The sequence below is a fragment of the Thamnophis elegans genome, chromosome 5, assembly GCF_009769535.1.
Source record: "Thamnophis elegans isolate rThaEle1 chromosome 5, rThaEle1.pri, whole genome shotgun sequence".
In the NCBI taxonomy this organism is placed as follows: Eukaryota; Metazoa; Chordata; class Lepidosauria; order Squamata; family Colubridae; genus Thamnophis; species Thamnophis elegans.
In genome coordinates this window covers 96,544,187-96,616,275 of record NC_045545.1, presented here as the reverse complement: position 1 = coordinate 96,616,275, position 72,089 = coordinate 96,544,187, and the positions used below count along the sequence as shown (strand labels likewise).

At 45.7% G+C, this 72,089-nt stretch overlaps 1 protein-coding gene across 1 annotated transcript; it reads left to right on the top strand.

Moving 5' to 3' along the window:
* Window positions 1-16,408: 16,408 nt before the first annotated feature.
* LOC116509480 (tyrosine-protein phosphatase non-receptor type substrate 1-like) lies at window positions 16,409-50,363 on the top strand. Its single transcript, XM_032218631.1, is given in 10 exon segments — window positions 16,409-16,439; window positions 18,764-19,102; window positions 19,958-20,284; window positions 22,273-22,464; window positions 22,467-22,619; window positions 24,209-24,310; window positions 27,057-27,078; window positions 34,700-34,739; window positions 49,544-49,649; window positions 49,652-50,363. Coding segments are annotated over 10 exon segments (1,464 nt in total). The 3' UTR covers window positions 49,804-50,363.
* Window positions 50,364-72,089: the final 21,726 nt, after the last annotated feature.

Below are 72,089 nucleotides of genomic sequence, written 5' to 3'. Positions count from 1 at the left end.
TAGAATGTACTGGTAGCTAGCTAGATTAGAGAGAGATATGATAAATAGATGATAGATAAGAGAAGACAGCTAGATAGATCATAGCAAGAGGGATTTGATATAAATAGATGATAAATAAGCTAGAGAGAGAGAGAGAGAGAGAGAGAGAGAGAGAGAGAGAGAGAGAGAGATAGATAGATAGATAGATATAGGACACATAGATAAGATAGCTAGAATGTACTGGTAGCTAGATAGATTAGAGAGAGATATGATATAAATAGATGATAGATAAGATAGAAGATGGATAGACAGACAGATAGATAGATAGATCCCTGCACACATACACACACTCATAAATATTAATCACTGTCTATATTTTCTGTCTTAGAAAGTTTTCCCTGTGTAGCTCTGTTCTGCTGCTCTCAGAGGCAGCCTTCTCCGATGGGGCGGGGGGGGGGGGGGGCTGAAGCACTTATTATTATTGGAATGCAACCTGCGGTGCAGACTTAATTAAAATTCACTTCTAAATGCACTTTAAAAATAGCTGTGGCTTCTTTTCCTTCTATAGCGTCTTGATGAGTCTCAGCTACTGTGCAGGTGTGAGCCAAGGCACAGCAGTGGCTGCGTTTCAGTTCACTGCAGGGCTGAAAAACGCACCTCTCCCTTCCCCCCCCCCAAAAAAAAGGAATCAGCCAAGCTGCTCAGGTAGTCCTCGACTTACGACCACCCTCGTGACAGAAAGGTCTGTTGCTAAGCGACAAGATGTTTGTGAAGCGCGTTCGGTCCCATTTCACAAGCTTTCTTGCCTCCGTGGCTCATTGAATCTCTGCAGTCGATAAGCGAGTCACCTGGTTATTAAGTGAAGCCGGCTTCCGCCTCGACTTTGCTCCTCGGAAGGTCGCAAAAAGGAGTCGCGTGGGACATTGCGACGGTCATAAATACGAACCAGTCGTCAAATTGTCTGAATTTGGATCCCATGAGCATGGAGAGGGGGGATGCTGGAAACATCGAAAGTGTGAAAAACGGCCCTAAGTCCCATTTTTCAACGCCGTGGTAAAGCGAACCATTGCAAGCTGAGGACTACCTGACCTGTGTTAAGTTAGTAACACCGTTGTTTATTTATTTATTAATTAGACTTATATAGCGCTTCATAGGGTTTTCAGCCCTCTCTAAGCGGTTTACAGAGTCAGCATATCGCCCCCACAGTCTGGGTCCTCATTTCACCCACCTCGGAAGGATGGAAGGCTGAGTCAACCTTGAGCCGGTGAGATTTGAACCGCTGAACTGCAGATCACAGTCAGCTAAAGTGGCCTGCAGTACTGCACCCTAACCACTGCACCCCCTCGGCTCCTCCTCCTTGTTAAGTGAATCTGGCTTCCCCATTGAGTCGGCTCCAATGGATCGCCCCAACCCAGGGATACAGCAACCGTCATAAAGATGAGACAAGTGGCCAAGCCTCCACATTTTTTTAAAAAAAAAGTTTTTATTGTTTTTATTAAAGAGAAGCATGAAAGAAAAAATCATCTTTCGTTACATCTTGTAGAAAGCATATCCATTGGTTCCAGGTATATTCCGTGCTTTTCTTCCACAATCATTACATATATTTCATTCAGTTTGAGTTGTACATTATAGAATTTATATATTTTACTATCACTATACTAAAATTTTCATTGCCGAGGTGGCGCAGTGGTTAAATGCAGCACTGCAGGCTACTTCAGCGGACTGCAGTTCTGCAGTTCGGCTGTTCAAATCTCACCGGCTCAGGGTTGACTCAGCCTTCCATCCTTCCGAGGTGGGTAAAATGAGGACCCGGATTGTTGTTGGGGGCAATATGCTGACTCTGTAAACCGCTTAGAGAGGGCTGAAGTGGAGTTTGCAGGAGACAATTAGTTTGCTTCATTGGTTTGTGATTCCCCGAAATTCCTTGCCAAGTTTTGCAGAGATCGGCCTGGCAGCTCTCCAAGCCAGATAAGGTCTGTGACCGTAAATCCTCCCTCGAAAGACTTTGCTGGATGTGAATGAGCAGAATTCACTGCAAATTAATAAAAGGGGTTTTTTGTGAGGACAAGAAGTTTGCTTCCTGCTCTTGGGAAGCCTCGGTCAGAACAACTGGCTCTGAAATTATAATTAAAATCCAGCCCATTTAGAGGGCACCAGGTTGCAGAAGCCAGTTCTTCAATCGTGGTTAAAAACCATGAAATAGCTGGACACGATAACTTACGCAGGGAGTAGAATGAGGTTCAAGCGGTCTTTCCCCCCCCCCCCCAATTATATGTATTAAAACTACATCGAGTTGACATTAATACCAATATTGAATTAAGGGACGCATTAACGGGATGAATATTAATGCCCGCCGATATGATTAAATTAGCATGTTAATATAATTAATAGCAATGCCCACCGATCGTGCATTTAATCGTTTCCCCTTTCTGACAAATAGATAATTACAATGTTAAAACTGCAGCTAAGGTTTGGATGGATTCAGGGTCCTGGAAGTCTGCTTCCGGGGGGTTAAAATATGATTTTTCAAACTATTTTAGGGTCTCTTGTGTGAATCCAGCCAGGTGACAAAAACAAGCAACTTCAAAGCGGTTTAAAATTACTGGTGTAGGGTTTCCTGCCTAAACAGGGGGTTGGACTAGAAGACCTCTGAGGTCCCTTCCAACGCTGTTATTCTGTAATTCTGTAAGGCTCACTGTCTTGAGCAGGGGGTTGGACTAGAAGATCTCTGAGGTCCCTTCCAACTCTGTTATTCTGTAATTCTGTAAGGGATTCCTGCTTGAGCAGGGGTTGGACTAGAAGACCTTCAAGGTCCCTTCCAACGCTGTTATTCTGTAATTCTGTAAGACTCACTGTCTTGAGCAGGGGGTTGGACTAGAAGATCTCTGAGGTCCCTTCCAACTCTGTTATTCTGTAATTCTGTAAATGTCTCCTGCTTGAGCAGGGGGCTGGACTAGAAGACCTCCGAGGTCCCTTCCAACTCTGTTATTCTGTAATTCTGTAAGGGATTCCTGCTTGAGCAGGGGTTGGACTAGAAGACCTTCAAGGTCCCTTCCAACTCTGTTATTCTGTAAATCTGTAAGAGTCTCCTGCTTGAGCAGGGAGTTGGACTAGAAGACCTCCGAGGTCCCTCCAACTCTTGTTATTCTATTCTCTTCCATTCCATATTTTCTATTCTATTCTATTCTATTGCCCTCCCCTTTTAAATAATTACCAGTAGTCCTCGAGTTACGACCACAGTTGAGCCCAGAATTTATGGTGGCTAAGTGAGAAATCTGAGAAGTGAGTTTTGTCCCACTCACGACTTTTCAATGCCGCAGTTGTTAAGGGAATCACTGCAGTTGTTACATTAGTGACGGTTGTTAAGTGAATCGGGCTTTCCCCATTGACTTTGCTGGTCAGAAGGTCGCAAAAGAAGACATTGCAACCGTCCTAAATGTGAATCAGATACCGAGCGTCTGAATTTTGATCGCCTGACCATGGGGATGCCGAAATGGTCGTAAATGTGAAAAATGGTCATAACTCAGCGCTGTGGTAAGTTCGGAACAGTCACTAAACAGACTGTTGTAAGACGAGGACTGCCTGTACAAGTAGTCCTTGATGTACGACCACAAGTGAGGCCAAAATTCCCGCTGCTAAGGGAGACAGTTGTTAAGTTAGTCTTGCCTCATGGTACGACTGTTCTTGGCACAGTTGTCAAGCAAATCACTGCAGTTGTTCAGTTAGTGACATGGTCGTTAAGTGAATTCGGCTTCCCATTGACTTTGCTTGTCAGAAATTCGCTAAATGACATCACATGATCTTGGGACACTGCGACCCGTCGTAAAGGTGAGGCAGTTGCCGAGCATCCAAAATTGATCATGGTCGTAAGTCTGAGAGATGGTCAGAAATGATACGGGGTCTCCTGCTTGAGCAGGGGGTTGGACTAGATGACCTACAAAGTCCCTTCCGACTCTTGTCATTACTACTCTCTTCACGTCTTCTGTAAGTCAGCAGCGTTAGAATTTCGAACCGTCGTAAGCCGAGGACTATCTCGTCGGCGAAGACCCCTTTTCAGACCCGCTGTAAGCTTCCACTGTCCTCACACTATGACAGAGCCGCGTGTGAAGTCTCCCGAAGGCAATTTATGGACCTTGGCAAGCCCGAAGCGTCGGCATCTTAATGAATGGCCATTTCCACACAGTCAGTTCCTGATAGTCGGGGGTAATGGGCGCCGCTCTCTTGCGCTAAAAATAATGGCTTTGACTTGCCTTCCCCTCCCTGAAGCTCGGCAGCCAAGAGCCCGGCTTTCAGCCAGGTGCCGTTTAGTGGCGCCTGGTGGGAGAGGAGATCTAAAATGAAGCACGTCAGGGACTTCTCTGCTTTCGCCCAGCGAAAGGGCAAGGTGGCTTGTTCGTCTCGGAGTGGAAATTAATGGGCTCTCGCTCTGCTTGTTCCTCTTCTGGGAAGAACGGGAAAAGGGCACCAGTTGTTTTCCCTTATGATTTAAATTAGGGTGGGATGGGGAGCTTGAAAGCTGAAGGGAGTGGACTTCAATTCCCAGAGTCCCTCAGCCTGTGGGCTTTAAAAGAGATGCACTTCAACTCCCAGAATTCCCCCAGGTGAATGGGGAATTCTGGGAGTTTAAATCCATCCATTTTAAAGCATGACTGGCTGGGGAATTCTGGGAGTTGAAGTCCATTCATCTTAAAGAACAACGGCTGAGGAATTCTGGGAGTTGAAGTCCACCTATCTTAAAGAACAAAGGCTGGGGAATTCTGGGAGTTGAAGTCCACCCATCTTAAAGAACAACGGCTGAGGAATTCTGGGAGTTGAAGTCCACCCATCTTAAAGAACAACGGCTGAGGAATTCTGGGAGTTGAAGTCCACCCATCTTAAAGAACAAAGGCTGAGGAATTCTGGGAGTTGAAGTCCACCCATCTTAAAGAACAAAGGCTGAGGAATTCTGGGAGTTGAAGTCCACCCATCTTAAAGAACAACGGCTGAGGAATTCTGGGAGTTGAAGTCCACCCATCTTAAAGAACAACGGCTGAGGAATTCTGGGAGTTGAAGTCCACCCATCTTAAAGAACAAAGGCTGAGGAATTCTGGGAGTTGAAGTCCACCCATCTTAAAGAACAAAGGCTGAGGAATTCTGGGAGTTGAAGTCCACCCATCTTAAAGAACAACACACACACACACACACACACACACACACATATATATTTCTCTTGTGCTTTGAACTTGAGCTTCCTGTTCCTGTGGCAAGGGCATGTATTTTAATTGGTTTTCAGACTCCCATGGGGCCATGCAGGGGCAACTTCATAGGTTGTCTTGAGTCCCAGGCTCAGTTGAATCCCTCTGGGGGATGTAAAGGTGCCATGTGGTGAGATGGGTAGAGGGCTAATCCTACCATGTTTCCCTGAAAATAAGATAGGGTCTTATTTTCTTTTGACACCCCCACCCCTAAATAAGCGCATGGCCTTATTTTCGGGGATGTCTTGTTGTTTTTGAGGTGAAGGGGGCTCTTTATCCTCAGCCGTGGATCCGCTGATCCAGACAGGGCCGGACATTCTGTCTCTGTTTCGGGCAGACTCTTGCCAGCCCTGGCGTTGCTGGGCCTTCTGCTCTTTTTGCAACTGCCACTAAGAGAAGGGGCGCGGTAGTAGGATTTTCAGGAGTGGCCTCCGCGAGGCCGTTCCACGTGGATGGCAGGTCCATGTGGGGCACGTGGGGTATGTTCCCTCCAGTGGTGGGTTTCAAAAAAATTTAGAACCTCTTCTGTAGGTGTGGCCTGCTTTGCGGGAGTGACTTGCCAGCCATGTGACTGGATGGGAGTGGCTTGGTAGTCATGTGACCGAGTGGAAGTGGCTTGGCAGTCATGTGACTGGGTGGGCGTGGCCAACTTGTAAAATGTGGTGAAACTCACTTAACAATGCTCTTGCTTAGCAACCAAAATGTTGGCTCAGAAACTCTGGCATTTGAAGCATGCAAGTCTTAAAGCTGTCAAGTCACAAGACCCTCGCACCCCTAACCCTTTAGAAAAACAAACCCCAGGGGTGTTCAAACTTGACAGCTTTAAGACTTGTGGACTTCAACTCCCAGAATTCCTCCTCTCACTCTTCATCTTGATGATGTGAGGACAGGAGGGGGGACAGAGCTGGAACTGGTTCTAAACAGCACAGTAGATTTGTGGAACCTCCTCTATAGAAGAGCTTAGAACTGGCAGGAACCCACCCCTGGTTTCCTCCCAGGAAATGGCGGGGACCGGCTGCACATGGGTTTAAATATTTGGGGGAGGGCTTATTTTCAGGGGAGGACTTATTTTAGTGCATGCTCTCAAAAGGCCAATTGGGCTTATTATCTGGGGAGGTCTTATTTTTGGGGAAACAAGGTGTTATGTCCCGAAAGTCTTTTGTCTTGTAGATAAGCCAGCCCAACCTTTCTGGAGCTTTTAGCGAAGATGGGGGGGGACTGCTTTGCAACGGCATGTTTCCCCATTTCTCATCCAGGGAGCTATAATGTTCTGCCTTTTTAATATTTCCTAGAATATTTCATTCTCCTAGGAGAGTGGTGGGCGCCAAACTTCCTGCAGTGGATTTGGGAACGAGTGTGAAAATGTCGTGGCGGCTCCAGATAATTTCCATTCCATTTTAATCTGGGGCTGCCTGCCCAAGAGGCTTAATTTCCAATTTTCTTGGCAGAAAAGTTGCCGAAGAAAAGAAAAGAAAGAGAAAAAAAAACCAGCTTCTTTGAGGCACGATGAATCTTCTCAGTGGAATTGGCCTGTGATAATATTAGAGAGACAGCTGCAAAACTATTTTTGTGGGTTTTGTGTTGGTTCAGCGACGAGCACTAGCTCGTCGCTGAAGGACTGTTAAACCCATTATGCTTTTCATGGGCCTCAAATGCTCCGTTTCCGTTTTTTGCCGGTGGGGTGTGTGACCCAAAACAGTAGGGATGTTCGCACGACACCGTAAACTGTAATGTGGTGGTTTAGCGAAGGTCTGGAGCTCTGCTCGAATGCGTTCGGTTGGCAGAGTCAAGCGTTGGGGTTTTTTTTCCAACCGCAGGAAGGATTGATGGGAAGGAGGAGTGGTGCGGAGGCCTAGAGGTGCAGCTCATGCCTCTACCATCAGGAGGCTGTGAGTTCAATTCTAGGTAGAGGTTAGTATTTCTTTCTCTGGACCAGGGGTGGGTTCCTGCCAGTTCTAAGCTCTTCTATAGAAGAGGTTCCACAAATTTCCAGTGCCGTTTAGAACCGGTTCCAGCTCCCTCCCCCCACCCGTCCACACATCATCAAGATGAAGAGCGAGAGGAGGAATTCTGGGAGTTGAAGTCCACAAGTCTTAAAACTGTCAAGTTTGAACACCGCTGGGGTTTTTTTTTCTAAAGGGTTAGGGGTGCGAGGGTCTTGTAACTTGACAGCTTTAAGACTTGCACACTTCAATGCCAGAGTTCCTGAGCCAACATGACTGGAGGAGGAATTCTGGGAGTTGAAGTCCACAAGTCTTAAAGCTGTCAAGTTTGAACACCTCTGGGGTTATTTTTTCTAAAGGGTTAGGGGTGCAAGGGTCTTGTAACTTGACAGCTTTAAGACATGCGTGCTTCAAATGCCAGAGTTTCTGAGCCAACATTTTGGTTGCTAAGCAAGAGCATTGCTAAGTGAGTTTCACCACATTTTACAAGTTGGCCACGCCCACCCAGTCACATGGCTGGCAAGCCACTCCCACCCAGTCACATGGCCGGCAAGTCACTCCCACAAAGCAGGCCACACCTACAGAAGAGGTTCTAAAAAATTTGAAACCCATCACGGCTCTGGACACACTGAGAATATATCTGCTGAATAAAACTCCACACTGGCAACAGGAAAGGCATCTGGCCATTAAATACACTGCTGGCTCCATTCAGTGGCCCGGACGCCACTCCTCCAGGGATTATCGGGTCAATAAAAGATGTTGAGGAAGGATCGCTGTGCTTTGTGATGGGTGAAGAAGAGAATTTGCCCACAACGGGGGGGGGGGGGAAGAGTTGTGGTCTGTGGTTTGCTCACCCTGGCTTAAAGAAATCTCTCAGAGCATAGAGACAGCCACTAGAGTGACGTCTACAGAAACCCAGTCTAGGAAGACCTCTGTGGTACCGTGGCAGAATCAATAGTCCTTGAATTACGACTGGTCATTTAGTGAGCGGTGGAAATTACGCACCCAAAAGGTACTTATGATCAGTTTTCTTTTTTTTATTTTATTAACAAACATACACACACAAAATTTAGACGTACATCACATTTACACAATACAATACGAACAGGAGCTTCCTGTTCTTTCTAATAGTAATTATCAATCGATACCGCTCACCTTATATTATTTCCCCGTCTATTGTATTTCATTTGGATTTCACCATTCTTAACTCTCTTATTTTACTCATAGCTATTATTTTTTGTTATATTCCTTCATTGATTTTTATTTCTTTCCTCCATCCAGCTCTACCATTTATCCCATATCTGGTAGAATTCTGATTCTTCTTTTCCCTGGATTTCTTTAGTTAGTTTGTCCATTTCAGCACAATCCAGAACCTTTCTTATTATTTCATCTTCGCTTGGAATTAATTTCTTTTTTTCCATTTCTGGGCAAAGGCAATCCTATGATCAGTTTTCAATGGGATTGAATGCATTTCAACCAGGGTGGATTTGATTTAAATCAAGTCGATTTAAATCCCGATTTAAATCACTAGTAAAAAGGCTTGCTTTAAATCAACTCGATTTAAATCATCATTTTTTAAAGAGCAAAAGTTACAAATCTACAGTGCCATTTAGAACCGGTTCCAGCTCCCTCCCCCCTCCTGTCCTCACATCATCAAGATGAAGAGCGAGAGGAGGAATTCTGGGAGTTGAAGTCCACAAGTCTTAAAGCTGTCAAGTTTGAACACCTCTGGGATTTTTTTTTCTAAAGGGTTAGGGGTGCAAGGGTCTTGTAACTCTGTCCCGCAGCACCTTCTCCTCTGACCAGCTGTTGACTCACCAGCAGTCTCAATATTGCAGAATATACAGCCTCATATGCTACATAACTAAGGTCTATTTCATGCTGAATAAACTAAATTATTCCTGTACCTTAAGTAGAAGATAGATAGATTTAGATAGATTTTTTTTTAACTCCAAAATCATTTTTATTAAAATAAATTTGATAAATAGAACAAAAAAATCCAATTTAAAATTTAAAAATCTGATTTTTTTTAATATACATGTTCTGTCCCCCCCCCCTTCTTCGCTCGTTAACAGACGACAGGCGGACAAACTTAAAAGGAAAGAACTTTATCAGTCCTCGGCTCAGACTGGCTGCGAGCCCAAAAATAAACATAAATAAAGTCTCTGACAAGAAGATAACAGAATGCAAAACAAAAACTCTTACAAAGCAATTCACTTCTCCAAGTGTCTCCTTGAATCAGGGTTACAGAAAGCCAATCACTTCTCCAAGTGTCTCTCACAAACAAACCACAACCGATGAATGATGAACGTTGACTCCTGGAACCAGGGCGTGGCACCATCCATCCTTTTATCACCAGAAGACGCCACTAACGAGCCCCAGCTGCATTGTTAATCTTGCATCCCGACTCAACTCACAGCAAACTTCTGCTGAGTCACAACATATATATATTTGTGCTGATAAATAAATAAAGGGAGACTAGTATAGATCTATTTCAAGCTATTTAGCTCTCATCAGCTAGCCATACCCTTGCTGGGAATCGAACCTGTGCTCTATTGCCTCTTAGGCAGATGTGTTAACCATTGAGCTACAGAGCTCGACTCCTTATCAGCCAGGCCAGGGTGAAAGGTATATATTTAAAGTCACAACCCCTGGTATGCCCAAATATGGGAGGAAGGTCACACTTCCATTCTCTGTCCTTCGGCTCGTCACAAGAGACCATCCAGACAGAAACCCAATATTTTTTACTGTTGCCTTTTTGTTACATTTGTTATATTTGTGCTGATAAATAAATAAAGGGAGACTAGTATAGATCTATTTCAAGCTATTTAGCTCTCATCAGCTAGCCATACCCTTGCTGGGAATCAAACCTGTGCTAGCTGATGAGAGCTAAATAGCTTGAAATAGATCTATACTAGTCTCCCTTTATTTATTTATCAGCACAAATATAACAAATGTAACAAAAAGGCAACAGTAAAAAAAAATTGGGTTTCTGTCTGGATGGTCTCTTGTGACGAGCCGAAGGACAGAGAATGGAAGTGTGACCTTCCTCCCATATTTGGGCATACCGGGGTTGTGACTTTAAATATATATATATATATATATATATATATATATATATATATATATATATATATATATATATATATATATATATATATATATATATATATATATATATTTTAAAAATCGACGATTTTTATCCACCCTCATTTCCACATCCTTTACATCCGTTTACAACATCCTGCAGGCAGGTCACTCCCAACATTCAACGGTTTTGCCAAAATCTGGAATTTGTATCCAGGGTTTCACTCTCTCACTCAGCCCAACCTACCTCGCAGGGTTGTCGTCGTGGGGGGGGGAATAGGAGGAGGGGGAGGAAACTTTTGGCATATTCACCTCACCTTGAGTTATTTGTATAAATAATAAAAGCAGGTGATAAACACATGGAAAAATTGTTAAAAAAAGATGAAATATAGGACATATGGTGATGTTAACTGTTGTGACTCAGCAGATGTTTGTTATGAGTTGAGTCGGGATGCAAGATTAACAATGCAGCTGGGGCTCGTTAGTGTGGTCTTTTGGAGATAAAAGGACTGATGGTGCCACGCCCTGGTTGCAGAAGTCAACGTTCATCGTTCATCGGTCGTGGTTTGTTTGTGAGAGACACTTGGATAAGTGATCTGCTTTCTGTAACCGTGATTCAAAGAGACACTTGGAGAAGTGAATTGTTTTGTAAGAGATCTTTGTTTTTGCATTCGGTTATCTTCTTGCCAGAGACTTTATTTATGTTTATTTTTGGGCTCGCAGGCAGTCTGTGCCAAGGCTGATAAAGTTCTTTCCTTTTAAGCCTGTCTGCCTGTCATCTTTGAATGAGCGAAGAAGGGGGGACAGAACAGTTAACTATGTATAAAAATGAAATGAGAAAAGATAAATATGTAAAGAAAATAATATTTGAAGTTGGCACAGCAAAACAGTGGTCAAAAATGATTAATTTGTAAAGATCAGGTGTTTAGCAATGATACCTAAGCTTAAATGAATTAATGGGGGGGAAAAGAAAAGATTATATAAAAGAGATGAATATGAATGGAAGTGGGGAAATTAGAATATACATATACAATATATATATAATTATAAATGAGATGTATAAAATGTGACCCAGTCAACACTCTGTCCGTAAAGTATGTACGATGGGGAAAAGGAAAATTGCAATAAAACTTTATTTTTTTTAAAATAAGGGCCGTGTGGAGACTCCTGGGAGGGGTGGGGTGGGCGTGGCCAGCCAGTCCTTGGTTCGGTTCAGCGAACTAGATGTAAAATTAGCATACGGTTCGCCCAAACCAGTCCGAAACGGCTCAATCCCACCCCGGCATTTCTTGAATGACGTAAGTTGCGCCATCAACTCTCTTTGGTGTCTACTTTGATCCTGGAAGAGTCTGGGAAATTTCTGAACTGCTGGGATGTGACCCTTTTTCTCAATTCTATCCCCAGCTGTGGAATTCAGCCGCACGGGTTACATTATCCCAGAAAGCACGTGGCTCTTTTCTTTTCTTTCTTTCTTTTTTTTTTTTGTTACCTAAAAATGCATTTGTTAGAAAGCCTAATTATGGAATATCAATGTCTATTACACAGTGTGAAAACAGGAGACTGGAAGCATTAGACAGCAAAATTGCACACTTACCTTGCGGTTCAATTTTAAGAGAGCGTAGAGGTTGTGTTTGGTCTTTGTATTCAATATGAGGCCCAGAGCAATTTCGTATCTGGTAGCCACGGGGCATCCGAGCATCTTTTCCATTTGTGTGACAGTGTGTTTGGAAAACCCGGGAGATAAGGGAAGGTGGAAGATAGAATAATAGACCTCAAAGTGCTTTTTTTCAAGAAGCAACTGGACTTTCCGCTTTTTCTTTGAAGGCGTTTTTCTTCTCATCCAAGATCCGCACCCATTTGCACCACTCAGGTGACCCTGAGGACAGAGATAAACCTCCAAGTGGCCTCGACGGCTCTCTACAAAGGATGCAGATGACCAGCTGTCTGCAAGAGGGTATAAATCCTTCCATTCCTCTTCATCCAGTCAGAGATAGAAGAAGCTCCTTGGATGAGAAGTGAAACGTCTTCAAATAAAAGAAAAACAACAAGAAAGTCCAGTTGCCTCTTGAAAAAAGCACCTTTGGGACAACCATGACACCGAAGACGACGGAGAATTTCCGTAGACATAGAATAGAGTTGAAAGGGACCTTGGAGGTCTTCTAGTCTTGTTCTTGTTCCTTATTCTATTCTATTCCTTATTTCTATTCCATTCCTTTTCTTTTCTATTCTGTTTTATGCTAGTCCTTATTTCTATTCTATTCTATGCTATTCCTTATTTCTATTCTATTCCTATTTTAAGCTATTCCTTAATTCTATTCTGTTCCATTTGTTATTTCTATTCTATTCTCTTATTTCTATTCCATTCCTTATTTCTATTCTATTCCTTATTTCTATTCCATTCCTTTTCTTTTCTATTCTATTCTATTCTGTTTTATCCTATTCCTTATTTCTATTCTATTCTATTTTATGCTATTCCTTATTTTTATTCTATTCTATTCTGTTTTATCCTATTCCTTAATTCTATTCTATTCCTTATTTCTATTCTATTCTCTTATTTCTATTCCATTCCTATTCTATTCTATTCTGTTTTATGCTATTCCTTATTTCTATTCTATTCTATTTTATGCTATTCCTTATTTCTATTCTATTTTATGCTATTCCTTAATTCTATTCTATTCCTTATTTCTATTCTATTCTATTTTATGCTATTCCTTAATTCTATTCTATTCCTTATTTCTATTTCATTCCTTTTCTTTTCTATTCTATTCTATTCTATTCTATTCTGTTTTATGCTATTCCTTATTTCTATTCTGTTTTATGGTATTCCTTATTTCTATTCTATTTTATGCTATTCCTTAATTCTATTCTATTCTATTCTATGCTATTCCTTAATTCTATTCTATTCCTTATTTCTATTTCATTCCTTTTCTTTTCTATTCTATTCTATTCTGTTTTATGCTATTCCTTATTTCTATTCTATTTTATGCTATTCCTTATTTCTATTCTATTCTATTCTATGCTATTCCTTAATTCTATTCTATTCCATTCCTTATTTCTATTCTATTCCTTATTTCTATTCCATTCCTTTTCTTTTCTATTCTATTCTTTTCTGTTTTATGGCATTCCTTATTTCTATTCTATTTTATGCTATTCCTTATTTCTATTCTATTCTCTTATTTCTATTCCATTCCTTATTTCTATTCTATTCTATGCTATTCCTTAATTTTATTCTATTCCATTCCTTATTTCTATTCTATTCTCTTATTTCTATTCCATTCCTTATTTCTATTCTATTCTATTCTATTCTATTTTTTTCTATTCTATTCTATTCTTATATTGTGGTGACCAGAATTGGATGCAGCATTCCAAGTGTGGTCTTCCTAAGGCAGTGTTGGCTAACCATTTTTGGCTCATGTGCCAAAAGCGGGTGGGAGCGCAGAGGGGGTCGTGCACGGGCGTGCCACACCCATAATGCTATGAGCACGACCCCAGTGCGCATGCACGCATGACCAGTGCTCCCCCCGCCCCCATTTTGGCATGCTTTTTTCACCCTCCCCAGGCTCCAGGGGCTTTAGAGGAGCTTGGGGAGGGCGAAAACAGCCTCCCCCACCCCCAGAGGGCCTCCATAGGCTTCAGGACCTTCCCTGAAGCCTCCGGAGTGCGAAAAACCAGTTAAACTGGTTGGTTCGTAGGGCCGTTTTTCGTCCTCCGGAGCCTTCGGGAGGCTTCCCTGAAGGCTCTGGAGGGCAAAAAACGACTCTACGAACAACCCGGAAGTTACTTCCAGTTTGCTCATAGGGTCGGTTTTTTGCCCTCCGGAACCTTCGGGGAAGCCTCCTGAAAACTCCAGAAGGCTAAAACCGGCCCTATGAGCAAACCAGATGTACGTTCCTGAACTTCCGGTTTGCCCGTAGTGCAGTTTTTCGCGCTCCGGAGGCTTCAGGTGGCTTCCCTGAAGGCTCCAAAGCCTCCGGAGAGCGAAAAATGGCCTCAAAAGAAGGCTGAAGTCAGCTGGCCAACACACATGACAGGGTAACACCTCACGTGTCCTGGCTCCATGTGCCACCTGTGGCATGCATGCCATAGTTTTGCCATCATGGTACTAAAGCATTCTAAGTAGTACTAACACTTCACGTGATCTTGATTCTATCCTTCTATCGATGTAGCCAAGGATTGCATTGGTATTGTGGCCCGCCACCAGCCAGCAGAGCTGGCAGAAGATAGCAATAGCAATAGCATTTAGACTTATATACCGCTTCATAGGGCTTTCAGCCCTCTCTAAGCGGTTTACAGAGTCAGCATATCGCCCCCACAGTCTGGGTCCTCATTTCACCCACCTCGGAAGGATGGAAGGCTGAGTCAGCCTTGAGCGGGTGAGATTTGAACCGCCGAACTGCAGATAACAGTCAGCTGAAGTGGCCTGCAGTACTGCACCCTAACCACTGCGCCACCTCGGCTCTATAAGATTCAGATAGTGAGGAGTTTGGGGAGGAACATGGGCCAGTCGTGGAGTCTGCCAAGTTTTGCAGATATCGGCCTGGCAGCTCTCCAAGCCAGATAAAGTCTGTGACTATAAATCCTCCCTTGAAAGACTTTGCTGGATGCGAATGAGCAGAATTCGCAGTCAATTAATAAAAGGGTTTTTTGTCGGGACGAGGGGAGTGGAGTTTGCAGGAGACAATTAGTTCGCTTTATTGGTTTGTGACTCTCCAAGACTCCTTGCAGAGATCGGCCTGGCAGCTCTCCAAGCCAGAGAAGGTCTGTGACTATAAATCCTCCCTTGAAAGACTTTGCTGGATGCGAATGAGCAGAATTCGCAGTCAATGAATAAAAGGCGGTTTTGTTGGGACCAGGAGTTTGCTTCGTGCTCTTGGGAAGCCTCGCTCAGAACAACTGGCTTTTTTGGCTGCTGCCAGAGACGGCTGGCTCATATTTAAGTGATTGTCCATTAAGACTCCAAGATCCTTCTCACAGTTACTGGCATTAAGCCAATAACTGGAAGACAGAATGCGTGTATCAAATGCAACATAAAAGACACACAACTTTTTGCCTTGGAAAGTGTTTCATTGCAAGGAACGGTGGCACATGTGGGGTTTTATGCTGAATTTTTAAAACTAGGCCAATCGTATTCCCAAGGCGCCGAAGGGAGCAAACATTCAGACACATCGGGGGCAGCTTTTAAGAACTAGCACTTTGCCAGAGATTTAGGCACTAACAAGAAATTAATGTTGCAGTGAAACATCCTTAAATTGTATTATATTATTTCAAGGGTAGAAAAACCTCGCCTTGAATTGAGCAGTTGGCGTTTTCTCCGGTCCGTTGCAATTACAGCCATCTGTAAAAATATATATATATATACGGTGTTTTCATTTTTCTTTAAAGTGCCATAAAATCAATTTTACGATCCAGTTTTTCCTACCTTGGCAAGGTGCTCGAGGCAGACGGTTTGATGGCACTCCCTCACTATACCTATCAACAGGGAACAAAAGGGTGGAAATGGTTTTATAGTTCCCGTAACAGGAACTTGGGGGCAGATTTAAAACCAATTCGCAGTCCTCGTCTTTTTGACGGTAATTGAGCTCGGAATGAAGAGTTGTACATTCTGGCAGTCGTAAGTCAAGGCATTCGGTGACCGGATTCAAGGCTGCAATGATTGTTTTTTTTAACAGGGGTTGTTTAAGCAAATTCTGCAGTCGTTAAACAAATGTCACAGCTGTTACGCAAATCCGATTCCCCCAATGGGTGATCTTTGCTCAAAACCAGACGTAAACGCCGGGAAACAGGGGGAGAAAAAATGCAAATTATGATTGTGTGAACTGCAATGGGACAACTTTCCACAGTCGGTGTACAACTCACTGCAAGACAATTGGACAGTTTAATGTAATTGTTGAAAATAAAAAATTAAAAACATTTTAATTGTTTTCGTTCTCATTGCATTCTCTCCCTCTTTTTTGCATCCATTCATTAATGACTCCACCATTTCTTTGAGTGTAACTCTTATCCCGCACCGAGTTGTCTCATGGTGTTGCTAGTTGACCCTGATGAGTTGGATGAGGTGAGTTGGCCATGGAAAGTTGGCCATGGTGATTTGGTCATGGTGAGTTGTCCCACAATGAGTTGGCTGGTGTGAATTGGCCATGGCTAGTTGACCATGCCAAGTTGACCATGGTGAGTTGGCTGTTGCTAGTTGACCGTGGTGAGTTGGCGGTGGTGAGTTAGCTATGACTAGTTGACCATGGCAAGCTGGTCATGGTGAGTTGGCCATGGCTAGTTGACCATGTCAGATTGGTCATGGTGAATTGACTGTTGCTAGTTGACCATGGTGAGTTGGCGGTGGTGAGCTGGTGGTGGTGAGTTAGCCATGGCTAGTTGACCATGTCAGATTGGTCATGGTGAATTGACTGTTGCTAGTTGACCATGGTGAAATTTCCTGATAGAACAATTAATCCATGGAATTAATTTTGCCTCCAAGAGTTGTAAATGCTCCATCACTGGACGTTTTCAAGAAGAGATTGGACAACACTTTGTCTAGAATTGTGTAGGTTTCCCTGCTTGACTACAAGACATCCAAGTTGGACTACAAGACCTTCAAGGTCCATTCCAACTCTGCTATTCTTCTCTGTTCTGAAACATCTCAGAAGGTTTGAGTTTAGAATAGAATTTCCGGAAGGGACCACAGAGGTCTTCTAGTCCAAATCCCTACTCAGGCAGGAAACCCTACACCACTTCAGACAAAGGTTTCTTCAATCTCTTCTTGAAAAACTCCAGTGATGGAGCACCAAGAACTTCTGGAGGCAAGTTGTTCCACTGATTAATTGTTCTCACTAAGGAAGTTTCATCTTAGTTCTAAGTTGCTTCTCTCCTTCATTAGTTTCCACCCATTGCTTCTTGTTCTACCCTCAGGTGCCTTAGAGAATAGCTTGACTCCCAAATCTTCTTTGTGGCAACCCCTGAGATATTGGAAGGCTGTTATCATGTCTCCCCTGGTCCTTCTTGTCATTAAACTAGACACACCCAGTTCCTGCAACCGTTCTTCATATGTTTTAGTCTCCAGTCCCCTAATCCTCTTGGTTGCTCTTCTCTGCACTCTTTCCAGAGTCTCCACATCTTTTTTATAGTGTGGGGACCAAAACCGTATTCCAAGGGTGGCCTTCCCAAGGCATTAAAAAGTGGTGTATAAAGTGGTATATAAATGGACTTGGACTTAATCTTCATAAATGTCAACGACCATAAGGCAGTGACCGTTGCATTGTGAAGGCCAGGGGCAGGACGTCACGGATTACAGCACGCCATTGATTCCGATTTAGGGCGGCTTGTTGGGCATCGGTTATCGAGAAATGTAGTGGTTGAAGATCGTGAGCCACTTGGGATATCCATGTTTTCTTTGGGGCATTTCGTGCGATTTTCCACCCATCCGGTCGCAGCGAGTTAATCGATCGGTAAGGTAATCGGCTATTGTCCGGTATATAAATGCATTTCTGCATTCACAAAATGTGTCTGTATCGCTCGCTTGCTATCGGCTGCCATAGTAACGAGGAGGGAGGGCGTTTATGGTGTTTGGAAGAGGAATTGTGCTGGAGGAGATATCTCGAAAGAGGGAATTTTGTTCTCACCATCTTCTGCACACGTCTTCTGCCATATACCTCCCAGTGTCCGATAAGATCACACAGGATGGGCCTTCTCCGGGTGCCGTCGACTAGACAATGTCGTCTGGCGGCTCCTCGGGGGAGGGCCTTCTCTGTAGCTGCCCCGGCCCTATGGAATGAGGACTCTATGCTGACTCTGTAAACTGCTTAGAGAGGGCTGAAAGCCCTATGAAGCGGTATATAAGTCTAACTGCTATTGCTATCTACCCCCAGAGATCCGGACCCTCCCCACGCTCTCGTCCTTCCGAAAGTCTACTAAGACCTGGCTATTCTGGCAGGCCTGGGGTTGTTGACCTCTTGAATGAGGTCCAGCCCCACTAAGGTTGAGTGCATGTTGTGTCTTTTCAACTTGCTTTCTCTCTATTTTAATTTTTTTAGTATTCTTTTTAGAGTTGTTTTATGTAAGCCGCCCGGAGTCCTTCGGGATTGGGCGGCATATAAATTCATTAAACTTTGAACTTTGAAGGCTCATGTTTGGGTTTGGTCAAGGCCAACCATCTCTGCATACCAGCTGGGTGAGGCCACCTGAAGATGTACCCCACATGACACCCTTGGGGAGGGGTGTTGGAGAGTGGGCATTTAGGCAGGGGGCAGGGATTTGGGTCAACTTTTGATATGTACACATTCGCGCCTTTTAGCCTCAGATCTTGCTTTTCTTTCGCTGTTTTCATTTCGTATCCCGTAAAAGTACCTTTACCCCTAAATCAGTGGAGTTTGGGGGGGTTTCCTTTCTTGGATTTTGAAGGAGGCACGCTTGACAAAATGCAAGTGATTTTGTTCTCCAACACCATCGGTGGTTCTCTGTCTCTAGAAGAGTGGGAACCAACTTTCTAGAGGAAAACCCAGTTACAAAAGTGTCTCTTTTTTGTTTCAGTTGTTACAGGACAGAACGTAGTGGTATCCCAACTTCCGGAGTCCGTATCGGTGAAAGCAGGAGAGACCATCACTCTAGAGTGTACATTGACTGGAGGAAATTTACCTGGAGGCGTGCGGTGGTACAAAGGGATGGACAGAAAACAGGCCATTTACAGTGATAAAGAAGGAACTTCCAACAAGGGGGTCAGAGTCATCCCAGGATCCAACACGGACTTCAGCATCAAGATCCAAAACGTCCGTCCTGAAGATGCTGGGACCTACTATTGTGTGAAGTTCAGGGCAGGGGCCCAAGAGAGCAAGCTAGCTTCCGGGAAAGGCACTCTAGTCTCCGTGATCGGTAGGTGGCCCTCTGCATTTGATTTCTGGGGATGGAGGGAGGTGTTCCCAGTCAACCATGAAACATGTGCAGGGATGGGATTCAGCCGGTTCGGACTGGTTCAGGCAAACCGGATGCTAATTTTAACATCTGGTTCGCCGAACTGGTAGTTGCAAGGACTGGCTGTCCGCCCCCCCCCCCAGCCATCCCCCCCCCACAGGAGTCTCCATGCGCCCCATCTCCAGGTAAGTAGCAATAGCAATAGCAGTTAGACTTATATACCGCTTCATAGGGCTTTCAGCCCTCTCTAAGCGGTTTACAGAGTCCGCATATTGCTCCCAACAACAATCCGGGTCCTCATTTTACCCACCTCGGAAGGATGGAAGGCTGAGTCAACCTTGAGCCGGTGAGATTAGAACCGCTGAACTGCAGATAACAGTCAGCTGATGTGGCCTGCAGTACTGCACCCTAACCACTGCGCCACCTCGGGCCCATGTGGAGGCTCTGGGAGGGCAAAAAACAGGCCTCCCAGAAGTCCGGAAACAAGCCCGTTTCCTCCCTTCAGAAGGCTTCCAGAGTCTGGGGGAGGCCGTTTTCACCCTCTCGGAGGTTCGAAAGAAGCCTCCAGATCCTGGGGAGGGCGAAAATGCCCCCCTGTGGTGCAGGAGGCCGAGTAGGCCACACTCAACATGGTCATGCCCACCCAGCAACTGGGCAGAGAACCTGTTGCTAAAATTTTTGAATCCCACCCCTGGACACGTGGGAGTAAATCCCATGTTCAAAGTTGAGTCTCTCCGACCAAACGCCATCTTTGGGCCTCCTGTATCATCTCTGAGGAACGTCAACTGATGTCTCTCTCTCTACTTTCTCCCTCAGCCATGCCATCCCGGCCTGCGATTATTGGCCCCACGGGAAGAATCACGGCGGGGTCTCGGGCCTCCTTCAGCTGCTCCACAGGGGGATTCTCCCCCCAAGAGATCACGGTCAGCTGGTTGAAGGATGGGAAAAAAATACCGGCTTCACCAGCCGAAATCCTGAATTCGGATGAAAAACAGAGCATCTCGTACCGAGCGGAGAGCACGGTGGACATCCAGCTGGAGCAAGGAGACGTGAAGTCTCAGCTGATCTGCCAGATCGAACACACATCGTTGGATGGACAAGGTCCTCTCCAGGAGACCTTCGCACTTGGGGGTGTCCTAAGAGGTAGGTGAACGTTGGGTAGAAGAGACGGACGAGGCGATGGAGTCTAGAAGTGGTAGAGGGCCCTCCATGGCAGCGGGAATGGCACCAGGAAGACCAAAGTCCACAGGGCGTGGGGGCCCCAAGGGTAGTGGTCTCAGAGTGGATCCAACCACAGGCTTTAAGAGGCTACTATGGAATACTGGGTGTATCTTCCCCAACAATTGAGGTAGTTTCAATTGCACTGTGACTGGGTTGATGTTCTTCACTATGGGGAATGGTCCCACAAACTTTGGTCCCAGCTTCTTGCTAGGGAGTCTTAACCTCAAATATTTTGTGGAGAAGTAAACCTTCTCTCCCACCAACAATGGTCGTTGCGTAGCTCGGTGTTTCTGCTTGCTGGTGTGGGAAGGGGGTTGGGGGGCCCCTTGTCTATCCTATGTCCGTGGGTACCCCCTTGCCACCAGATGGTCGGTCCGCACTTCTCTAGCCAGGAGAGTCCCCAGTATGACTGCATCTGTCATTTGAGGGGGGCTATTATGAATCAAATTACTTCCCAGTGATCCACTAGCTCTAGTCTCACTGGTTCGGTCAGGTGGGTGGCATAGGCTCCCCCCATTAGGGACCCGTCGATCTGCTCGAACCGTGTTGGGTGGGCCAATCTTTTGAATTGAATTGAATTGAATTTATTGCACTTATATGCCGCCCTTTTCCCCGAAGGGGACTCAGGGCGGCTCACAATCCAAGTCAGGGAAGGGGGGTACAGATAAGGGATAAAAAAGACGAACAGAACAATACACAATTTAAAAGCACACAACAACCATACCATTCAAGGGGGGGGGGGGGCGAAAGCTCTTTAGCCCCAGGCCTGTCGGAACAGCCAGGTTTTAAGGGCTTTGCGGAAGGCCTGGAGGGTGGTGAGGGTTCGAATCTCCACGGGGAGCTCGTTCCAGAGGGTCGGAGCAGCCACAGAGAAGGCCCTCCTCCGGGTGGTCGCCAGTCGGCATTGGCCGGCAGATGGAATTCGGAGGAGGCCTAATCTGTGGGATCTAATCGGTCTAGTGGAGGTAATTGGCAGCAGGCGGTCTCTCAAGTACCCAGGTCCAATACCATGAAGGGCTCTGATCCCCAGTTTCAGGGCTGTGGTGAGGTTGATTAAGCATCTAGAGCAGCAATAACGAAGCTTTTTTGGCTCGTGTGCCAAAAGTGGGAGGAGCGCAGGGGGGTCGTGCACGGATGTGCCACATCCATAATGCAATGCGCGACACACACACCCCGGTGCGCATGTGCCCATTTTTTGCATGCTTTTTTCGCCCTCCCCAGGCTCCAGAGGCTTTATAGGAGCATAGAGAGGGCGAAAACAGCCTCCCCTGGAGGACCTCCGGAGGCTTCAGGAGCTTCCTGGAAGGCTCCGGAGTGCAAAAAACCAGCCCTACAAGCAAACCGGAAGTTCTGGGACGGACTTCCAGTTTGCTCGTAGGGCCGGTTTTAGTCCTCCGTAGCCTTCAGGAGGCTTCCTTGAAGGCTCCAGAGGATGAAAAAGGACCCTACGAGCAAACCGGAAGTTCAGAAACAGCCCGTTTCCGGCTTCCGGAGGGCCTCCGGGGAGCAGGGGAGGCCGTTTTCACCCTCCGCAGGGTTCAGGGGGGTTGTGCGTGCATGCGTGCGGGGGCAGGGCAGCAGGGGGGTCACACACGCATGTTTCGGGGCGGCCGCGGGGGGATTGAATTATGGGTGTGGACATGCATGTTTGTAGAATTGCGCGCAGGCGCTTTCGGCACCCGAGCCATCACTGATCTAGAAGATGGTTCTACTGCTTTATCTGCCGTTGGGCCGTTGGGGCGCAAAGCCCTCTTCCGCCTTCAAAACCGTTGCACCACATATGATAATACGAAGCCGGTGTCCGATGACATTTCCAACCTATAGCGGACATGTCCTTAAACATCTTTGCCAGTCTAGGAACCAGGAGTCCGAAGCTCTTTTGACCGACCTCTTTGGCTTTCTTTGCTCAGTTCCTCCCAAGGTGCGTCTTGAGACCAGCCCACCTTCTCCCGTCCAGCTGAACACCACCGTGACGGTCACTTGCAACGCAGAAAGCTTTTACCCAGATGGGGCAACGCTGGAGTTGTTTGCCAAGGATGTCCGAACCGGAAAAGGAACGGTTGGCCCGAAGAGCTCGAATCCAGACGGGACTTTTTCCCTCAAAGCAGCCTAGAGATGATGGCCAGCGAAGAGAGGAACTCCTCCGTGTTCCTTTGCCAGGTCCAGCACGACTCCCAGCCTCTGGTCAACACAACTATCACGCTCTTGATCAGCATGCAACCTGAAGAGGGGAAAGCTTCGGCTGATGGGCAAGGAAGTAAGTATGGGCTTTCAGGTTGCTTCTTCAGAGATTTTAGCAATAGCAATAGCAGTTAGACTTATATACTGCTTCATAGGGCTTTCGGCCCTCTCTAAGCGGTTTACAGAGTCAGCATATCGCCCCCACAGTCTGGGTCCTCATTTCACCCACCTCAGAAGGATGGAAGGCTGAGTCAACCTTAAGCTGGTGAGATTAGAACCGCCGAACTGCAGATAACAGTCAGCTGAAGTGGCCTGCACTACTGCACCCTAACCACTGCGCCATCTCGGCTCTTTTGTTACCCGTCCACCTTGTTTCCTGTTTCATTCCGTCATGTGTCTTTTGGTCGTTCTTCATTTGAGGACAGCATAGCTCTCCAGATTCTTCTGGAATATTTGAGTGAAGGGATTGTTGTTCCAAGATTCAGCCCAGGGACCAGGTCAGGGGTAGGTTCCTACGCAAACCAGTACCGGTTCGCTCACACCCCATCGCCACCCCCACATCCCCGGCCACGTATTGCTTGCACACGCGCAGTTTGCTGAAAATGGTTGTGCGCGTGCGCAAAAACCATAAAAAGCTAATAAACAAGATGCCAGCAACAGCAACAGAGACCGGAGAACCGGTACAGGGGCGTGGCCAGCCTGGGTTGTCAGAGCCATATGCCAGCTATCAGCTGCCTGATCCAAGAGGCACGGAGAGTGGAGAGAAGGCGAGAACAGCGCAGACTGACTCGACTACTCGGGAGGAGAGTGCCCCACCCCTCTTCACAAGTCACACCCGGGGACTGAGGTTTAAGGAGATGCTGTGTGGAGGGCCATTTTTTTGGGGGGGAAACACTGAATTTGTAGAGTTTGGTGTGCCGGTAGAGACCATTGGAATTTGCAAGACTGCTAGCTTCTGCCTTACTTTGTGGATTCAGTACCTTGTTCCTGGCTTTGTGTATTCATTGTTTGTTCCTTGCTTTGTGGACTTATTTCCCTGTTCCTTTTTTTTGTTGGACTGGGTGTGTATGTGCACGCACTTTGCTGGGTGTGTATGTGCACGCACTTTGCCCTGGGATGTGGGAGAGTTGAAGGGAAATTTGGAGCATTAAAAGAGAGTTACAAATCTCACAGGAGGTAGTGGCTCAGTGGCTAAAACGCTGAGCTTGTCGATCAGAAAGGTCGGCAGTTCGGCGGTTCGAATCCCTAGTGCCGCATAACGGAGTGAGCTCCCATTGTTTGTCCCAGCTTCTGCCAACCTAGCAGTTCGAAAGCACGTAAAAAATGCAAGTAGAAAAATAGGAACCACCTTTGGTGGGGAGGGAACAACGTTCCGCGCGCCTTCGGCGTTGAGTCATGCCGGCCACATGAACACGGAGACATCTTCGGACAGCGCTGGCTCTTCGGCTTTGAAACGGAGATGAGCAGCGCCCCCTAGAGTCTGGAACGACCAGCACATAAGTGCGAGGGGCAATCTTTACCTTGTTTTGTTTCGTGAGCTGCCCAGAGTCCGGATAGACAGGGACAATCAATATATATTTCAACGAATGCATTTTGTAAATAGATGCTGACTGACTCAAAGGGCCATTCAAGGACCCCATTGTAACCCATGCAATCTTTCTGCAGACAATAGTACAACCATGGTGATCATTGGCGTGGTGGTGTGTGCCCTTGTGGTTGTGTTGGTGATTGCGGTTATCTACCTCATCCAAACAAGACACAGAAAAGGTAAACATCCGGGTGAGCTGGTCTTTGTGGTTGGAGGGCCTGTTCAGAGAGTTGTCCATCCTGTGGTCATCCCTCTTGAGGCTGATGGATGCACTGAAGGCACCTTCATCCATTGTGGGGACGGGGTCTTCGGGTGGTCTCTCTAAACCTGTTGTCATGATTTCTATGGTTGTTTTCCCGATGTGATGCATGTCAAGGAGGGAGGGTGGAGGGTGGAAGAGGGGAGGGGAGGCTGGATGAATGGATGGAGAATAGAGGGAGAGAGCAGAGAGAGGGAGAGAATGGAGGGATAGATGAGAGAGAAGATGGATGTATATGTGGATGGAGGATGGAGGATGGAGAAAAGGAGGATGGGGGGATGGATGGATGGATGGATGGATGGATGGACGGATGGACGGATGGACGGATGGACAGACACATGGAAGACGAGAGAGAGGCTGGATCAATGGATGGAGAATAGAGGGAGAGAGGAGAGAGGGAGAGAGAGAAGATGGATGTATATGTGGATGAAGGATAGAGAGAAGGAGAATGGATGGATAGATGGATGATGGAAGGATGGATAGATGGATGGAAGGGGAGAGAGGCTGGATCAATGGGTGGAGAATAGAGGGAGAGAATAGAGAGAGGGAGAGAATGGAGGGATAGATGAGAGAGAAGATGGATGTATATGTGGATGGAGGATGGAGAAAAGGAGGATGGGGGGATGGATGGATGGACAGATGGACAGACAGATGGAAGACGAGAGAGAGGCTGGATCAATGGATGGAGAATAGAGGAAGTGGGAGAGAGAGAAGATGGATGTATATGTGGATGAAGGATAGAGAGAAGGAGGATGCGGGGTGGATGGATGGACAGATGGATGGACGGATGGAAGAAGAGAAAGAGGCTGGATCAATGGATGGAGAATAGAGGGAGAGAGGAGAGAGGGAGAGAGAGAAGATGGATGTATAATGTGGATGGAGGAGAGATGGATGGATAATGGGTGGATGGATGGATGGATGGATGGATGGAAGAAGAGAGAGAGGCTGGATCCAATGGATGGAGAATGGAGAGATAGATGAGAGAGAAAATGGATGTATATGTGGATGCTGGATGGAGAGGAGGAGGATGTAGGGTGGATGGATGGATGGACAGATGGACGGACAGATGGAAGAAGAGAGAGAGGCTGGATCAATGGTTGGAGAATAGAGGGAGAGAGCAGAGAGAGGGAGAGAGAGAAGATGGATATATATGTGGATGGATGGGTGGTGGGTGGGTGGGTGGGTGGGTGGGTGGATGGATGGATGGATAGATAGATAGATAGATAGATAGATAGATAGATAGATAGATAGATAGATGATAGATAGAATGTCAGTCAGACAGAGAGACAGACAATGGATGGATGGTGGATGGACAGATGGATGGATGGACAGATGGACGTACGTATGGCTAGAAGAGGGCTCCTCACATTGACCTGAATTCCTGTAGGCATCATGGATACCTTCGTGTACTTGGCAACAGTGTAGAAGTGACTCGCAATTGTCTCCGCAATTGTCTCCGTCCAAGATAAACTCTTCCCTCCGTGGCCTCATCAAATCCAATCCGGTTATATTCCCTGAGATCAGCGAAGGTCATGAGATGCCTCCTGGCCACTTCATGGAGATGCCCTGCTGCTTTCTGAGGCCCAGTAGAAATGGCCCTTCCCCTAACCTTCCTCATGGCTTCTTAACTTTCCATCTACCTTATGGTGCCCCTGTTTCCTGGTGGGCTTCCATGAAGGTCTACCCTCTTTTTAAGCTTTTAAGAGGTCAGCCACTCATTTTACACAAGACAGGAAGGTCAATATAAGCTAGACTGCTTCATTTAGTGACCTCTCAAAGTGACAGTGGGACTGGAAAAAAAAAGGACATGGCCATTTTCACACTTATGACCGTTGCAGCATCTCCGTGATCACGTGATCAAAATCTGCCCACTTCGCAACTGCCTCGTATTTATGACAGTCGCAGTGTCCGGGGGTCATGTGAGCCCCTCTTGCAACCTTCTGACAAGCAAAGTCAATGGGGATTCACTTAATGACCGTGTGCCTAACTCAACAAATGCAGTGATTGGCTTAGGAACGGTGGCAGGCAAGGTCGTAAAATGAGCCCAAATTTCACTTCGCAACTGTCTCGCTTAGCAGCCGAAATTTGGGGCGCAGTTGAGGTCGTAAGTTGAGGACTACCCGTATTCATGGAAAAGCCAGTGATTTGGGACCAAGAGTGCAAGCATCTCCACCAGGTGCTTCGTGGTGGATCCCAGAGTAAGCCAGAGTAAAGCAGCTGCTACTGGTTAATAGATTAACAGAGTTGGAAGGGACCTTGTAGGTCATCTAGTCCAACCTCCCACTCAAGCAGGAGACCCTTCCCCCCATTTCTGACAGAGGGCAGTCCAGTCTCTTCTTGAAAGCGGAAATGGTCAACTGAATCCACACTCAGATCAATAGCGTTGGGAAGGGGCCTTGTAGGCCATCTAGTCCAACCCCCTGTAAAATGGGGCGGAGCTCACTTAACAAACGTCTCGCTTAGCAACAGAAATGTGGACCTCGTTGCGGTTGTAAGTCGAGGACTCGCTGTAGTGTCGAGAAATGCCTTCTGTGAGGTTCAGAAATGCTGTTTTGCTCTCCCGCTGCCCCATTATTGTAAGAACCTTAAGTTTTGCAGGATGTTTTTGGAAACCTTTAAAACTGATCTTCCAGCTAATGTGTTTTTTTTCTCCTGCTTTCTTGTAGGTAAAGATTCCACATCTGTAAGGTAAATCTATTTTATCTTTTCATCCAAACAAATGGGGTAGGGGAATTAATAGAGGCTGTTACAACCTGGTGTATTTCAGGTCCATTGAAGTATAGTTTTCCTCGGTTTGAGTCCTCCCAAGATCCCAGCTGGTTCCCTGGATGGTACTATTGGCTAATATTTGAATATTTAAATATTTAATCTTTTAATATTTAAAACTGGCTTGTTTCACAGTGCTAATTTTGTTTCCACGAAAACCATAGATCTGTTTCCTTTGCATTCTGGATGTCACTCTGGATTTATTGAAAGCAAAGTGGGGCAGAGACAGAGGTGAAATTCAGGAGGTTCTGGAGAACCGGTAGCAGAAATGTTGATAGTTTGGAGAACCAGCAAATACACTTCTGGCTGGCCCCAGAGTGGGAGGGAAATGGGGATTTTGCAAAATATCCTTCCCTGCCACGCCCACATAGCCACGCCCACAGATAGGTAGTAACAAAAAATTGGAATTTCACCACTGGGCAGAGAGGACCCCCAGTAGCTTTTCACACAGCATGCTGACTCAAAAGTCAAGTTAGCAAGGTATTTTGGGTGGCAATGGGACATTCACACCAGTGGTGGGTTTCAAAAAAATTTGGAACCTACTCTGTGGGTGTGGCCTCCTTTGTGGGAGTGGCTTGCCGGCCATGTGACCTGGTGGGAGTGGCTTGCCGACCATGTGTTTTCTCTCTCTCTCTTTTTTCTTTCTTTCTTCCTTTCTTTCTTCCTTTCTTTCTCTTTCTCTGTGTGTGTGTGTGTGTGTGTGTTGTGTGGCAGTGGGTGGGTTTCAAAATTTTTGGGAACCTCTTCTATAGGTGTGGCTGCCTTTTCCGGGTCCACTGGTGGAACCTCTTCTAACCGGTTCGGTAGATTTGACCGGAACCCACCTCTGATTCACACCACATGGTGCAAAAGGAGGAGGAGGATGAAAATGGAAGGACGTGGCAAAGGAAAGGAGAAGGAGAAGAGGGAGGAAGGAGAAAAATAGGAGGAGAAAGAGAGAAGAGGGAAGGAGGAGAAGGAGAAATAGAGGAGGAGAAAGAGGAAGAGAGAAGGTGGGAGGAAGGAGACGGAGGGAAGTAGAAGGATGCGGAGAAGGAGAGGAGAAAGAGAGAAGAAGGAAGAATGGGAAGGAGAAAGGAAGAAGAGAAGGAGAAGAGGGAGCAAGGAGGAGAAGAGGAGGAAGAGAGAAGAGGAAAGAAGGGGAAGGAGAAAGAGAGGAAGAAGAGACGAGGGAGGAAGGAGAAGGAGAAAGAGAGGGAAGAAGGAGAAAGGAAGGGAGAAGGAGAGGGAGGAAGAAGGGGGAAGGAGAAGGAGAGGAGGAGAAGAGGTGAAGGAGAAAAAGAGAAGAGAAGAAAAGGCGGAAAAAAGGAAGAGGAGCAAGGAAAGAGAAAGAGGAAAGAGAAAGGAGGAGGAAGGAAAGGGAAAAAGGAGGAGAAAGTGGGAAGGAGAGGAAAAATGGGGGAAAGAGGAAGAGAGAAGAGAAAGAAAGGAGAAGGAGAAACAGAAAGAGACAAAGAGGAGGCAGAGGAGAAGGAAAAGGGGGAAAAATAGGAAGGAAGGAGGAAGGAAGGACAAAGAGAAGGAGAAGCGTATTACGGATTAGCATAATAACCTAGGTCAGACATCATGCCACGGTAAAGTACAAACCCCGGATTAAGCAAGAGGCTTATCAAGCGTAGAGTGTGAATGTAAAACTATTATGGAGAGATGAAAAACCCGCGATAGCGAAGAAGATTATTTTTTTAAAAAAAACAGCTTTCCAAGCCTCCCGACTTCAGCCTTCAAGATGACGGGATCAGAAAACCATCTCACAGCTTACTAGAGAGCGTTTCAAACCCCCGGAGATATTTATTTATTTTTTAAAAGAAAAAGCCCAAAAGAATTTGAGCAAAGAGACCAAATCAAATCAAATCACAGGAATGCATTGAAGACCACGGAAGCCTTCCTGATTGTAGGCAAGCGAAGCTGTCCAAGTGTTACTTTAATTTTCCTTATGTAAAGAAAGAAAAAACAATGTTTTTTTTCCCGCGCATCTTTTGATTGCTTCTGGATTTAGCCGATAATCACGAAACGCGGCAGACGATCGGAAATTCCATTTAAGCACCCAGACAAACATTAGATTAATTATTCCGCTATCTGATCAGCCCTCTCTAAGAAAGGAGACAAAAGAAATTTATCTTATCTTTTTTTTTGCTGCTTGAGGAATTAGTTTTTAATGCGCTCCGGGTTTTTGGGGGGAGGTAATTGTGTCAATTCGCCATCTATATGGAACAAGATTAAAAAGTGTTAGCCTTTTTTCTCTCTCTTTCATTTACTGAGCCTTCGATATGCAGATTGGCCAGAATGGGGAAGATAGGCAGTGCTTGACTTACGACCGTAATGGAGCCTGTCCATTAAGGTCATAAGTCATGATGGTTGTAAAGCAGGTTGCCCTGCGTGAATGACCTGATTTAATGACCTTGTTATAGCTGGGGAATTCTGGGAGTTGAAGTCCATCCATCCTAAATTATGATGCCTGGGGAATTCTGGGAGTTGAAGTCCATCCATCCTAAATTATGATCATGGGGAATTCTGGGAGTTGAAGTCCATCCATCCTAAATTATGATGCCTGGGGAATTCTGGGAGTTGAAGTCCATCCATCCTAAATTATGATGACTGGGGAATTCTGGGAGTTGAGTCCATCAATTTTAAAGCATGTGGCTGGGGAATTCTGGGAGTTGAAGTCCATCCATTTTAAAGCATGATGACTGGGGAATTCTGGGAGTTGAAGTCCATCCATTTTAAAGCATGATGACTGGGGAATTCTGGGAGTTGAAGTCCATCCATTTTAAAGCATGATGACTGGGGAATTCTGGGAGTTGAAGTCCATCCATCCTAAATTACGATGACAGGGAATTCTGGGAGTTGAAGTCCATCCATCTTAAAGCATGATGCCTGGGGAATTCTGGGAGTTGAAGTCCATCTATCTTAAAGTATGATGCCTGGGGAATTCTGGGAGTTGAAGTCCACCCATCTTAAAGCATGATGACGGGGAATTCTGGGAGTTGAAGTCCATCCATCCTAAATTATGATGACTGGGGAATTCTGGGAGTTGAAGTCCATCCACCTTAAAGCATGATGCCTGGGGAATTCTGGGAGTTGATGTCCACCCATCCTAAATTATGATGACTGGGGAATTCTGGGAATTGAAGTCCACCCATCTTAAAAGATGTCAAGATTGAGCAACAATGGTAGACATTGTTTCTGATGTGAAATTAAATTTGGGGCGATGTATTGTCTCAACTCAGAAAATTTTAGGATATCGATGCTAAAAACTTTGGAATAATATTTAAATTTCCTGAAAGAGGCAAAATCCAGATCCAGTTTTGCCCCAAACCTCTAGGAAACATCTGACAGAGGGAAAATACTCCTTTTCTTTTTTGCTTAAATTTAGATTTAATTCCGAGCCAAAGGGAGAATTGAAACAGCCCGTAACACAAAAATCAGTCAGAAATCCCCCCTCAATCGTGCTCTTAATCCTGCGACGTGTTCATTAAAACTGGCAGAATTGTGATCCAATCACAGCACAACCGTCATAAAAAAGGAAATAAACCCAGCACATAAGGGAAATAAGACGGAACAATTACAGAATCACAACAGCAGTGGCCGAAGTAACTCAGCTAGGAAAAGGATCTAATGTTCAACTCTTTTAGTGTTCCCCAAACTTGCAACTTTAAGAGGAGCGGGCTTCAACTCCCAGAATTCTGAGAGTGGAAGTCCACACACCTCAAAGTTTGGGGAGGCTGAGAAACAAAACTGCTTTAGATTGTTCCCTATATTATTGGAAGTTTTTATTTATTGTTTGTCCAACATGTACAAGATAACAGCTATATGTATAAACATCGACATGAACCAAGGAAATGAGTTCAAATAAATGGGGATAGTAGGACCAGGGACAATGGGCATGCAGACCCCCTTTACGGACCTCTTAGGAATGGGGGTGAGGTCCACGGTAGACAATTTAAGGTTGAACTTTGAGGATGTAACCACGGAGTCAGGGAGAGCATTCCAGGCGTTGACCACTCTGTTGCTGAAGTCGTATTTTCTGCAGATCGAGTTTTGGAGCGGTTAATCTTGAGTTTGCATCGATTTTGTTTGCAGGCAGGACGTTGTAGCAGACAATTTTGTGTTCTACGCTTAGATCTGACTGTAGGTGGCGTAGTTCCAGGTTGTCCAAGGCCAAAATTTTGAGCCTGGTGGCATAAGGGATTCTAGTGTGAGCAGAGGAGCGGAGGACTCTTCTCGTGAAATGCCTCTGGACTTGCTCAATTGTATTAATGTCCGATATGCAGTGTGGATTCCAGGCAGACGGGCTGTATTCGAGAATTGGTCTGGCAGAGGTTTTGTATGCCCTAGTTAGCAATGCAACGTTACCAGAGAGGAAGTTGCTGGCAGGCCTGCAGCCATCTTTTATTTTGGATCTTTGGCCTGCCACACTTTCTATTATTCTGCTAGGCATTTTCTATTGTGGGAAAACGGGAGGGGGGATTGTACGGAGTTAGACGCGATGTAGCCATAACAACATTCTTTCTAGAAAGCCAAGGTCATCCTTTGTCTCTGCACCTGGCTAGAACTGGATGGGTGGAAGCTGCCAGCATGGCAGTGGGAGATTGGACCATGGGATGGACTTGTGGGTGTGGGGGCAAGATCTTGAACTTTCAACTGGGTGGGGAAAACCGGGAAGCTTTCAGATTCGGGTTTCCCCAGATGTGCCAACATGGCTCTCTTCATAAATTGGTACTTTGAGTAATACTTTGCCTTGGACTCTGATTTACTTTTTGGACGCTATTTGGAACCCTGACATTAACCCCGAATCTGACAGTTGAATCAGGCAACCTAGCCATCTTCCAGAAAAGTTGGACTACGATCCCAGAAGCCTCTGCTGCCTTGCCAGAAGCTCTAGCTGTATTTCACAGCCTGGTAAAATTCCCCTTCAGCAGGACTTCTCATTAACTGTGTTTTATTCTTTGGGCTGCCCGTTTTAATGATGTGCTGGGTATATTTATGATTGCGTTAACCTTTTGCGATGCCACATACCTTGAGTGAGAGCAGAGCTGGATACATTCCTTAGAAAGAAATGATTGCTTCCTAATCCGTTGATCCAAACCGTAAAGTTTAATTACTTAATTTATGTCAGGTCTTTTATGAAGGGCCTCCTGAATATCTTTTTCCAGGGACCTGGCTGGGTCTGTGAATTTATGTCGCTTAAAGGCTTCGTAGCAAACACATATTTACTTCTTGATTAATATTAAATCTGTGCCTCGCTTTTTCACATGAATATCAAAAGGCATAATAAAGTCCAGAAGAAAGGCAGCAATAAAAATATATATGCAGATTTTTTAAAAAATATAGCCGCAGTCACTTGAAAACGTAGTTGAGTTAAAATATGGACTTTGATATAATAGCAATAGCAATAGTAGTTAGACTTATATACCGCTTCATAGGGCTTTCAGCCCTCTCTAAGTGGTTTACAGAGTCAGCATATCGCCCCCACAGTCTGGGTCCTCATTTCACCCACCTCGGAAGGATGGAAGGCTGAGTCAACCTTGAGCCGGTGAGATTAGAACCGCTGAACTGCAGATAACAGTCAGCTGAAGTGGCCTGCAGTACTGCACCCTAACCACTGCGCCACCTCGGCTCTTCAATATATAAAACAATATGTAATTTTTTTTTCCATCTCCACATTTTGCATTAACCACATAACAATATCTTGAGGTAGGTGGCTCACACAGACTTCCTATATGACTGGTCCAGAGATTTCTGTTAAAAAATGGCTGGAGGGAAACAAACCCTGATCTCATGTCCTCGTAAATCAAGGTTAAGGAAACCTCTAGCATTTATGCATTGCTGAACTGCGTTCCCAGCAGCTGCAGCCAAAATGCAGATGATTGAAGTGATGCAACGCTTTAATTTAGCAACGCTCTCGGAGGGAGGGAGGGAGGGATCTTGACAGACTTGAACCCTGGGCCCTATCTAACAAAATGAAATTCAGTGTAGAGAAAAGTCAAGTCTTAAACTTAGGCAAGAAAACCGAAAGGACACATATCGATATGGGTGAGACCAGGTTTAATAGCAGGAAATGTGAGAGGGTTCTTGGAGTCTTAGTGGGCAACCAGCTAAATAGGAGCCAGCCGTGTGTGGCAGCAGCCGAAAAAGCCATGAAATCCTCAGTTGCATTAACAGAGGGATACAACCAAGATCAGGAGGTGCTAAGACCACTCTATAAAGCCTTAGTAAGGACACACCTAGAGTACTGCATCCAGTTTTGGTCCCCACACTATAAAAAAGAGGTGGAGACTCTAGAAAGAGCACAGAGAAGAGCAACAAGGAGGATGAGGGGACTGGAGGCAAAAACATAACGATGAATGTTGCAGGAACTGGGCCTGGCTAGTCTAGGGAGGAGAAGGACCAGGGAGACAGGAGAGCATCTTCCAATATTTGAGGGGCTGCCACAGAGAGGAGGAAGGGGGTCAACCTATTCCCAAATCACCTGAAGGCCAGACAAGGAACAATGGATGGAAAACTGACCAAGGAGAGAATTCAACCTAGAAATAAGGAGGAATTTTTTTGACAGTGAGAACAATCAACCCATGGAAGTTTCCTTTGGAAGTTGCGGAGCTTCATCCCTGGAGGCTTTCAAGAAGAGACTGGACTGCCACCTGTCAGAAATGGTGAAGAGCCTCCCCCTTGGGCAGGGGGTTGGACTAGATGACCTACAAGGCCCCTTCCAACTCTGTTTCATCTGAGTGTGGGTTCAGTGGACCATTTCTGCTCTAAATTAATCTAGAAAGAAGGGATGAGGCCTTTCCAATGACGATAGTCATTGGATCGGATCATTGTGATCGGTTCCACCAGAAAGCAGGCCACATCTACAGAAGAGGTTCCAAAAATTTTTGAAACCCACCACTGACACAGAGAGAGGAGAGAGAGAGAGAGAGGAGAGAGAGGGAGGGAGGGGGGAGGGAGGAAGGAAGTAAGGAAGGAAGGAAGGAAGAAGGAGGAGGAAAAGAAAAAGTGAGAGAGATGAAAGAAAAAAAAGTGAAAAAGGGACAGAGAGACAAAAGGAAGGAAAGAGAGAGGGGGGGAGGGAGAGAGAGAGAAAGAAAGAAAGAAGAAGAAAGAAAAGAAGAAAGAAAGACAGAAAGAAAGAAAGAAGAAAGAAAGAAAACATTGGCCGCAAGCCACTCCCACCATGTCACTGGCTGGCAAGCCACTCCCACAAAGGAGGCCACACCCACAGAGTAGGTTCGAAAAATGTTTGAAACCCACCACTGGTTTTAATTCAAGGGATTCTGTATTCTTATTGCTGTCAGCATATCTAGACATGAAAAAATCCATTTTCCCCCGCAAGCTCTATTATCCATTAAACGCAAGACCAATGCTCGTAGTCCCTATCAGTTAAATCTCCTTTGCAGAAGCCACCGATCACGATGGAGACGTATACAAGATCTGTGCCACTTGGATTTATTTTCTAGGTGTTGTTTCTAATTTTGTTTGGAAAAAAGTCACGGTGTGAATTTGCTTTGACTCCCTTGGTGATCCGAGTTTTTGCTTCTATCTTTAGGCTCCACGAAGCTGAGAAATCTCCACCACCGACGAATCAGGTAGGCTGGGCTCTGTTTCTTGAGATGCTGCCTGGAAATAATCATTATAGAGGTCGTCCCTTTGGTGGGAAACAGCTTCAGCCCACGGAACGGAACATCCCATTCACAGCATAACAGAGTTGGAAGAGGGAGCTTGGAGGCCTTCTAGTCCAGCCCCCCCCCCCTCTTATGCCATTTCAGACAAATGGACATCCAGTCCTCTTCTGGAAAGCCTAACAGTGATGGAGCATCCACACCTTCTGGAGGGCAAGCTCTTCCACTGGTCATTGTTCTCACCTGTTAGGAGTTTCTCCGTCGTTTTAGATTGTCCCAAAGGTGCTTTTTCAAGAGGCAACTGGACTTTCTGTGTTGTTTTTTTGAAGACGTTCAAGAAGGATAAATCCTTCCATTCCCCACCATCCAGTCAGAGTTGAAGAAGCTTCATTGGAGGAGAAGCGAAACATCTTCAAAGCCAGAAAATCCAGCTGCCTCTTGAAAAAAAAAGCACCTTTGGGATAACCATCACCTGGATCAGGGCTCCCAACCTTTCGGACCTCAGGGACCATTAATTCATAGTTTTAAATCCGGCAGACCGCTAATATGATCTGCCGAATGACCGGCTGGGTGGGCGTGGCAAGGTGGCCATGTGACTGGATGGTGTGGCCAGCTCAATAGAATATTTAGAATAGAATAAGTAGAGAATAGAGTAGAATAGAATAGAGAATAGAATAGGGAATAGAATAGAATAGAATAAGTATAGAATAGAATAGAATAGAGAATAGAATAGAATAAGTAGAGAATAGAATAGAATAGAATAAGTAGAGAATAGAATAGCAGAGTTGGAAGGGACCTTGGAGGTCTTCTAGTCCAACCCCCTGCCTAGGCAGGAAACTCTACACCTCCACAGACAAATGGCTATCCAACATCTTCTTAAAGACTTCCAGTGTTGGAGCATTTACAACTTCTGGAGCAAGCGGATTAATTGTTCTAACTGTTTTAATTAATTCCACTGATTATTGTTCTAACTGTCAGGAAATTTATCCTCAGTTCTAAGTTGCTTCTCTCCTTGATTAGTTTCCACCCATTGCTTCTTGTTCTGCCCTCAGGTGCTTGGAGAATAGCTTGACTCCCTCTCTTTGGGGCAAATCCTGAGATATTGGAAGATTGTTTATCATGTCTCCCCTAGTCCTTCTTTTCATTAAACTAGATATAACCAGTTCCTGCAACCGTTCTTCATATATTTTAGCCTCCAGTCCCCTAATGCTCTTTGTTGCTCTTCTCTGCACTTTTTCTAGAGCCTCCACATCTTTTCTACATCGTAGTCACCAAAACTGAATGCAAATATTCCAAGTGTGGCCTTCCCAAGGCCTTATAAAGTGGTATTAACACTTCATGTGATCTTGATTCTCTCCCTCTGTTGATGCAGACTAGAACTGTGTTGGCTTTTTTGGCAGCTGCTGCACAGATCTGGCTCGTAGTTAAGTAATTGTCCATTAGGACTCCAAGATCCCTTTCAAAGTCAGTACTGTTGAGCCAGCTAACTTGGAGGAATTATTTTCATCCTAAATTAGTGTAACTTTCTTGCACTTGGAGAGAGAAAGTGTGATCAGCCTAGCCAAATAGGCCATTATCCTGTGATTAATAGTGTTATTTTTTTCCGGAGGATCAGTGTATTAAAATAGAAAAAAAAAAGCCACATTATCCTAAGACTATAAAATCTTTTCAGGACGGCAAATTTTCTAGGAGGTGGTTCAAATTTTCCTAAGCCTTCTGTCTGCACCTTTAAAAGTTGACTTTAAAAAAAAAGGTTTAGATTTTTAAACCAGAAAAAGTAGAAATTAAGGAGAACTAATAATTAAGACAGAAAACAGAAGAAAGAACAAAGGAGAAAGCAAAGCTAAAATTGGAGAAAGGAAAAGAAATATAAAGAAATTACTCCTGACTTTCTTCTACAATTGATAGGGTATAAATTTACAATAAACTCTTAAGTTTAACAACATAACGTTCATTTTCCCCATTTATCTACTTTTCCCTCTCATCAAATCCATATACAATTGTGAACAGAATTCCCACTGCTGAGCAAGGAGTTGTTAAGTCAGTCTCAGCCAGTTTTACAACCTTTGTAGCCAACAGTTGTTAAGCGAATTTCTGCAGTTGTTAAGTGAATCGCATGGCCATTAGCAGATCCAGCTTCTTCCGTGCTTGTGGGAAGCCTCCTGGAAGGGGTCCCAAATGACCCCGGGATGCTGCAACTATTGTAACTGCATGCCAGTTGCCAAGTCGCCCAAATTTTGAATCACATGATTTATACTTGTGACGGTCGTAGGTCCCGAGGACCAGTTTTAAGTCACCTTTTTCAGCGACTCTGTAACTTCAAAACGGTTTGAAGTGAAGGGGTTGTAAGTCGAGGACTACCTGCCTCACAATTTAACAGAATAACAGAGCTGGAAGGAGCCTTGGAGGTCATCTAGTCCAACCCCCTGCTCAAGCAAGAGACCCTATATCATTTTAGACAAACTGGTTGTCCAGCCTCTTCTTAAAAGTTTCAATGATGGAGCAACCCACAACTTCTGAAGGCAACTTCTGTTCCTCCGGTTAATTGTCCTCATTGTCTGGAAATTTCTCCTTATTTTGAGATTGGATTGCTCCTTGATAACAGAATTGGAAGGGGGCTTGAAGGCCATATAGTCCACCCCCCACTCAAGCAGGAGCCCCTACACCATGTCTTACAGATGGCAGTCCAGTCTCTTCTTGAAAGCTTCCAGCGATGAATCTCCCACAACTTCTGGAGGCAAGTTGTTCCACACCGATTAATTGTTCTCACTATTTGGGAAATTTCTCCCTAGTTCTACAGTTGCTTCTCTCCTTAATTAATTTCCATCTGTTGCTTCACATTTTCGAGGAGACAAAAATACCACTTATTTCTGTTTCACGCAGACAGCCCAAAAGAGGTTTTTTTTAAAACCAGCAATACAATTAAATTGATGTCTTCTCTCTAAAAGGGCTAAGTAGTTTCCTAAGAACTGAACTTGTAATATTCTAAAAAGCTGGATTTGGCAAACTGCTCTCTACTATAGAATCATCCTGGCCCTGCTCACACTTAAAACACTTAATTTAAACACAGCCAGGTGGACTTCGTAACCAAGGAAAAACCAACCCTAACATTATGGGGAAGGAATTAAATTGACTTAAAGTGCCCCTAGCTCCCTTTCGCAGGCCCTAATTGAGACCTTTTGAACTGCGTTGGCGGTTTGAACCAACGTAAATGCTAGAAAATGCGACCCTTTTTAAAAAAAAAAAAATGCAGGCCGAAGTAAATTTTGTAACCTGCTGATTTTTCCAGAGTTGTTTGGGAAGGAACTAAATGGACTAAAATGCGAGTAAAGTACTTGCCATGTCAAGCCGTATTAAAAGCTGGGCGGGGAAATGAAATTATGGGGGTTATGCCTTAAGTGGAGACAGAGAAGCATTACCTAAATTGAAGGAAGCTAATCTCTCTATATATAAAAGTGAAATACCACTCAGGCATCATCACAAATTCTCCAGAACCGTAAAGACTACAAACTTGAAATTTGGCACGTATGTTCCTCTTGGCTTCTAGGCGCTCGCTAAGAAAGGATTTTTCGAAATGACCATCGTATCATTAGTATTTCTTATAGTATTATTAACACGTTCTGATGCTAAGGAGTTAGGTGTTCTACTCCCCCTCCCCACCTGAAAAGAACTCTGTTCCAACTGCCACTTGGGCATGGGCGCGGCCAGCCTGTGACTCAGCCGGACTGCGGGCTGGCAGTTTAGACATTCTACTCCCCCTCCCCACCTGAAAACTCTTTGATGCTAGGGAGTATGACTGAGGAAGGGGAGAGATAGGAGAGTCCTCTGTGGGGCAAGCCTGAGGGAGAGATGTGGGGATAGGAGAGGAGAGACTTCTTGTGGGGCAAGCCTGAGGAGAGAAGGGGAGAGAGAAGGCGATCGTGAACACTCATTTATTTTCAAGCTGAAATAAAGCTTGAGCAGGAGGTGAACTAGAAGATCTCCAAGGATCCAACTCTCTTATTCTGTTATTCCTGTTCCTGATCGCCTCCTCCCCCCCCACTCCCTCCTCCCCCCCTGCATTGGTGATGTTACCTAGTTGGGTAATGAAATTTCTGAGACCTCCAAAGTCCTAAGTTCTAAGTCTTCTGTTATTCTGTAATTCTGTGTAGGGTCTCCCGCTTGAGCAGGGGGCTGGACTAGAAGACCTCCAAGGTCCCTTCCAGCTCTGTTAGTCTGTAATTCTGTGTAGGGTCTCCTGCTTGAGCAGGGGGCTGGACTAGAAGACCTCCAAGGTCCCTTCCAACTCTGTTATTCTGTAATTCTGTAAGGGTCTCATTCTTGAGCAGGGGGCTGGACTAGAAGACCTCCATGGTCCCAATTCTGTTATTCTGTAATTCTGTAAGGGTCTCATTCTTGAGCAGGGGGCTGGACTAGAAGACCTCCAAGGTCCCTTCCAACTCTGTTATTCTGTAATTCTGTAAAGGTATCCTTCTTGAGCAGAGGGCTGGACTAGAAGACCTCCAAGATCCCTTCCAACTCTGTTATTCTGTAATTCTGTGTAGGGTCTCCCGCTTGAGCAGGGGGCTGGACTAGAAGACCTCCAAGGTCCCTTCCAGCTCTGTTTTCTGTAATTCTGTGTAGGGTCTCCCGCTTGAGCAGGGGCTGGACTAGAAGACCTCCAAGGTCCCTTCCAGCTCTGTTTTTCTGTAATTCTGTGTAGGGTCTCCTGCTTGAGCAGAGGGCTGGACTAGAAGACCTACAAGGTCCCTTCCAAGTCTTCTGTTATTCTATTAATCTGTAAGGGTCTCCCGCTTGAGCAGGGGGCTAGACTAGAAGACCTCCAAGGTCCCTTCCAACTCTGTAATTCTGTAAGGGTCCCGCGAGCGGGGGCTGGACTAGAAGACCTCCAAGGTCCCTTCCAGCTCTGTTATTCTGTAATTCTGTGTAGGGTCTCCCGCTTGAGCAGGGGGCTGGACTAGAAGACCTCCAAGGTCCCTTCCAAGTCTTCTGTTATTCTGTTAATCAGGAATGATGAGGACAGCAGAAGTAGCTAGATAAAGGAACGAGGCACGCCCCAAAAAGATTCCTTTCAGTGAGGAAAATAATTCTCAAAATATTCGTCATCACCAGCTAGGAATAATCCTAAATCCTCGCTTATTTTTGCTGCTTTCGATGCCCCAAATAGGAGTTTCATTTTACAGCTTAAAATCTTCCTCTTTTTGCAACTCAGCAGAGTTTTCAGGCGAAACGGGAAACAGGCTTAAAAAGTTCCAAATTTGGACAAATCCCATTCCCCCCCCCCCCCCGCATTAGCTTTTTCGGATAAAATTTGCAGCAGGAATTAGAAAAGAGGACACAAATTGGGCTGCAGAGGAAAAAAAACATGGTTGGGTGAGTTAGGATCATGTTTTTTTTCCCCCACATTGTGGCTGGCCGTAAGATATGTTGTCCTCAGCTTACGACGGGTTGCTTAGCAACCGATCAAAATTACAGGTAACCCTCAACAGTTCGTTTAGTGAGCGTCCCAGGTTGCAACGGCACTGAAAAGGGTGACTTACGACCATTTTTCAGACTTACGACCGCTGCAGCATCCCCAGGGTCAGGTGATCAAAATTGAGGCGCTTGTCAACGGACTCGTATTTACGACGGTCGCAATGTCCCGGGGTCACGCCATCCCCTTTTGTAACGAAGCGAAGTCGATGGGGAAGTCAGATTCCCTTAACAACTGCGTTACTAGCTTAACTGCAGTGATTCATTTAACAACAGTGGCAAGAAAGGTCGTAAAATGGGGCAAAACTCAACGCCACAATGGGTCTCCCTTAGCGACCGAAAATTTGAGGGGTCGTAAATTGACCTGTACTTCGGATTTCCAAAACTGACCCAGATTTGAAGCTCCAACATCCATTTCCTTCCCCGCCTCCCAAGGTCACATGACTACATTTGCGTACAGATAGTCCTCGACCTTACGACCGTAATGGAGCTCAACGTTTCTGGCTTCCCCATTGGCCTGGGACCCTGCAACCGTCATAAATAGGAAGCCGTTGCCAAGCATCCAAATTTTTGGTCTTGCGACCACGAGGATACTACAGTGGTCATAAGTGTGGAAAAACTGTCATAAGCCATTTTTTTCAGTGATGTGATAACGTTGAACTGTCACTAAATGAACTCTTGTCAACCGAGGACTATCTGCACTCAATAACCAGTATTTATGATATTTTTGCCACAAGTGGAGTTACTACCGTATTTTTAGCAAAACCGCCCCATAGTAAACCATGGGTTCGCTTAACGACAATGGCACTCACATAACGACTGTGGTTTAGCTTTCTGTGTTTGCTTAATGACCAGCACAATACATGTTGTAAAATCAGGCATGGTCCCATGGTGATCTGCTTTACGGCCATCGTGATTCAGGACCAAAATTGTAGGGCTGAATTATGGTCGTAACTCGAGGACTGCCTGTAAGCAAGACGAGATTGAGTGACAAAATTGTGACCAAGAAGAATCGGGGCACCATGGAAGCCTCCAAAAGTTATGCTGCATTTAGAATTTCAAAATAACTATACATCGCTACTCCGGGCTTCTAAGTTACCCTTGGAGTTATTTTCATAGCGAGGACTAGAAACTTGCCTTTTTTTTAACAGCAGCATTTATTTTTATGTATTGATTCTTTTTTTAAAAAACCATCCATCTCCCACCTCACAGAAGAACTCTAGGCAACATACAAATGAAATATTTAAAAAATTTTTTTTAAAAAAACAGATTTAAAATGTAAAAACAGGCGAAGGAGGTTATGCCGTGTAGGGACGCGATGGCTCAGTGGCTAAGACGCTGAGCTTGTTGATCAGAAATGTCAGCAGTTTGACGGTTCGAATCCCTAGTGCCGTGTAACGGAGTGAGCTCCCATTACTTGTCCCAGCTTCTGCCAACCTAGCAGTTCGAGAAGCATGTAAAAATGCAAGTAGAAAAATAGGAACCACCTTTGGTGGGAAGGGAACAGCGTTCCGTGAGCCTTCGGCATTGAGTCATGCCGGCCACATGACCAGGGAGACGTCTTCAGACAGCGCTGGCTCTTCGGCTTTGAAATGGAGATGTGCACCGCCCCCTGGAGTCGGGAATGACTAGCATATCTGTACAAGGGGAACCTTTAATTTTACTTCAAGGAGGTTAAAAATGAATTAAAAGACGAAGGCTTTCAGGGGCTTAACCAGCCCCGCAGCTTTGAATTTCCATCACGAGGACTAGAAACTTGGTGGTGTTTTTTTTTAAACGACAAGCAGGGGGGGCGGTTCCCCCCCTTCCCCGTAGCGAGCCTTCCTCCCTTCCTCCACCACCCCGTCCCAAAACTCGTTCTTGTACCGTACAAAAGAGAAGACTTCGTCCCTTTTGACAAGATTGCTGGCTGTACGAATTTTATTTTATTTCCTTTTTGTTTTCCCCCTTTCGTTCCCGTCTCCCCGAAAAGGTTTTATGAAAAGGCCCAGCTGCGCAAAAGAGCCGAGCCCGAGTCGTATTTTTAGAGGGAGGCTTTTGAATGGCACCATTGTGCGATTTTTGCTGAGCCAACCGAGCTCCCCGCCTGGGGTTGGGGGGGGGGGGGGAGGTGGTACCGTCACTGCTTTCTCGCCGTCCCGGTTAGACAGTTGCGCGCCTCTGCAGCTGTCTGCAGGAAACGGAGCCGCGACAACTTGGCTCACACAATGGAGGCTTGACTGTCTTTGTCTGCAGACAAACTCAAAACTGCTGGAATCGTTTGCAGAACAGCTGCCCGGCCCACCCCCCAACCCACCCACCCCGATATCCATTCCTGGGGCTGCAGAGAATAGCAATAGCAGTTAGACTTATATACCGCTTCATAGGGCTTTCAGCCCTCTCTAAGCGTCAGCATATTGCCCCCAACAACAATCCGGGTCCTCATTTTACCCACCTCGGAAGGATGGAAGGCTGAGTCAACCCTGAGCCGGTGAGATTTGAACACCGAACTGCAGAACTGCAGCTGAAGTAGCCTGCAGTGCTGCACTCTAACCACTGCGCCACCTCGGCTCGGAGAAGAGCAACAAAGATGACCAAAGGGATCTGGAGGTGAAATCATAGGATGAACCAGAATAACTGAGTCGGAAGGCACCTTAGAGGTCTTCTAGTCCATCCCCCTGCTCAAGCAGGAGAACCCTATATATCAAAGAGAATAGCACAGGGTTAAACTGGGGGGGGGGGGTTTGTTATCTGAGCTCGGTGGTTTTCTTGAAGACATTTTAATACCCAACTAGGTAACATCATCAATGCAGAAGAAGGTGGTGGAGGCGGGGGAGATTCAGGAGCAAGAATAACAGAGTTGGAAGGGGCCTTAGAGGTCTTCTAGTCCACCCCCCTGCTCAAGCAGGAGACCCTATATAAGAGGGCTGAACTGGGGAGGGGGGGGCGTTCCTTGGTGTTCTCTGAGCTCGGTGGTTTTCTTGAAGATGTTTTAATGCCCAACTAGGTAACATCATCAATGCAGAAGCAGGAATAACAGAGTTGGAAGGGGCCTTAGAGGTCTTCTAGTCCATCCCAGTGCTCACGCAGGAGACCCTATATCAGAAGATGGTTGGACTGGGGGGGGGGGGGCGTTCCTTGGTGTTCTCTGAGCTCGGTGGTTTTCTTGAAGATGTTTTAATGCCCAACTAGGTAACATCATCAGTGCAGAAGGGGTGGAGGAGGAGGAGGAAGTTCAGGAGCAGGAATAACAGAGTTGGAAGGGACCTTAGGGGTCTTCTAGTCCATCTCCCTGCTCAAGCAGGAGACCCTATATCAGAAGAGGGTTGAACTGGGAGGGGGAGCGTTCCTTGTGTTCTCTGAGCTTGGTGGTTTTCTTGAAGACGTTTTAATACCCAACTAGGTAACATCATCAATGCAGAAGGGGTGGTGGAGGAGGAGGAGATTCAGGAACAGGAATAACAGAGTTAGAAGGGACCTTAGAGGTCATCTAGTCTGACAACCCTCCTGCTCAAGAGGGAGACCCTCCACCATTTCAGACAAATGACTATCTCTTCTTAAAAACCTCCAGTGACAGGCCACCCACAACTTCTGGCGGCAACATCTGTTCCACTGATTCATTGTCCTCACTATTAGAAAGTTTTTCCTTAGTTCCAGGTTCCTTCTCTCCTTCATTAGTTCCCATCCATTGCTTCTCGTCCTGCCTTCAGGGGCGTTGGAGAACCAAACCACAGGATAACAAGAGTTGGAAGGGACTGGAGGTCTTCTAGTCTGACCCCCTGCTCAAGCAGGAGAACCTTGTACCATTTCAGACAAGTGGTGGCCCTGCCTTCTTTTCTCAATTCAGTTGAACGATTGAGGGAGTTTGGCATGTCTAGCCTAGAGAAAAGAAAGACCAGGGGTCAGATGATAGCCGCATTCCAGCATTTGAGGGGCTGCCCCAAAGAAGAGGGAGTCAAGCTATTCTCCAAGGCACCCGAGGGGTAGAACAAGAAGCAATGGGTGGAAACTAATCAAGGAGAGAAGCAACTTAGAACTGAGGAGACATTTCCTGACAGTGAGAATATTCCTAACACAAGGCATGGTGGGAAGTGTGCCTAGGTGAGCAAACACAAACACACACACACACACACCACACACACACACGGTCCCCATTCGAAAGCAAGCTCACTTAGCGGGAAGGTGGCAGAATTAGAATTGCAGTCCCTCCAGATTTACGCCTCTTTTTTAGCCATATGTTGTTTATCCATTTGCCCACTAAGAAAACGTGGATTCTACCAAGGGTAGACAGATTGAAGCTGGTTGGTTAAGATCTTAATTTAAAAGGAGCGAGGAGAGAACTTGCATTATATTTGAGGACCAGCTGAGTACTCGGGCTTTGCAACAAAACTATGTGATCGGGAATGCAGGAGACATCCGGTTCACTCCGGTTTGATCCGTTCGCTCAGTGGTTGCTCGGTGATTGAAACACAGAGGTGTAGACATTGTGATGAGGTACCGACATTTAGTACTGTAAGGAGCCTAGACAACTCCTGAGTGAAGGAGTGTTCACAATCCGTTGGCTCAGTGGTGGTCGGTGATTGAAACACATAAGGGAATATCGCTCCCGCGCCTTGAGTCCGGAAGCCGTTCCATAGATGGAAGGCGTAGACATTTTGGTGAGGTACTGATGTTTAGTACTGTAAGGAGCTCCAGACTGCTCCTGAGTGAAGGAGTGGAGCGTCAGCCAGTTTGAACTGAGGTAACAGAATGTGAGGCAACTGGCAGTTGGAACAGAGTTCTTTTCAGGTGGGGAGGGGGAGTAGAACATCTAACTCTTTAGCATCAGAGCATGTGAATTACTGTATAAGAAATACTAATGATCTGACGGTCATTTCGATAATCCTTTCTTAGCGAGTACCTAGAAGCCAAGAGGAACATAAGTTTGTAGGCTTTACGGTTCTGGAGATTTCGTGATGAGTGAGTGGTACTTGGCATTTAGATAGATGATAGATAGATAATAGATAGATGATAGATAGATAGATATATAGATAGATGATAGTAGATAGATAGATAGATAGATAGATAGATAGAGTATTTGAATTTAATTGAATTTATTAGGTTTCTATGCCGCCAAATCCCGAAGGACTCCGGGCGGCTTACAGAATAAAAAGAAATTAAAAGAACTTAAAAACAATAGGACACACAAAGTTAAAAAGAACGCAGATAGATAGATAGGTAGATAGATAGATAGATATAGATGAAGATAGATAGATAGATAATAGATAGATAGATAGATAGCTAGATAGATAGATAGATAGATAGATAGATAGATATGATAGACAGATAGATAGATAGATAGATAGATGATAGATAGATAAATAGAGAGAGAGATGATAGATAGATAGATAGATAGATAGATAGATAGATAGATAGAAGATGATAGATAGATAGATATAGATGATAGATACATAGATAGATAGATAGTATGATAGACAGATAGATAGATAGATGATAGATAGATAATAGAGAGAGAGATGATAGATGATAGATAGATGATAGATAGATAGATAGATAGATAGATAGATAGATAGATAGATAGATAGAGAGAGAGATGATAGATAGATAGATAGATAGATAGATAGATAGATAGATAGATAGATAGATAGATAGAGATAGATAGATAGATAGATAGATAGATAGATATAGATGATAGATAGATAGATAGATATAGATTGATTGATTGATAGATATAGATGATAGATAGATAGATAGATACATAGATACATAGATAGATAGATAGATAGATAGATAGATAGATAGATAGATATAGATAGATAGATAGATAGATATGGAAGATAGATAGATAGATAGATAGATAGATAGATAGATAGATAGATGATAGATAGATAGATAGATAGATAGATAGATAGATAGATAGATAGATAGATAGATAGATAGATAGATAGAGATGGATGATAGATAGATAGATAGATAGATAGATAGATAGATAGATAGTAGATATAGATTGATTGATTGATAGATAGATAGATAGATAGATAGATAGATAGATAGATAGATAGATAGATAGATAGATACATAGATACATAGATACATAGATAGATAGATAGATAGATAGATAGATGATAGATAGATAGATAGATAGATAGATAGATATAGATAGATAGATGATAGATAGATAGATAGATAGATAGATAGATAGATAGATAGATGATAGATAGATAGATAGATAGATAGATAGATAGATGATAGATGATAGATAGATAGATAGATAGATAGATATGATAGATAGATAGATAGATATAGATGATAGATAGATAGATAGATAGATAGATAGATATAGATGATTGATTAGGCAGATTGATGATAGATCAAAGATAGATAGATGATAGATAGATAGATAGATAGATAGATAGATAGATAGATAGATAGATAGATAGATAGATAGATACATAGATACATAGATACATAGATACATAGATACATAGATACATAGATACATAGATGATTGATTGATAGATAGATGATAGATAGATAGATAGATAGATAGATAGATAGATAGATAGATAGATAGATGATAGATAATGATAGATAGATAGAGAGAGAGAGATGATAGATAGATAGATAGATAGATAGATAGATAGATAGAGAATAGATAGATAGATAGATAGATAGATAGATAGATAGATATAGATGATAGATAGATAGATAGATATAGATGATTGATTGATTGATTGATAGATATAGATGATAGATAGATAGATAGATACATAGATACATAGATAGATAGATGATAGATAGATAGATAGATAGATAGATATAGATAGATAGTAGATAGATAGATAGATAGATGATGATAGATAGATAGATAGATGATAGATAGATAGATAGATAGATAGATAGATAGAAGATAGATAGATAGATAGATGATAGATAGATAGATAGATGATATAGATGATAGATAGATAGATAGATAGATAGATAGATAGATAGATATAGATTGATTGATGATAGATAGATTAGATGATAGATAGATAGATAGATAGATAGATAGATAGATAGATGATAGATAGATAGATACATAGATAGATAGATAGATAGATGATAGATAGATAGATAGATGATAGATAGATAGATAGATAGATAGATAGATAGATAGATGATAGATAGATAGATAGATAGATAGATGATAGATAGATAGATGATAGATAGATAGATAGATAGATAGATGATAGATAGATATAGATAGATAGATAGATAGATAGATAGATCGGTAGCTAGGTAGATATAGATGATAGATAGATAGATAGATAGATAGATAGATAGATAGATAGATAGATAGATAGATAGATAGATAGATAGATAGATAGATAGATAGATAGATAGATAGATAGATAGATACATAGATACATAGATACATAGATACATAGATACATAGATACATAGATACATAGATGATAGATAGATAGATAGATAGATATAGATAGAGAGATAGATAGATAGATAGATAGATAGCTAGATAGATAGATAGATAGATAGATAGATAGATAGATAGATGAGAGAGAGAGGAGAGAGAGAGAGAGAGATTTAAAGCAGTGTTTCTCAACCTTAGCCATTTTAAGATGGCAGGACTACAACTCCCAGAATTCACAACACTTTGCTTGTGTTTCTGAGATTGGTTGCTTAGGTTGTTTTCTTGCAGATGTTCATGACCCAACTAGGAACATCATCAGTGCTAGAAGGGAGGGAGGTTTGCAGAGAAGGAGAAAGAGAAGGGAGAGAGGAGGAAGAAGAGGAGGAGGAGGTGGATAGACACAGATGACAAATCTCCTTCTAGCACTGATAATGTACCTAGTTGGGTAACGAAACATCTGCAAGAAAACAACCAGGTTCACAAAGAGCCTCAAGGACCCCACAGTGCTCCTCCTCACCACAAACCCCATTCCCTGTAGCACTGATGATGTTACCTGGTTGGGTAATGAAACGTCTGCAAGGAAACAACCAAGCTCAGAGAGTTTGAAGGACCCCCACAGTCCTTCTCCAAGTGTGGTAAGACCACATTTGGAATATTCCATCCAATTTTGGTTGCCATAGTACAAAAAGATGTGGAGACTCTGGAAAGAGTGCAGAGAAGCGCAAGGAACAGGATTAGGGGACTGGAGGCTAAAACATATGAAGAACGGTTGCAGGAACTGGGTGTGTCTAGTTAATAGAAAGAAGGACCAGGGAGACATGATAGCAGTCTCCTATATCTCAGAGGTTACCACAAAGAAGAGGGAGTCAAGCTATTCTCCAAAGCATCTGAAGGCAGGAAAAGAAGCAATGGGGGGAAACTAATCAAGGAGAGAAGCAACTTAGAACTGAGGAGAAATTCCTGACAGTGAGAACAATTATTTTTTTTATTTTTTTTATTTTATTTTATCAATTTCATATATACATTCACAATTATATGATCTCATAACTGTTATAATAATATGTATTTATAACATCCCATAGATCCATCTTATCTTACAACGGTCCTACTTCTTCTTCCCTCCCTCTTTCCTTCCCTCGTTTCTTCTCTCCTACTCCCCTTCCTTCCCTCCCTCCTTCCCCTCCCTCCTTCTCTCCTCCCTCCTTCCTTCCTTCCTCTTCTTTTCTCCTTCTCTCCTCCTTCCTTTCCCCTTCCTTTCCTCCTTCCTTCCCGCTTCCTTCCTTACATTCCCTCCTTCCTTCCTCCTTTCTTCTCTCCTTCTTCTTCCTTCCCTCCTTCCTTCCATCCTTAGAACAATTAACCAGTGGAACAACTTGCCTCCAGAAGTTGTGAATGCTCCAACACTGGAAGTTTTTAAGAAGAGATTGGACAACCATTTATCTAAAACTGTATAGGGTTTCCTGCTTGAGCAGGGGGTTGGACTAGAAGACCTCCAAGGTCCTTTCCAACTTTGTTGTTCTGTTATTCCTGTTCCTCCTTCCCTTCTCTCCCACTCCCTTCTAGCTGAGGATATTACCTAGTTGGGTCATGGAAGGTCTGCAAGAAAACCACCAAGCTCAGAGAGCACCAGGGATCCCCACAGTTCTCCCCTCTTCTTCCTCCTCCTCCTCTCTCTAAACCCACTCCCTTCTAGCACTGATGATATTATCTAGTTGGGTCATGAAACGTTTGCAAGAAAACCACCAAACTCAGAGAGCACCCAGAACCACCTCAGTTCAACCCGAGTAATTCCTTCTATCAGAATCCATCCTATTATTTAAAGAAAAATAATAAAGAATGTCTCTTTTTCTCTTCCCATCCCTTCCCCCCTCCACTTCCCTCCCTTTCCCGCGGCTGCCCCGCTTAGGACACCGATCCCAACAACGTGGCCTACGCAGACCTAAACTTCGAAAAGGTAGTCCAGAAGAGACCCGTCCCGGGGGTGGAAAGCCCCCTGCAGTCGGAGTACGCCACCCTCAGGCGGTGCAGCAGCCTTTGCCCAATGACGACAACGTAACCTACGCGGACTTGGATATGGTCCAGCTGAACAAAGCGCCGAAACGGCCGGCGCCGAAGGCCGAGGAAGCCAGTTCGGAGTACGCCAGCGTCCAGGTGCAGAATAAGTGACGGAGAGAGAGGAGGCAGCCAGCTTAGGCGCTCCAAGGATCTCTGAACCAAGCGGGTTGGGGGCATCTTCTGCTAGGGCTCGGACTCTCGGTGTCGTGCTCCTCCCAGGTCTCGGCGGGAATCCCTTGGAAACTGTTTGGTGCTACTCAACGGCTGCGTCCTGGTTTCTGTGCGTTTCATTTGGAGCGTCTTCTTTCCCTGCTCGCCCGAGTGGACGGAAGGCTCACGACGGATCTAACACGGCTTTTCTCACCCGAGCACCCACTCTCTCTTCCTCATACGTCAACCACACGCCCCCCCCCCATACACACACCCCACCTCGCCCAAGGACAAACAGACCACGAGAGGCCGGTGTGTGGGTGCAGGCTGGTTGCCGTGTCTGGCTCTTCCCTTGATGGAAGCTCTCCTCGTTGGCCGTGGAGGTCCCCAAGCTGCTGAGATGCCACCTTGAGATTCCTCCCTCCGTTCGGTGGGCCCAGCTCACCCCTAAAACTGAAACCAACTTCTGGGTTGGGCCCTGTGGTTTCCTTCCGGGTCAGGAGGAGGAGACGACGACGGCTTCCCCGTGTCGTGCAAGAGGAAGTCCTCCATTTTTGGCCAAGATGGTGTCTACTTTCACTTTCTTTTACTCTAACCCGCAGATACTTCCGCGGTTTCTCCTTTGAGGAGACGTGCCTCTTCAGCTGAGTTAGCTTCTGTCAGGCTTTTGCTGGCAGGCCCAATCCGTAGAAAAAGCAGCGTCCATCTCTTCTTCTTCTTTTTCTTCTTCTTTTTTTAAATCAGCACTTCTTCCTTAAGGACTTCTCGTTGGGGGAGGCGACAGACCACGTGATGCAGCCTCGGTGGTCACTTGGGCCTTAGGAAATTAGGAACCTCACTGGACACTCGCTTGGGTTCCTGACCCATCCACGATCTCCGTTACTAGCCTTCTCCCGTAGTAAGCTAAGAGTAGCTCCTTAACGGTAAGATCTGTGCGTGCGTGCGTGTGTTTTTGTGGGTGGGTGGGTGTGTTTCGGAAAGGTGGCCCACCCTTCTCTTTCCACCGTCCTCTTGGAAAAGGCCACTGCCTCCAAGAAGATAGGTTCTACAGCAGAGGTCTCCAAGCGTGGCCACTTTTGAGACTGTGGACTTCAACTCCCAGAATTCCCCACCATCTCGCGGTCTTAAAACTTCATTTGAAAGGAGCGGGGGAGAGAAACGGCATGATAGTTGAGGATTAAACCCGGAGATTTAAACCAGAGCGTGGCTGCTGGGGAATTCTGGGAGTTGAAGTCCACCTGTCTTAAAATGTGGACCAACCTTGGTCTACAGCATCCCTATGTCTTCTCTGTAGCCCCACCGTAGACCTTCCCTCAGAATTCATCCGGTGGGGTGTTGAGAAGGACAACGGTTGACTTGATAACAAGGATGAGGCCTTTGGGAGGAGGGGGCTGTTGGTTGGGGGTCTTCTTGATCTCCTCCAAATGGCTAGTTTCGGGAAACATCCCAGAGGAACTCCACGTGGCTTGGCCGGATGTCTCTTTAGGAGGCCCCAACCCATCCCCTTCTTCTCTTCTGACCCTCAGATCTGTGGGAGCTGATGTTTCTTTCCCCCGTCTTCTTTAAGTCACTCATTATTTAATTTTTCAATTCTGGAAGTGCAGTTTGAATCAGAGTGAGGGAAGGAGAAGACAGTCCCTAAAAAATGGAGGTCCGTTTTGCCACCTTACGGGTTAGGCAGGGGGTGGTGCCTCACGAGATGCTGCTGCACTGCCGACGGTGACTGTTCCACATTATACCGTGTACTCCTTTTACGACTAAAACAAAAAAATACCAATATTTGTGTACGTTCTTTGTAAGTGAGTGTAGTACTGTGTACTTAGCACTAGTGTGAAAAGAGAAAATAAGGGGAAGGGCCTGAGCGTTGGGGAAGAAGAGAAGAAGTCCAAGGTCAAAGGTTGGGCCTTCCCAGGCCTGAGGCCCTCCAGATGTGAGGATGGGAGCTGTAGCCCCAACTTCTTGAGAAGTTGCCCAGCTGGGGGAAGGCTTCTCTGACCTCCACAACCAACTCTCTGTGGCTCCTGCTACCAGTAACCAAAATTCTTCTTGATGGTCCTTCTTGTTTTTATACCTCCTGACTATAATGTTTAGGGCTAACTGGCAATTTTTGGTGGACATGGAAGGATGGAGGGAAGCAGAAGGGATGTCTTCCAACATGCCCGGTGTCCATCGTGCAACCAATGTCCATCTGAGCACCCAGAAGATCTCAAGAGGTTCCAGGAAGGGAAAATGGGACCACCGTGAGGGATCTGGGATTACTTCCAAAGCAGAAGATCCCTCACCTTCTTCCCCCTGTCCCTCTCTGCTTCGGCTGGCTCTCCATCAAAGTTAGGAAGGGCATCTTCATCTGGGACAGCCTCTTTTCACCACGTAGCTCATGTCAAGTCACATCTCAAGAGCCCTGGAGTTGACCCTCCCTTGGGGGTTCACCAGGGGTAGGCAAGTGGGGAAGGGGATTTGGGGTCCAGATACTGCGAAGTCCTTGCTTTTCTTAAAACACTGACGGGAGAGTCGTATCTGCATTAAGGATCTCAAAGGGGAGATGTGAGAATGGAATTCGGGAATCTGGGCCACATGGACCTTTTTAGGTTGCAAAGACCAAGTTAGGTGAGAACTTAAGGGCCCTCCAGACCTTGAGGAACTACATCTCCCAGGAGGTCTCCTTCTCGCGTTGTAGTTCTGCAACATCTGAAGGCCTCCATTCCTCCATCCCTGTTGGGAAGGACAAAATGATGGAACGTCCTTTGGGAAGGACAAGGGTTGGCAGGTCCCTCAAAGCCAATGTAGATGTTTCCTTCGGGCAAGCTACTGAGCTTGGCTCTTTCGTTCCAACCTCCCCTTCTCTATCTGTCTCATCCAGCTCAGCTCTGAATTCTCACTCCCCCGGTGCTGTGCCACAACTGGAGTGGGGGACAAAGCCAGTTGCGATGCTTGTAGGCTCATGGACACCACGGAGGAGGAGGTCGGTGGCCCTTTGGGGTTGACGTCGCTGGTGCCATTTGGAACTGACATACCAGCATGGCGGAGATCTCACACCGCTGTTTGCCTGCTTTAAATTACAAGTGCTCCCGTAGTGACAACGATTGTCCAATCTTCCGCAAAGCCAGGGAATGGGGAAGTGATTAGTGATTGTGTAGAGCAGGGATGTCCAACGTTGGGGACTTCAAACGATTTGTGGACTTCAGCTCCCAGAATTCCAACCGTCCGGCAGCTGAATTCTGGGAGCTGAAGTCCACAAGCCTTAAAGTATGGCCGTCTGAGGAATTCTGGGACTTGAAGTCCACGAGTCTTAAAAAGTTGTCCAGGCTGCACATCCCCGACGTAGAATAACCCTTCACCCACCTGCCTTGGATTTCAGTTCCCAGAATTCCACCCTCCACAGCTAAAGGGATTATGGGAAACGAAGTCCAAACGACGGCGAGCGTCCCACTCCGATTGTGAAGTTGCCTCAGTGCTTGGCCTCAGTTTTGCAGGAAGGATAATGGAACGAAGGCCAGGGAGGGGAGGGAGGGAGGCGTTAGTGGAGTCGTTGGGATATATTTGTCGTGGATCAGAAAAGTACTTGTTTGTATGAATTTGCACCTTAATAATTATATTTTCCTGTTTGTTTCGGTTTCGGTTTCTTCTTTTTTTTTTCGCTTGCAAGATATTTTTGTAATAAAAGGTTCTGCATCATCCATCAGATTTGGTGTGAGTGATCCATGGCTGAGCGGGATTTAAAGGCCTCTGGCGGGTCCCCGAGTTACGACCACAACTGAGCCTCCAATTCAGGCAGCTGTGAAGTGGATATGGCTCCGTTTTTACGACCTTCCTTGCCGCAGTCGTTAAGTGAATCGCTGCGGCTGTTAAGTCAGTCACCCGGTTGTTCGGTGAATCTGGCTTCCACACTGCTTGTCCGGCGGTCGCAAAAGGGGCATCACATATGACCCCGGGAGACTGCAACCGGCATAAATATGAGTCGGTTGCCAAGGATCTGAATTTTGATCTTGTCACCATGGAGATGATGCGACTGTCCTAAGTGTTAAAAACAACAGTCTTAGTGCTTTTTTTCGATGCTATTATAACTTTGGACAGTCACTAAATAGTGGTTAATACCACTTATGGTTCCACCACAAAAACCGCCTCGACTAAACCGCGCCTGACTGAACCCGCGTCGCTGACTCATCACATGGGCGACAACAGCGCGAGACAGAAGCACGATGTAAACCCTAAACCTAAAATCCTAACACCTAAACCTAACCCTAAAACCTAACCCTAAACCTAACCCTTAACCTAACCCTAACCTAACCCTTAACCTAACCCTAACCTAATCCTAACCCTTAACCTACCCTAAGCTAACCCTAAACCTAACCCTTACCTTAAGTTGAATCGGCTTGCTTTCAAAGCACTATTTAACGCGCCCTTTTCTTCTCCGCGCTGGCTGTTGTCGCCCTGTTGATGACATCAGCGACGCGGTTTAATCGGCGCGGTTTAAATCGAGGCGCGGTTTTGACGGGTCACGCCACTTTATAATGACTTGGTAAAGCCACACTTGGAATCCTGCATTCAGTTTGGGTCGCCACGATGTTAGAAAAGATGTGGAGACTCTGGAAAGAGTGCAGAGAAGAGCAACAAAGATGATTAGTGGACTGGAGGCTGAAACATATGAAGAACGGTTGCAGGAACTGGGTATGTCTAGTTGAATGAAAAGAGGACCAGGGGAGACATGATAGGATTAGAAGAGAACAGAAGAGAAACAGAGTAGAAAATATAGAATGGAATCGAATAAATAGAATAGAATTCTTTTATTGGCTAAGCGGACACACAAGGAATTTGTCTTGGTACAGATGCTCTCAGTGTACATAAAAAGACAAGATACATTCATTAAGAATCATAAGGTTGCAACACTTAATGATAGTCATAGGGTGCAAATGAGCAATCAGGAAACAATCATATCAATAACTCTTAAGGAAAAAGCAACAAGTTACAGTCCTGCAGTCATAAGTGGGAGGAGATTGGGGATAGGAACGATGAAAGACTACTAGTAAGGCAGCCTTAGTGAATAATTTGACAGTGATAGCAGTCTTCCAATATCTCAGGGGCTGCCACAAAGAAGAGGGAGTCAAACTATTCTCCAAGGCACCTGAGGGTAGAACAAGAAGCAATGGTGGAAACTAATCAAGGAGAGAAGCAACTTAGAACTAAGGAGAAATTTCCTACAGTGAGAACAATCAATCAGTGGAACAGAAGTTGCCTCCAGAAGTTGTGAATGCCCCAACACTGGAAGTCTTCAAGAAGATGTTGGATAGCCATTTGTCTGAATGTGTAAGGTTTCCTGACTAAGCATGAGGTTGACTAGAAGACCTCCAAGTCCTTCCAACTCTGTTATTCTACTCTATACCCTACCCTACCCTACCCTAACCCTACTCTACTCTACTCTACTCTATTCTATTCTATTCTATTCTATTCTAAATGAACTATAGTAATTCGAGGACTATCAGTGCGCATTTCCGGCCGGAATAACAAATCTTTCTGCTCCATTGCAAGGAGAAAAGTAGAACTTGAAAGAAAGTCCGATCTCAATCGGCCACCCAATATTTGAGCACAGCGATGCAAAATAGGAAAATAGCTTGCGTTTGCACAAAAAAAAAAAAGGCATATATTTCACGCTGGCACAAACCAGTAATTATCGGGGGGGGAAAAAACACAAGGCAATCTACAATTACCCAGAAGTGCTCCGCTGAATGGGAAGTCCAATCCTAGCTTATTCGCCATTCTGAAGGAGAACAATAATTCTAATTATTATTGTTTGGACTTCAGCTCCAGATGTTTATCTCTCGGCTAGGAGCCACGGGACGATGGGGGAAAGGGGGCTAGCGGTTCTTTATTTCCCACACACCCATCTTGAAGAAGAAGAAGAAGAAAAAAAATATTGTGATTTTTTCTCCCCCCCCCCCCCCCCGAGTTGCGTCTCCCAAAACTCTGCACGTAAGCAAAAAACAGCTTTCTGTAATTTGGGATTGCATCTGTTCGCATAATCATCGGCCTATGAATTGATTTTGCACTCCGGGTTATTTTCCCCGATCTCACAATGCGCACAATGCCAGCTTGGGTGTATGTATTTCGCAAAACAGCTCTCGGGAAGTTTTGCGACTGTTGATCGCACAACCGATGAGGCCCATGGGGTGCACTGCACACTCCCGTTTCCCCCAACTTTTAAAACTGCGTTATTGCTCATTTTGGGGGGGGGACGCGATGGTTCAGTGGCTGAGACGCTGAGCTTGTCAATGAGAAAGGTCGGCAGTTCGGCGGTTCGAATCCCTAGCGCCGCGTAACGGAGTGAGCTCCCGTGACTTGTCCCAGCTTCTGCCAACCTAGCAGTTCGAAAGCAGGTAAAAAATGCAAGTAGAAAAATAGGGACCACCTTTGGTGGGAAGGGAACAGCGTTCCGTGTGCATTCGGTGTTGAGTCATGCCGGCACAATGACCACGGAGACGTCTTTGACAGCGCTGGCTCTTCGGCTTTGAAATGGAGAACGAGCAGCGCCCCCTAGAGTCGGAACGACTAGCACGCATGTGCAATGGGAACCTTTACCTTTTAATTGCTCATTTATTTATTTTTATTCCATCTTGATTGTTTTATAGACAACTCAGGGTAGCAAAGATACCTAATGCTTCTTCTTCTTCCTACTTTCCCCGCAAGAACAGCCCTTGAGGTTGGTTGGGCTGAATGATTGTCTCAAAGTGATGCAGCTGGCTTTTGTGGTTAGAAGGGACTAGAACTCCCATCTCCTGTGAATGGCCCCAGGTTGCCCAGCTGGCTTTCATGCCTAATGTGGGACTAGAACTCTCAGTTCCTTGGTGATTGGCTCATCACCACCAGCCAGCTTTCCTGCCTAAGCCAAGACTAGAACTCACAGTCTCCTAGTATTGGCCCAAATCATCCAGTTCAGTGTTCATGCCTAAAGTTGGACTAGAACTCACCCTTACAGTTCCTACACCACTGCACTAAATTGACTCCTTCTCTTCTCTTCTTCTCTCCTCCTTCCTTCTTATTTTATATTTCCTTCTTTCCTTTTCTTCGACTCCCCTTCTCTTCTCCTTTCCTTTCTTCTTCTCTCCACTCCTCTCTCCTCTCCTCCCTCCTTATTTTGTATTTGGCTTCTGATGTTCCCTCCCAAAGATTAAGATTAAGATTTAGTTTATTTGTATGCCGCCCTTCTCTGGGAGGGACTCAGGGTGGCGAACAACTCAAAGGGGGAAAGGGAACATAAAACACAATACACGTGATTAAAATAAACAAGAGTCACACAACCATACAAGTCGAGAGGGGAGGGGAACTCATCAACCCCAGGCCTGCCGCACAGCCAGGTTAACCAGATTGGCTAACTGTTCCATCTCTCAGGCTGGGGGGTGAAATTATACGCCCCTCAGAGAGGGCTCGCAATTTGGGTGTCCTCCTGGATCTGCAGCTGACGTTAGAACATCATCTGTTGGCTGTGACCAGGGGGACCTTTGCCCAGGTCCGCCTGGTGCACCAATTGCGACACTACCTGGATCGGGAGGCCCTTCAGACAGTCACTCGTGCCCTTGTGACCTCAAGACTGGATTATTGTAATGCGCTCTACATGGGGCTGCCCTTGAAGAGTGTTCGAAGGGCCAGCCACTGCTTGCAAAAACCGGTTCGGCGAACGAGATATAAAATTAGCATCCAGTTCACCCAAACCAGTCCGAACTGGCTGAATCCAACCCCCTGCTCTGATCAGAGGATCTAGTCCAGTGTTTGTCAACCTTACTAAGGTAAAGATGGGTAAGTATTGCAGCGTCGGAAAGATATCGGCCTGGCCACTCTCCAAGCCCTGATAAATGTCAGTCATTGGGAACTATCTTGGAAGACTGTGGGAGAGGAAAGACTTTGCTGGAGAGGAATTGACTGTCAATTAAATAAAAGGGGTTTATCAGGACGAGGACGAGGCTTCGTGCTGCTGGGGAAACCTAGGTCAGAGCACCCCCGTAATTGAGCTCGGGAGAGAGAAATCCCACCCGCGGGCCCATCTGTTCCGTGGCACGGTTTGTCCTCCTTCCCCGGGCCGTACTCCGTCGGCCGCTTCCCCTGAGCACAATCTTCTCCTGAAAGCGCGTGCAAGGAGCCCTTTGGATGTCAGGGAAGGTGACCGTAGTAAGAAATAACTCGGGGGGGGGGGGGGGGGGAAGCCGTGACTCTCGGGTGACGGAAATGGAGGCATGTCAGCGGGGGCCATTTGGAAATCAATTCCTGCAGATTTTCTGCTCCAATCTCTCAAGGCTTTGAATTCCATTAACCTTGATGTCAAGGAAGATGGGGAATGGAGTTCCATCTGCCTCCTCCGATTTATTTATTCTTTCTTTCCATCCGGATTCCTTCGCTATGTGACTTTGAAGGAGTTGTAAGGTGGTTTGGCTTCCTTCCTATAAGAAGGTAAGGGGGAAACCAAAATTCTACTCCATTCCATATTCTATTCTATTGTACTCTACTCTACTCCATTCCGTTCCATATTTTCTATTGTATTCTACCCCATCCCATCCTATCATATTCTATTTCCTTCCTTTCCCTTCCCTTCCTTATTCTATTCTATTCCAGTCCACTCCACGCCATTCCATAGTTTCTGTTGTGATATATTCTACCCCATCCCATCCTATCCTAATATTCTATTCTATTCCATTCCACTCTACTCCATTCCATTCTATTCCATATTTTCTTTTCTATTATATTCTATTCTATCCCATCCTATCCTTATATTCTATTCTCTTCCCTTCCTTATTCTCTTCCATTCCATTCGAATGCACTCCATTCCATATTTCTTTTGTGATATATTTTAACCCCATCCTATCCTAATATTCTATTCTATTCCATTCCACTCTATTCCATTCCATTCTATTCCATATTTTCTTTTCTATTATATTCTACTCTATCCCATCCTATCCTTATATTCTATTCTCTTCCCTTCCTTATTCTATTCCATTCCATTCGAATGCACTCCATTCCATATTTTCTTTTGTGATATATTTTACCCCATCCTATCCTAATATTCTATTCTATTCCATTCCACTCTATTCCATTCCATTCTATTCCATATTTTCTTTTCTATTATATTCTACTCTATCCCATCCTATCCTTATATTCTATCTCTTCCTTCCTTATTCTCTTCCATTCCATTCGAATGCACTCCATTCCATATTTTCTTTTGTGATATATTTTACCCCATCCTATCCTAATATTCTATTCTATTCCATTCCACTCTATTCCATTCCATTCTATTCCATATTTTCTTTTCTATTATATTCTATTCTATCCCATCCTATCCTTATATTCTATTCTCTTCCCTTCCTTATTCTATTCCATTCCATTCGAATGCACTCCATTCCATATTTCTTTTGTAATATATTTTACCCCATCCTATCCTAATATTCTATTCTATTCCATTCCACTCTATTCCATTCCATTCTATTCCATATTTCTTTTCTATTATATCTATTCTATCCCATCCTATCCTTATATTCTATTCTCTTCCCTTCCTTATTCTATTCCATTCCATTCGAATGCACTCCATTCCATATTTCTTTTGTGATATATTTTACCCCATCCTATCCTAATATTCTATTCTATTCCATTCCATTCTACTCCATTCCATTCTATTCCATATTTTCTTTTCTATTATATTCTATACCCTTTCCCATCCTATCCTTATATTCTATTCTCTTCCCTTCCTTATTCTATTCCATTCCATTCTATTCCATTCTATTCTATTCTGTTCTATTCCATTCTATTCCGTTCCATATTTTCTATTCATTCCATATTTTCTATTCTATTCCATTCCACTCCACTCTATTCCATTCCATATTTTCTTTTCTATTCTATTCTACCCCATCCCATTCCATCCTAATATTCTATTCTATTCTAAAAAAGTAAAACTTTAAAAAAACCCTTGAATTATTATCCTTCATTTGACTATGCTTGTCGGAAGCTCATAAAGGGGGATCATGTGACTCCGGGGCACTGCAATCGTCATAGATATGAGCCCATTGCCAAGTGCCTGAATTTCGACGGTGGGGGACGCTGGCAAAGGTCACAAGTGTGAAACGTGGACCTAAGTCACTCTTTTCAGTGCCACTGTCACTTTGAATGGTCATTAAAGAAAACGTCGTAAGTCGAGGACTGCTTGAAAATAATAAGTAAATAGAATGTCTATAGAAGGGATGGAGCTGAAAATGCAAAGTTGGTTTTGGTGTGCCATCTATCCTACTGTCCCCTCAGTCTAGGGCAGAGGTGGGGAACGATGGCCCTTTAATAACTTGTGGATTTCGACTCCCAGAATTCCTGGAATTCTGGGAGTTGAAGTCCACAAGTCATAAAAGGGTCATGGCCACCATGGCTGCCTCAGGGATTCTGGGAGTTGAAGTCCACAAGAGATAAAGGGGCCATAGCCGGCATGGCTGCCTCAGGGATTCTGGGAGTTGAAGTCCACAAGTCATAAAGGGGCCATAACAGGCATGGCTGCCTCAGGGATTCTGGGAGTTGAAGTCCACAAGTGACAAAGAGACCACAGCAGGCATGGCTGCCTCAGGGATTCTGGGAGTTGAAGTCCACAAGTCATAAAGAGACCATAGCAGGCATGGCTGCCTCACAGATTCTGGGAGTTGAAGTCCACAAGTGATAAAGGGGCCATAGCGGCATGGCTGCCTCAGGGATTCTGGGAGTTGAAGTCCACAAGTGATAAAGAGACCATAGCAGGCATGGCTGCCACAGGGATTCTGGGAGTTGAAGTCCACAAGTCATAAAGGGGCCACAGCCGGCATGGCTGCCTCAGGGATTCTGGGAGTTGAAGTCCACAAGTCATAAAGAGGCCATAGCAGGCATGGCTGCCTCACAGATTCTGGGAGTTGAAGTCCACAAGTGATAAAGGGGCCATAGCGGGCATGGCTGCCTCAGGGATTCTGGGAGTTGAAGTCCACAAGTCATAAAGAGACCATAGCAGGCATGGCTGCCTCACAGATTCTGGGAGTTGAAGTCCACAAGTGATAAAGGGGCCATAGCGGGCATGGCTGCCTCAGGGATTCTGGGAGTTGAAGTCCACAAGTGATAAAGAGACCATAGCAGGCATGGCTGCCACAGGGATTCTGGGAGTTGAAGTCCACAAGTCATAAAGGGGCCACAGCCGGCATGGCTGCCTCAGGATTCTGGGAGTTGAAGTCCACAAGTCATAAAGAGGCCATAGCAGGCATGGCTGCCTCACAGATTCTGGGAGTTGAAGTCCACAAGTGATAAAGGGGCCATAGCGGGCATGGCTGCCTCAGGGATTCTGGGAGTTGAAGTCCACAAGTGATAAAGAGACCATAGCAGGCATGGCTGCCACAGGGATTCTGGGAGTTGAAGTCCACAAGTCATAAAGGGGCCACAGCCGGCATGGCTGCCTCAGGGATTCTGGGAGTTGAAGTCCACAAGTCATAAAGAGGCCATAGCAGGCATGGCTGCCTCACAGATTCTGGGAGTTGAAGTCCACAAGTGATAAAGGGGCCATAGCGGGCATGGCTGCCTCAGGGATTCTGGGAGTTGAAGTCCACAAGTGATAAAGAGACCATAGCAGGCATGGCTGCCACAGGGATTCTGGGAGTTGAAGTCCACAAGTCATAAAGGGGCCACAGCCGGCATGGCTGCCTCAGGGATTCTGGGAGTTGAAGTCCACAAGTCATAAAGAGGCCATAGCAGGCATGGCTGCCTCACAGATTCTGGGAGTTGAAGTCCACAAGTGATAAAGGGGCCATAGCGGGCATGGCTGCCTCAGGGATTCTGGGAGTTGAAGTCCACAAGTCATAAAGAGACCATAGCAGGCATGGCTGCCTCACAGATTCTGGGAGTTGAAGTCCACAAGTGATAAAGGGGCCATAGCGGGCATGGCTGCCTCAGGGATTCTGGGAGTTGAAGTCCACAAGTGATAAAGAGACCATAGCAGGCATGGCTGCCTCAGGGATTCTGGGAGTTGAAGTCCACAAGAGATAAAGGGGCCACAGCCGGCATGGCTGCCTCAGGGATTCTGGGAGTTGAAGTCCACAAGAGATAAAGGGTCCATCGTTCCCCACCCCTGGTCTAAGGAGACCACCACTTGGGGTTCCTCAAAGCCCCTTTTGGGAATCAAAGTCTTGACCACAGAACTTCTCCTGGCCAAGACCACGTTGAGAGAATGTCACCCCCCCCAAGTTATGAGCACTAAACAGAAACTTTGGGGAGAGCTGAATTCTCACGCTGATGTTTTGAAGTCAGCCGGAGGGATGGAAGATGGAGTTGCAGGATGATTTTTCTCACGGAAAAATGACATCTGGGTAGGCGGGAAGCTCAGAACTGGCAACGCTTCAAACGCCGCTGAGGAAGGTGGCTGGGAAAAGTGTTGTTTTTGTTTTGTGTTGCTTTGTTCTGTTTTTTTCACCAAGCTCCCTCCCCCAGCCTGAATAATAAAATGGAAAAACTAAAAAGGACATTACCAGAATCAATTTCTTTCCCTTCTCTCCCTCCCTCCCTTCGCACTTCTAACCCATCCATTCCCTTCCTTCCTCCCTCCTTCCATACTCTTTCCTTCCTTCCTTCCCTCCCTCCTCCCTTCCCAACCCTAACCCATTCCTTCCTTTCCTTCCCTCCCTCCCATCCACCCATCCCTTCCTCCCCTCTCCCCCTCCCTCCCCAACCCTAACACATTCTTTCCTCCCTCATTCCCAGTCCTAACCCATCCATTCCCTTCCTTCCTCCTTCCTTCCTTCCTTCCTTCCTTTCCTTCCTTCCTTCCTTCCTCCCTCCTTCCATACTCTTTCCTTTCTTCCTCCCCTCTCCCCCCTCCCCAACCCTAATACATTCCTTCCTCCCTGACTCCCAGTCCTAACCCATCCATTTCCTTCCTTCCTCCCTCCTTCCATACTCTTTCCTTCCCTCCCTCCCTCCTCCCTTCCCAACCCTAACCCATTCCTTCCTTTCCTTCCCTCTCCTCCATCCCTCCTCTCTCCCCTCCCTCCCCAACTCTAACACATTCCTTCCTCCCTCATTTCCAGTCCTAACTCATCCATTCCCTTCCTTCCTTCCTTCCTCCTTCCTTCCTTCCTCCTTCCATACTCTTTCTTTCCCTCCCCTCCCTCCCTCCCCAATTCTAGCACATTCCTTCCTCCCTCATTCCCAGTCCTAACCCATCCATTCCCTTCCTTCCTTCCTCCTTCACTCCCTTCTTCCCTCCTTTCTTTTGTCCCAACCCTAACCCATTCCTTCCTTCTTTCCTGCCTCCTTTCCCAACCCTAACCCATTCCTTCCTTTCTCCTTCCCACCCTCCTTCCTTTCTTCCCAGTCATAACCCATCCATTTCCTTCCTTCCTTAATTCCTTCAATTCTCCCTCCCTCCTTCCTTTTGTTCTAACCCTAACCCATTCCTTCCTTCTTTCCTTCCTACCTCCTTCCTTCCCAGTCCTAACCCATCCTTTCCTCCCTTCCCTCCTCCTTCCCTCCTTCCCCCGCTTCCTTCTGTCCCACCCTAACCCATTCCTTCCTTCCTCCTTTCTTCCCTCCCTCCCTCCTTTCACCTACCTCCCTCCCTTCCTTACCTCCTCCCCTCCCCCGTCCCTCCCTCCCTTCCTTCCCAGCCCTAATCCACCTCTTCCCCCCTCCCTGCTAACCCACCAGTGGTGAGATTCAAAAACTTTTACTACCAGTTCTGTGGGCGTGGCTTGGTGGGCATGGCAGGAGAAGGATACTGCAAAATTCCCATTCCCTCCCGATCAGCTGGGACTCAGGAGGCAGAGAATAGATGTGGGCGAGGCCAGCCAGAGGTGGCATTTACCGGTTCTCCAAACTATACCACCAGAGGGCGCCGTTGCCCCAGCTATGATGGAATTTGAATCCAGCACATCTCCCGCAATCTATAGGAGTGATTCGCCTGGACTTTTGACCAGGGGCAGCTTTGCTTTTCCTCGAACTCGGATCTCAGATTGTCCCTCAGAATAGAATTGAAGCTAGGAGACTGTGAGTTCTCGTTCCACCTTAGGCATGAAACTTGGCTGGATGATTTTGGGCCAATCACCAGGAGACAGTGAGCTCTAGTTCACCTTAAGCATGATAGCTAGCTGGGTGATTTTGGGTTAACAGGAGATGGAAGTTCTAGTCTCACCTTAAACATGAAACTTGGCTCGATGATTTTGGGCCAATCACTAGGAGATGGAGAGTTCTAGTTCACTTTAAGTATAAAAGCCAGCTGGGTGATTTTGGGTTAATTAACAGGAGATGGGAGTTCTAGTCTCACCTTAAACATGAAACTTGGCTGGATGATTTTGGGCCAATCACTAGGAGATGGAGAGTTCTAGTTCACTTTAAGCATGAAAGCCAGCTGGGTGATTTTGGGCTAATTAACAGGAGATGGGGAGTTCTAGTTCTAAATATTAGGTATGTTCACTACCTTGATTAATTTATAAAAATAATAAAGGCAGGATATAAGTGTGTGTCTGCGTGTATACATACACACACACACACTCTCACACACATACTCACACACACTTATATCCTGCCTTTATTATTTTTATAAATTAATCAGGGTAGTGAACATGCCTAATATTGCTTCCTACTCCTAGTTTCCTCACAACAACAACAACAACCCTATGAGGTGGGTTGGACTGAGAGGGAGGAACTGGCCCTAAGTCACCCAGCTGGCTTTCATGCCAAAGGTGGGACTAGAACTCACAGTCTCCCGGTGATTGGCCCAAAGTCAGCTGGCTTTCATGCTTAGGGTGAACTAGAACTCACCATCTCCTGGTGATTGGTCCAAAGGACTAGAACTCTCCATCTCCTAGTGATTGGCCCAAAATCATCCAGCCAAGTTTCATGTTTAAGGTGAGACTAGAACTCCCATTTCCTGTTAATTAGCCCGAAATCACCCAGCTGGCTTTCATGCTTAAGGTGAACTAGAACTCTCCGTCTCCTGGTGATTGGCCCAAAATCATCCAGCCAAGTTTCATGTTTAAGGTGAGGCTAGAACTCCCATTTCCTGTTAATTAGCCCGAAATCACCCAGCTGGCTTTCATGCTTAAGGTGAACTAGAACTCTCCGTCTCCTAGTGATTGGCCCAAAATCATCTAGCCAAGTTTCATGTTTAAGATGAGACTAGAACTCCCATCTCCTGTTAATTAGCCCGAAATCACCCAGCTGGCTTTCATGCTTAAGGTGAACTAGAACTCACTGTCTCCTGGTGATTGATCCAAAGGCCCCAGCCAGCTTTCATGCCTAAGGTAGGTCTAGAACTCACGTCTCCTAGGGATTGGCCCCAAAAAAACCATCCAGCCAAGTTTCATGTTTACGGTGAGACTAGAACTCCCATCTCCTGTTAATTAGCTCGAAATCGCCCAGCTGGCTTTCATGCTTAAGGTGAACTAGAGCTCACTGTCTCCTAGTGATTGGCCCAAAATCATCCAGCCAAATTTCATGCCTAAGGTGGAACTAGAGCTCACTGTCTCCTAGTGATTGGCCCAAAATCATCCAGCCAAGTTTCATGCCTAAGGTGGAACTAGAACTCACTGTCTCCTAGTGATTGGCCCAAAATCATCCAGCCAAGTTTCATGCCTAAGGTGGAACTAGAGCTCACTGTCTCCTAGTGATTGGCCCAAAATCATCCAGCCAAGTTTCATGCCTAAGGTGGAACTAGAGCTCACTGTCTCCTAGTGATTGGCCCAAAATCATCCAGCCAAGTTTCATGCCTAAGGTGGAACTAGAGCTCACTGTCTCCTAGTGATTGGCCCAAAATCATCCAGCCAAGTTTCATGCCTAAGGTGGAACTAGAGCTCACTGTCTCCTAGTGATTGGCCCAAAATCATCCAGCCAAGTTTCATGCCTAAGGTGGAACTAGAGCTCACTGTCTCCTAGTGATTGGGCCAAAATCATCCAGCCAAGTTTCATGCCTAAGGTGGAACTAGAACTCACAGTCTCCTAGTTTCTTACCGGGTACGTTAATGACTAGACCAAAAGTGATGTGCAGCTAGTATCAGTTCAATATCTGCAACCACGCCGGAAGCCAAAATTGGCCAAATTGCAGACTGCAGCCGGCCGTTCCCCTCCACAGCAACATCATAGCTGAAAGGGGGTGTGGCTTCCCCTCTCTGCCCCGCCCCCCCCCCATCACCACCACCACCCTATCCCCCCCAAGCCCTCCAACCACTAAGAATGCACTTCCTTGTTTCCATCCTTCCACCTTTGTTAACCTGCCAGGAACAGGAAAAAAATCTTCCGCAATCGCCATAGAAACAGTTTTGTCACCCTCGGAAACTGTTTCTAAGGTGGGAGCTAAGCGATGGGATGGGGGGAAGAGGAGGGGGGGGGGCAGAGGGAGCCCTCCCCAATCGGGGTGGAGTGACCTTGGAGGCCAAAGCTTGCCTGCTCTGTCTCCGGCTGAAAATTAACACAAACACACACATATATACACACACACACTGCTTTTTCTTTCTTTCTTTCTTTCTTTTTGCAAAATTCTCCCCTTAGTCACCATAACGACCGATGCTATTGCTTTGTCTGGATTGGTTCCTCTTCTTTTGTGTGTGTGTGTGTGTGTGTAGAGCCCCCTCCCCAGAAAGAGCAGGAGGAAAGACACACCTCCCGCCCACCCACTTTGCTTTCCACCCGTGCAATTTTTTATCATGTGCTTTTTATTGGATGAGTCAACCCTGCTGAGAATCCCAAAAGTGCCTTTTCGTTTTTTAAAGGCAAACCGGATTCCCCCCCCCCCCCCCGGATTATATTTTCTTTCGCTTCTCACCCGAGAAGTTTCTTCGGGGCACGAAGCTTCCTAGAGGAGAAGCAAAATGTTTTCAAAAGGGAAACAAGGACAAGGAAGTCCAGCTAACTTTAAAACGGTTTCCTGCCAGAGGGAGAGGGGTTGGGCTAGAAGACCTCAAGGAATAATGGACGGACACTGTTCAAGGAGCGATTCAACCTGGAAATAAAGAGGAATGTTCTGACCATGAGAACAAGCAACCCATGGAACAGAAGTTGTGGGGGCTTCATCCCTGGAGACTTCCAAGAAGAGACTTGACTGCCATCTGTCAGAAATGATTGATTGATTGATTGATTGATTATATTTCTATGCTGCCCTTTTCCCCGGAGGGGACTCAGGGCGGCTTACAATCCAAGTCAAGGGGGGGTACAAATAAGGAAAAGAAAAAAGCACGAAAGCACGAGGTGTGCCTTTCCTCCTGCTCTTTCTGGTGTAGGGTCTCCTGCTTGGGCGTGGGGTTGGACTAGATGACCTCCAGGGTCCCTTCCACTCTGTTAATCTGTTATTCCTCGACTTACGAGGTTATGAGTCCAAAATTTCTGTTGCCAAACCAGAGAGTTGTCAAGTGAGATTTGCCCCCCCCCCAATTTTTACGACCTGTCTTGCCACCGTTGTAAAGTGAATCACTGCAGTTGCTAAGTTAGTAACACGGTCGTTAAGTCAATCTGGCTGCCCCGTGCACTTTGCTTGTCAGACGGTCACAAAAGGGGATCACGTGCCCCCCCTCCCGGGGGCACCGCAACCATCGTAACTATGAATCAGTCGCCAAGCCGCTGGATTTTGATTACGTGACCTGCAACGGTCGTCAGGGTGAAAAAATGGTCGTAAGTGTGAAAATGATCAGGGCCCTTGTAACTTTGAATCGTCACTAAAGGAATGGTTGTAAGTCAAGGCTAACCTGTATTCTTTTTTTTGAAGAAAGCCAATCAGAAGCAGCTTTCGGATGACCAAATGTGGCAAACTCTGTGGCCACTTGGTGGCAGCAAAATGCCAGTTTTCACTAAGGTTTGGCTGCCACCTAGTGGCCACGTAGATTCCTGCAGTTGCCTCTGCCATTGCATTAACAGAGGGAAGTCAAGGGAGGTACTAATACCACTTGATAAAGGCTTAGTAAGACCACACCTAGAATCCTGCCTCCAGTTTTGGTCCCCACACTATAAAAAAGAGATTGAGACTCTAGAAAGAGTGCAGAGAAGAGCAACCAGGATGAGGAGGGGACTGGAGGCTCAAACATATGATGGACGGGTGCAGGAACTGGGCCTGGCTAGTCTAGTGAAGAGAAGCACAAGGGGAAACAGGAGAGCATCTTCCAATATTTGAGGGGATGCCCCAGTGAGAACAATCCACCCATGGAACAGAAGTTGCCTTCAGAAGTTGTGGGAGCTTCATCCCTGGAGGCTTTCAAGAAGAGACTGGACTGGCATCTGTCAGAAATGGTGTAGCAGTGACGTGCAGTCAGGGGAGGCAGGGCCTCACCACTGTCATCATGAAAAGAAAAATAAACGTAAAAGGAAAAAGGCTGAGCTAGTTGCTGCCAGAGTCACAGTGGAGGACTCTGCTTAGTGCTTAACTGTTTAAAAAAGCCTCTAAAAAAGCGCCCTCTACAGGAGGAGGCGGGAGAACCACGTGCCTCATTTAGTCTGGCTTTATGATCACTCGAGCAGAGTTAAGCAAGGGTTAAAAGCCGAAAAATTCCTTATGTAGATGAGGCACGTTGTTCTCTCGCCTCCTCCTGTAGAGGGCGCTTTTTTAGAGGCTTTTTTAAACAGTTAAGCAGAGTCATCCATTGGGGACTCTGGCAGCAGCTAACCCAGCCCGACCTCAGCAGCTCTTGCCTTTTTCCTTTTACATTTTGACATTTTCAGGATGGCGGGCAAGAGCAGGGTTGAAATCCTCTGTGAAACAGCTGGAAAAGGTATGTGGGTTGGAGGGAGGGGGAGGAATTCAAAATTAATGTAATTTGTAAGTAATTGTGTTATTGTAAGTAATTTGTGTGTGTGTGTGTGTGTGTGTGTGTGTTTTACCTGCCTCTGCTGGCACGCGGGCTGGCACTTTTTTTATTTTTTTTTTATTTTTTTTTTTATTTATCAATTTCATATATACATTCACAATTATATGATCTCATAACTGTTATTAATAATATGTATTTATAACAATTTTTTCCCTACAGTTGACAATATACTTGAAGATTGCTTTTTTATCATTCCCATAGATCCATCTTACCTTACAACGGTCCTACTTCTTCTTCCCTCCCTCCCTCTTTCCTTCCCCTCGTTTCTTCTCTCCTACTCCCCTTCCTTCCCTCCCTCCTTCCCCTACCCTCCTTCTCTCCTTCCCTCCTTCCTTCCCTCCTTCCTTCCTTCCTCCTTTCTTTTCTCCTTCTCTCCTTCCTTTCCCCCTTCCTTTCCTCCTTCCTTCCCCCCTTCCTTCTCTCCTACATTCCCTCCTTCCTTCCCTCCTTCCCCTTCCCTCCTTCCCTCCTTCTCTCCTTCCCTCCTTCCTTCCCTCCTTTCTTTTCTCCTTCTCTCCTTCCTTTCCCCCTTCCTTTCCTCCTTCCTTCCCCCTTCCTTCTCTCCTACATTCCCTCCTTCCTTCCCTCCTTCCCCTACCCTCCTTCTCTCCTTCCCTCCTTCTCTCCTTCCCTCCTTCCTTCCCTCCTTTCTTTTCTCCTTCTCTCCTTCCTTTCCCCCTTCCTTTCCTCCTTCCTTCCCCCCTTTTTTTAATGTCGGACATAGTGGCAGGGCTTTTGGACATAGTGGCAGGGATTTTGGATGCCCCGGCGCTATGTCCGACATAGAGGCGGGACGCCTCTTTGCCCGCTTTCAAGAAAGCTTTCTTGAAAACGGGCAAAAGCCGCTCTGCCGTCCCGGCGCTAGAAGCAAAAGCCGCCCTGCCTCTATGTCCGACATAGAGGCGTACATAGCGCAGGGTGGCTTTTGCCCGCTTGCCTCACCAGCCATAAACCTCACCGCACGCCACTGTGGTGCAGGGTCTCCTGTTTGGGGGAGGGTTGGACTAGATGACCTCCAATGTCCCTTCCAACTCTGTTAATCTGTTAATCTATCTACATTTATCTCTCTATCTCTATCATCTATATGAAGAACAGTTGCAGGAACTGGGCCTGGCTAGTCTAGGGAAGAGACGGACCAGGGGAGACAGGAGAGCATCTTCTAATATTTGGGGGGCTGCCACAGAGAGGAGGAAGGGGGTCAACCTATTCTCCAAGGCACCCGAAGGCCAGACAGGGAATAATGGATGGAAACTGATCAAGGAGAGATTCAACCTGGAAATAAGGAGGAGTTTCCTGACAATGAGAACCATCAAGCGATGGAGCAGAAGTTGCCTTCAGAAGTTGTGGGAGCTCCATCCCTGGAGGCTTTCAAGAAGAGACTGGACTGCCATCTGTCAGGAACGGAGTGGGGGGGTGGACTAGATGACCTATAAGGTCCCTTCCAACTCTGTTAATCTCTACCTACCTACCTACCTACCTACCTGAAGAACAGTTGCAGGAACTGGGCCTGGTTAGTCTAGGGAAGAGAAGGACCAGGGGAGACAGGAGATCATCTTCCAATATTTGGGGGGCTGCCACAGAGAGGAGGAAGGGGGTCAACCCATTCTCCAAGGCACCCGAAGGCCAGACAGGGAATAATGGATGGAAACCGACCAAGGAGAGATTCAACCTAGAAATAAGGAGGAATTTCCTGACGGTGAGAACAATCAACCCATGGAACAGAAGTTGCCTTTTTTAGGAGCTTGATTGAGTTTTTTTGCAACCGATGCCGAAACTGGGTCAGCTGCAGTGGTGGGATTCAAATAATTTAACACCCGGTTCTCTGCCCTGGTGACCAACTGGGTAGGCAGGGCTTGGTGGTCATGTGACTGGGTGGGTGTGGCCAACTCAACATCACTCAGGTTGATGGACGCTTTGCCTTAGCTGTGACAATGTGATAAGGGTTAACCGGAGAGGCAGTTTCTGTAAGTAGCGCAATAAAGATTAGGCTAGAAACAACACCAGAATGTTCCTTCCTTCCTGCCTTCCTTGCAGGATTAGCCTTGTAAAATGGGGGAGGGGGGATTTCTTCCAACAACCGGCTCTCCGAACTGCTGAGAAAGTTAACAACCGGTTCTCCCGAATAGGTACGAACCGGCTGAATCCCATCACTGGTCGGCTGTCATTTTAAACGTCAACATTGATGAAACAATCTTTTCAAAATTCTCCGGTCTGTGTGCCATTCCAAAAGTTTCACTCCCGTTTCTTAGCAAGGGTGTTGGAAAGCTTTTGCAGTCCAAAGGAATGAAATGTGCACACGCAAACACACACACACACAAACAGACACAAAATTTCGGAATTAATTAAAAGAAAGCTCAGAGACAGACACTAATACAATAATTTTATTTATCGCAGAGCAAAGAACGAGGGGAGACAATTCAACCAAATTCCTGGCGGGCCAGACTTTCTGCTGTTTCGTTTCACTTCACTTGTCTTCTTGAAAATTACAGAATACATTCGCCTCTCTCGTCCCAAAAGACACACATTTAAAAAAGAAAACCCACTAAGGAGAGGAAGTTTTTGGGGGGGGGGCAGGGGAAGTGCTGAGCCAAGTGGTGCAGAGTTCGAATCCAACCATCGGATTAGACCTTTGGGTTCACTGTCCTAGCCCTCCGCTTACAACCACAATCGGGGCAAAAATTCCTGTCGTTAAGCAAGGCGGTTGTTAAATACTCCTCATGTCCTTTTTTTGGCCAGGGTGGTTAAGCGAATTGCTGCGGTTGTTAAGAGAATCATGCAGTCATTAAGTGAAACAAGTTTCCCTTTTGACTTTGCTTTGATCATGTCATACCAGGATGCTAAAGATAAAGATTCCTCTTGCACATATGTGCTTGTCGTTCCCGACTCTAGGGGGCGGTGCTCATCTCTGTTTCAAAGCCGAAGAGCCAGCACTGTCCGAAGACGTCTCCGTGGTCATGTGGCCGGCATGATTCAACGCCAAAGGCGCACGGAAGGCTGTTCCCTTCCCACCAAGGTGGTTCCTATTTTTCTACTTGCATTTTTTTCATGCTTTCGAACTGCTAGAAGCAGAAGCTGGGACAAGTCACGGGAGCTCACTCCGTTATGCGGCGCTAGGGATTCGAACCGCCAAACTGCTGACCTTTCTGATCAACAAGCTCAGCGTCTTAGTCACTGAGCCACTGCATCCCTTTTAAGTCACAGCTTACCTGTATCCCCCCCCCCAAAAAAAGCATATCCCACCACAAACCTCTAGATGGCAGCAGAGATCCAAAATGGCTGGATTTTTTCAAGCTCAGCTCTAACCGCAATGCAGAAAGGAGGGTGAATCTCTGCTCACCTGGGAAGCTACAGACAGCTCCAGTAGTGGGATTCAAATAATTTAACAACCGGTTTTCTGCCCTAATGACCATGGTGGGCGTGGCCAGGGGGTGTGAC